This window comes from Piliocolobus tephrosceles, chromosome 7 (assembly GCF_002776525.5).
Source record: "Piliocolobus tephrosceles isolate RC106 chromosome 7, ASM277652v3, whole genome shotgun sequence".
NCBI classification, from domain to species: domain Eukaryota; kingdom Metazoa; phylum Chordata; class Mammalia; order Primates; family Cercopithecidae; genus Piliocolobus; species Piliocolobus tephrosceles.
Window position 1 is genome coordinate 82,732,054 of NC_045440.1, and position 72,089 is coordinate 82,804,142.

Consider the following 72,089-nt stretch of genomic DNA (forward strand, 5'->3'; position numbering starts at 1 on the left):
AGATCAGTTTTTTTCATTCTTTAAATTTCCTTTTTAAAGTATGCTTTATTTCTTTATTGATACATTGCAATTATACATATTCATGGAGTAAAATTTGATGTTTTGGTACATAAATGTTATATAATAATCAAAACAGAGTATTTAGCATATTCATTATTACCTCATACATTTATCATGTCTTTGTGGTGAGAACATTCAAAAGCCTCTATTATAGTTATTTTATAATATACATTGACTTACTCTTAACTATTGTTAACTATTGTCACCCCACTTACAATAAAACTCCACAACATATTGCTTCTATCTAATTGTAACTTTCTCCCAGTTGACGAACAGTTTTCTGTCTTCCCTTGCTTCCTCTCCTCCTCAGTCTCTGCTTCTAGGATAGCAACTCCTTTTTTTTTTTTCAGATTCCACATATGGTGAAACCCCTTCTCTTCTAAAAATACAAAAATTAACTGAGCATGGTGGTGCGTGCCTGTAGTCCCAGCTACTCGAAGACTGAGACAGCAGAAGAGCCTGAACCAGGGAGTCGGAGGTTGCAGTGAGCCGAGATCATGCCACAGCACTCCAGCCTGGCGACAGAGCCAGACTCTGTCTCAAAAAAAGAAAAAAAAAAAAAAAAAAAAAAAAAAGAAAAAGAAAAAAGAAAAAGGAAAAGATTATTGTAATGGTTCATTTGAGATAGTTTTGTGACAGTGGAGATGAAAAGAAATGGATAGATTTAAGGTATAAGGGAAGTAATCCCCACTATCTCCAACCCTGAAATACACACATAATAGGCCTGCCACAGTTCTCCCTTTCTCTATAAAATGTGCTCTCACACTCATGGCACCCTGAATGCTTGTGACTAGTAGCATCCTTTTTAGGACACCTAGGTATTCCTATTCCCCCCAAGAGAGATGGATGATTACCAAGAATTAGTTTTGTTTCCAAATTTGTGCATATCAGCTGTATTTTAAAAATTTTAAATAACTTTATTAATAGTATATGAACAATACTACTTGAGTAGACTGGAGCCAAACTTTCTGCAGGGTGTGGTCTTCTATATTTTAAGAAAGCAACTAAAATGTGCTAGAATTCTGCTTTTTGACACTCTTTGTCCTCCTTTTTGGCCCTCACATCTCTATAGTTTACCAAGCTTACCTCTATGAATTTGCCACGAATATCTGTACCACATTAACCACAGTGATGCATAGTCATGCACAGTCATAATGTGGTTTGCTGGAAAGACTCTCAGAAGTTAAGGCACCTTTAATTAGTCTAAAAGATATTTTGCTCTCCTTTGGCTTTCAAGAGAAACAACTTTTCTCCTTCGCTAACAAAATGTAAAATATTTTCCCAGATAGATGTTTCTTGTTTCACACAGATTTTCCTGTAGAAAGAGCTATATCTGAACTCCTTGAAGGGATCATGTGTTTCTTAATAATTTTTATTAAGTTGTGCCAAAACATGTTTGTTGAATGAACAAATAAAAGAATAAACTAATCTTCGGAACTGAGAAACATCTTTGTAAACATTTAATGATGCTATATGCATACTCTACTGCTACGGACTGTTTATGTCTCCTCCCCAATTTTATGTTAAAGCACTAACCCCCAGTGTGGCTGTGTTGTAGATAGGGCCACTAAGGAGATAAATAATTAAGGTTAAATGAAGTAATAAGGGTGGGTCCCTGATCTGATACGAACCATCTAATTATAAGAAACGCAAAAATGTTTGTTCAAAGCTTCACTCACACAAAGAATAGATTATTTGAATGCTCAGTAAAATGGTGGCAGCCTACAAGCTAGGAGAAGATAGTTCAGAATGAAACCTACCTTGCCATCACCTTGATCTTGGACTTCCCAATCTTTAGAACTATGAGAAAATAGATTTCTGTTGTATAATCCACCCAGAACGTGGCATTTTGTTATAGCCATCTGAGCAGACTAATACACACACACACATACATACACACACACACAGAAAATACAATAGACTGCTTTCTGTTTCATACATATTTTGTTTATCAAAAGGAACCTCAGAAGTAAGGGACTTTGAATGTCTGATAGATATTCTCTCCTCTTTAGCTTTCAAGAAAACCATTTTTTTTCTCCTATTGTCTTTGCTAACAAAATGTCATAGACATTTGTCATAGACAAAACAGACTCTTTTTTGAAAACCTTTTTTTCTGAAGCTTTAATCAAAAACACAATTTTAAGATAGTCTTTATCTTGGTACAATTAACAAAAAACCTACAACTTCCAGCTGCTTGGCAAGTGGCCAGAATCTTTGTGATTCTCTTACCGTTCCCTCAGACTTGTCACACTCATGTTTGCAGATGGTTGCCATAGGAGCTCTGAACATCATCTGAGATCAAAATGAGAGGAAGGGGGAAAGGCTGTATCAGCAGCATGCTTGCCTTATGGGAACAGACTTCCCAGAAGCTACCAGCAGACTTCCATTTATCTCATTGGTCGTAACTGTGACAGGCTCAAAGCTAACTGCAAGTGCAGCTGCAAAAACAAGTATTTAGTTTTTCTCATTCCTATCTAAGAGGTGGCAAAGCAGAAGAGGAATATAAGTATCTGTAGTGTTAGCCAGTAAACAGTCTGCTATTCAAAGGAACTGTTATAGAAGCATGGATTAGCAGATCAGCTAATTCTAGAGTCCTCCAGAGTCATAGGCTTAATAACCCAAATGCAGGGCTTTACATTTCACACCTGAATCACTATTTGACTACTGCTAATGCCTTTGATTACAAATAGCTAGGCTGCAAACATTATTTAAGGTCTATAATTCCTCTCACCATGTCTACTATAATAAAACATTATTGAGTATACATTGGTTGCATTGCTTGTTATTTTATGTTGAGATGACACTGATCTAATTTTCTCTAATTATATACCTAAGAAAGTGACAAGTGAGGTCTGTTCTAATTTGAGGCTGAAAACCATGATCGTGACTTCAGGCTGTGCTCTAGTCAAAAATCCACCTATAGCTTACCATTAGCTAGCATTTCTAAGTGCATTCCATATTATTCAGTGATCTTTCAAGGCAGTTTTTTGTTTTTTGTTTTTTTTAATAGTATTTTGCTCTGATGCCCGGGCTGGAGGGCAATGGTGCAGTCACAGCTCACTGCAGCCTCAACTCTGGTGCTCAGGTGATTCTTCCACCTCAGGAGCTGGGACTACAGGCATAGGCCACCATATCTGACTAGTTTTTTGTAGGGATGGAGTTTCTCCATGCATGCTACCCAGGCTGGTCTCCTGAGCTCAAGCAATTTCACCCAGCTCGGCCTCCCAAAGTGTTGGAATTACAGGCATGAGCCACCGCACCTGGCCCCCAAAATATGTATGTTCTAATAGAACTAAAATAGGGAAAAAAATGGAAGAAGATAAAAAATAAAGTCATGATTACAACAGAAAAGCATAACCATACAACTGAACTACAATTTGGCCTAGAACTGCCCAAAAGAGAAAGAGGAGCAACAAAGAGAGCTGCCCAAAAGACAGAGAGCAACCAAAAGACTCTTTAAGGTGAAAACAAATCCCAAATGCCCATCAGTGATAGACTGGATAAAGAAAATGTGGCACATATACACCATGGGATACTATGCAGCCATAAAAAAAGGGTGAGTTTATGTTCTTTGCAGGGACATGAAGCTGGAAACTAATTCTCAGCAAACACAGGAACAGAAAACGAAACACTGCATGTTCTCACTCATAAGTGGGAGTTGAACAATGAGAACACATGGACACATGGAGGGGAACATCACACACTGAGGTCTGTCGAGGGGTGGGAGGCTAGGGGGTGATAGCATTAGGAGAAATACCTAATGTAGATGATGGATTGAGGGGTGCAGCAAACCACCATAGCACGTGTATACCTATGTAACAAACCTGCACGTTCTGCATGTGTATTCCAGAACTTAAAGTATAATAAAAATAAAATAAAAAACCACTAATAGAAAAAAGAGAGAAAAACAAATTAGGCTGGTTGCAGTGGCTCACACCTGTAATCCCAGCACTTTGGGAGGTCGAGGCAGGTGGATCACCTGAGGTCAGGAATTTCAGACTAGCCTGACCAATATGGTGAAACCCTGTCTCTACTAAAAATACAAAAATTAGTTGGACATGGTGATGTGCACCTGTAGTCCCAGTGACACGGGAGGCTGAGACAGGAGAATTGTTTGAACCTGGGAGGTGGAGGCTGCAGTGAGCCAAGATTGTGCCACTGCACTACAGCCTGGGCGACAGAGTGACTTCGTCTCAAAAAAAGACCAAAAAAAAAAAAAAAAAAAAAAACCCGAAAAACAACAAAGAAAAAAAACCCCACACTACCTCCACTGAAAATCAACTCTTTAGGAGAAACACATATTTTGCTGAGATCAAGACCCAAGAGAACTTTCTCCTATGGGTCTTCATAAAAGGCACACTATGTGATATATTTAATAGTAGCCATTAGCCTTAAAAACACATGTCTTGAAAATATGTTTCGATGACTGTGTTTGTTATTAGGAGCCAACAGCATAGAAACAAAGTGTAATGCAGTAACAGTAATTCTGTGAAGAGCCAAAATGTGGATCACATATGTAGCTCTCTGAAGATTTCCTAGAGGATAAAATTTAGGTTCCTCTCTCTGCTAGTTGGGAATACAAACTTGTCTTATCATAATCCCCAAACTCATATGTTTCTATAAGTAATAAAATCCATTTCAAAACCAAATTATTTTTTATATCTAAAGCCACTGTTCCCTTTTAATATCACAGACTGAACTAGACTACATAATTTATCTAAGCATGGTTTTCTAAATAAATGTGCTGTAAATGGCTGATCTCAGTGTAGTAGATACATTTTAAAATGCTGTCTTATGGTTGTACTAACTATATGTAAACTTATTTTTAAAAGGTTAAGTTAAAAGATTGTCCACAAAAATGTTATGTTTCAGTTGCATTCAATTTTTAAAATTATTAATACAGGTTATGTTAAAGTGCATTGCACCTATTCACAAAGACTTTCAAAAAATGATCAGCAACATAAAGTGTAAACCTAAAAAGAAAATCAGACTCATTCCACATCTGTGAAATTCACCACTTAAATATAATTCAATTTACAATAATTGTAAAAGATAGGGAGAATATAGAAAATGGAGGGGGAAAACGGTATTCAACATATGAACAACACTGCTACTGTTGTAGTGAAAAAATAATTTATTAAATGAACATAATACTGGGAGTAAAATACATTACAAAAGTAAAAAAAAGTAAATTATAAATATAAATAATAGTGGTTTACCTAATTAACAGATTTTTTTCTTCATCCTTGCAGAACTTTAAATACAATCTTCCAAAAACCCAGATTGAAAAAGTGGGTGGTTCACTTTAGAACAGACAGGCAACACTATAATATCTAGAATTTGGCAAAGATCTGTTATATAAGATTCAGAATTGTACTGATTAAATGATTGTTCTTTTTAAGCCTTTTGCAAGTCTAGAATAGTAATTTTAATAAATAAGCAGATCAACTTGTTATATTCATTTCTGTCTCTAAGGATAGCAAACATATTTCTAATATACATTGTGAAAAATATTCTGAGAGCATACCTGTGCACTTTGATAAAGTCTAAACATTTTTAGTTATTTGGTAAAAAGTTATCTCCTTTTTACTCCAAAGGTTAACAGCCATTGGATGTGTTGATATATGTCAGTAGAATTTTAAACAGCCACACCTTAATATATACATCAAGATACTGATAAACTTTTAGATAGTAAAGAAAAAAATGGAGGTTGTTATTCTACTTCTCCAGTAAATTTCCCTCAGTTTTTAGAAAGCATACTGACTGGGAATGCAAAATGCCAGCATGATTACAATGCATATTAACAGCAATATGCAAAACAGTGAAAACGGAAAATAAATAACTTCACACTATAAAAATGAAACAAGGCACTTTCAATGACTGTACACAAAGCTGAAATAAACAAACATTTTTTCATAAAGCTGACTCATAGACCCTAGGAGACTTTTGTAGAAAGTGAAATAGTAAAGGCACTACATAATTCTTTCTCCTAACTCTACTTACCAAAGAAATCCACCAATTAAACTTGGCACAAAAGAGTTTAATGATCATAAAGTGCATCACTTGGCTAAATATATTAAAAAGAAAATCAGTCATAATACAGTATAATAACATCTTCACATAAATAGAAATAAAAATGCAATGTCAGGAGTCAAGCCAGTTAGGAACTTTGCAGTATATATGGCTTCTTTTTTTTTTTGTATAAGCCCCTATTTATATAGAATCTATATTTTCAAAAGAATATGCCTTAACAAAAGGAGGTAGTATTCTGAAAAAGGCAAACTCACTAAATCTAGGTAGAGACAAAGATTATGTGGAAACTAAACAAATGCAACATATTAATAACCATGACACTTATTAAAGTATTTTGACATTAATGAATCAGCTTTTAAAATCAAGGCTTTCTTATCATGTTAGCTATACGATTACAGCTCTTTCAAGTAGTTTTCCTTTGGTACTAGAAAGTCATTTTTTTTTTCTAAAGAGCATTAACATTTCAAATAAGCAAATTTTATTTAGAGATGGTAAACATGTAAACATTAAAAACTCAACTAAATTTTATCTTTACTATGATGGTCACCGATTTAAACCATTAATGAAAATATGTCATGTCAGAGATATAAAGAAGAATATATCACCCAGATAGTAACATGCAATTAATTTCCATTTGATTAATATAATTGGTGATTTAACACACATACATATATACACAGTAGTTTGGAGCAATATATAGGCAAAACACCATAATAATTTATGCACAGTATTTAAGAATGTGGGCCTTGATAACAGAATTCCAACAAGATTTTTTTTTTTAGTGTATTAAATATAATTCGATAAAATACAATTAAAAGCAGCAGTGAATATATTTCCTATCTCAATAACTTAAAAAAATTCTTTATGTAAACTTCATACATGTGCATTCTTGCTCTTTTCTATATGTTTTGCAGTTCTTTTTTTCTTTTAAAATAGTATTTGCCACTCTTCTAAATTTGCTGAATAGTCTAAATGGAGGGAACCGCTTGTGATATATTAGTCTTCTTCAGTATCACATGCCACTTCTGCTACTTCTATATCTGATACAGCATTTTCAGGTTCACTAACACTTAAGCATGGTTTATTATCAGCTCTGCAAAAAAAAAAAAAAAAAAGCAACGTGTCAATGACAGGATTGGATGCATGCTATTATTTCATTTCACTATTACCTTTAAAAATCTTCTACCTTATAGAAAGAATATTTACATACTTAGTGTAAAAGTATTTAATGTAAAAGAGTATTTAAACATTCAATCAGAAATTTAATATTTTTAAGTTGTCATTGCCAGGTAAGACCCTTGGAGATAGGTTTTAAACTCTTTCAGCTCTCTGAACTACCATTTACCAATAAAAATCTACTTGGTAATTACCTTTATCTACATAAAATTGTTCTCAGAATTACAGTCGACCATTACCACTAAACTATTAACAATTATCTTGGATTTGTATGCAATAAAAACTCTATGTGCTTTTAAATACATTACCTTTTCATCATTCCTATTAGGTAGGAAGGATAGTTTGCTATTATAGTATCCTATTTTTTGAATGGAAAAAGGGTGATATTGAGGGAGATTAAGGTAATCTGTCAATATTTTAAAAAATAATTAATTATCTGAGTCAGAGGCCAGTTAATGCAGACACAGCTCTACAGTAAGTAATGAGAAAACTTACAGCCTGATGTCAAAGATACTTTTTTAGAAAGAGCCTAAAATATCTCCAATCATTCTCTGCTTGCTTAGTAGATTCATGATACAGTACACTGAGTTCATAAAAAAATACTCTATAGAGTATCAGAATCACTTTCCTCCAATTATTCAAGGAATTAAGTTATTATAAATGAAATATTATGTACCTAGATTCTTCATCCAGGACATCCTGATCAACCTCAAGTGCAGAGGACTTCACCTTTAGGATCTGTTCACCTTCTGTTTCTGACACATCCAGTGATTCTTCAGGTTCTACAGACAATGTTCTAAAAGTATGTTATAGCAACAAGTTATTTTCTATGAACAAAACAGGCATATGTTTAATGTTGTGAATACATGTAGCTATAGCAGTCTTCAGCTGTTAAGGCTTAATGTAGTCACATAACTAATAAACAGCTTACTCTGGAAGTCAACAGAGAAATTAGTAGCTGTGATTAATTTAAAATGACTTTAGCATCAATTCAAGATATGCTGATGAGATGGCAAACTAGAGGTTTCATATGTTGAAAAGTTAGCATAAATGCCTAGAAACTAAAATATCACTTAAATAAAATAATGGTATTCCATTTAATGGTGATTATTTATTTAATAATGATTTAACAATGATTAAAATGAATAATGTTTATCTTGTTGAACAGTTAGTGGCTTATTTTACTGATGTTTCCCATCCTTCAATGTTCAAAATTTATTTAGCAAAATTATGCTAAATAAAGCATACTTTTCCCAATGAAGTATGCCAAAAGCCTACAACTTTCAGAATCAGAAAATTCCTAAATCATATTAAAATATAAAGGGCATTTAGCCCAGAGTATTAAGGGTTGAATTAGTTAGAGTAGAAGTGCAAGTATCACAACACACCTGATTCTGTTCTCTAAAGTGTCTATATGAAGTTGCTTCTCACTGAGCAGTTTCTTTAGTGATTCCATCTCCTTTTGTTTTTCAAGTAGTTCTTTCTGTAAGCGGTAGTTAGTCTCTTCTAAAGTTTCACAGAATGCCTTAAAAAAAAACAACAAACAAAACTAAACACATGCAGAAAAAGAATAAAATTAATTACAAATGCAGTATCTTTCTCAAGGGCATTATTGAAGAGTCAAAGAACATAGATAATCAAAATAAAGTATGAAACTCCAAATGATTTGTTCTCTACCCTCATCTTTTTAGGTCACTGGTATGTTAACTTTCTTAGCCACATCCAGCAGGGGGACATAACTACAAGTTCTTTTTCTTAAGACTTATAGTAGTAAGCTAGTGTGCCTGAAGTGAGTATGTGATATCCCTTTAGTGTAGAACTAGGATAAAAAATAATCAGCAACTACTGCTTTAGTTTTTATTCTCCTTAATCTACTTTTACCTAGTCATACATGATTACACTTAAAAAAAAAACAATTGTGGTTGATTCCATCTGTATTAGCTCAGTAGACATACTACTGTAACAGCATTTTGGTAATATTGACACTTGTGATGCAGTACCAGGATGGTGCAAGAAATGAGGAGTCAGGTACATTTTGTGAAGTGAGTGACAAAAAATGATAGATTCAGGAATAAAGCAAAGAACCTAAAGAGCAAAGCCATTAATAAAAGTCACTCAACAACACAGGAATACATCAAGAAAGATTGTTTCAATCTGGTCTCTAGGTGGGCGAGGTAAAGTCTCTCCTGAAGAATCTAATCTAAAAAGCCTCGTACGGATTTTGGGAAAAATAATGTATCCCAAGGAAGACAAATAAAAACAAACACATACATAAATATAGGATACTGAAATTGCAAATACCAAAATCAAATAGAAGATCTCTAAAACACCAGGAAGACAAACCAGTTAACGATAAAATTGTAGGACAGTAGGGGACTGAGAATAGATGTCATAAAACAGTCTATGTCAAAGGCAGTGGAAAACACTTTAAAGCACTGAGAAAAATAACTATCAAGGTAGAATTCTACACTCAGTTAAATCGCACTTCAGGAATGAGAACAAAATTAAAAGACATTTGAACATCAAAGATCTAAACATTACCAATACACATTCACTGAAAGAACTATTAAATTACATACTTTAAGAAGTAGTTAACTGAACCCCAAAGGAAAGAGAAAGATGAAAGTAGGAATGGTGAGGAATGAAAGTGACAAACACTCAGGTAAATCAAAAGAAACACTGTGTGAAATGATAATGATGGCCAACTTTGAGGAGGGCTGTAAACAATCTGTTTCCAAAATATGAGAACATATGACCATTAAATAAAAGACAATGACTACAGAACTTAAAAACCAAGAGCAGAGAACAAAGAGAAAAACTCATTAAATAACATGAAAGGAAAGAAAGAAGGAAAAAAGCATCTTATAAAGCAGAATAAAAAGCACAAAATAATAAAAATAAATACAAATATATTGGTAATTACCATATATAAAATAAACTCAAAACTTAACAGATTTTTCAGATTGTATTAAAAAAACTATGATGCTTAAAACAGACATATTTAAAATACAAAAGTAGAAACATACTTATCAGGCAACAGACAAATGTTAGTCTTTTCTCCCCTACCAAAAGTTGTAGTTTTCTTAATATCTGACAGAATGCAGTTCAAGATGATAAACATTATTAGGCACAAAGAATCTCTATCTAATAATAAGAGTAATAATTCACCAGGAATATTTTAAATGCATAATTACAAGAAATTGAACACATCCACACCATAAGGGGTAAATTTGACATAACTCTTGGCAATTAATGGATTAAACAAAAAAAGAGTTAAGATTAAAAAAATCTAACAATACAAATTAGTAAGTTTGATCTGATGAACATATATCTGATGGACTCAGAGTCTAACAATTAAGAAAGAAATACATATTCTTTTGAAGCACACATGGAAAATTTAGAAAATTTATCACATATATGCAGATCCCAAAGACTGCAGAACACTGTCAACAATAACCAAGAACTGGTGTCAGAGAGAACATAATCTCTGAAAAAAATGCAAATAGACTAAAAAACAGTCAATAATGTATGAAAAAAAGTGCTTGAAAAATTAAAGAGAATTCTAAATTTATGGAGCAAACAAGATATTATAAGGAACAATATAAGATATGAATGATAATGAAAATATTAAGACTTGTGAGATGCAATTTGACTGTTATATAAAAGAACTGTATAATACTAGAAACAACTGAGAAAGCATCCAATTCAAGAAGTCAAAGAACATACTAAAACCAAGTATAAGAAAGGAATTAAGAGACAGGAAAATAATTTAATCAAGAGAATCAACAAGGCAAAAAATGGTTCTTTGAGAAGACTATTAAAATACACCCAACCCAAGGAAAAAAGACCAGTGGAAACAATAGTGAGATTGAAAGTGGATATATAACTAAAGACAGGTTAAGAGATTTTAAAAAGTCATGTGATACTACTAAGAACAACAGTCTCGCGGTGGCTTATGCCTGTAATCCCAGCACTTTGGGAGGCTGAGGTGGGCGGATCACGAGGTCAGGCGATCAAGACCATCCTGGCTAACATGGTGAAACCCCGTCTCTACTAAAAAATACAATAAAACTAGCCAGGCATGGTGGCGGGCGCCTGTAGTCCCAGCTACTTGGGAGACTGAGGCAGGAGAATGGTGTGAACCCGGGAGGCAGAGCTTGCAGTGAGCAGAGATGGCGCCACTGCACTCCAGCCTGGCGACAGAGCAAGACTCCATCTCAAAAAAGAAAAAAAAAAAAAAGAAAAAAATGTATTTTAAAATCTAAACAAAATGGTCAATTTCTAGAAAAATACAAATTCTCAAAACTGAAACTCCCGCCCCCAAATAATCTGAATACACTACAGACATTAAAGAAACAGAATCAGTTGTTAAAAGTCTACTATAAGACAAACTAAAGAAAATATCAAATCCAGATTGTTTTACAGGTGAATTCTAACAAACGTTTAGGGAACAACCAATACGCATTTATTCAAATGGTTCTGGATAACAGAAAAAGAGGGACTATTCCTTGTTTTATAAAACTGGTATAATTTTGATGCCAGACCCAACCAAGGTCAGTAACAGAAACAAATATTATATATGCCAAAATTCTAAATAAAATCATTACAATTCAAATCCAGTAATTTAAAAAATGCTGAATTTGAGTTAATCTCATAAATGTTTTATCATCTGAAAATCTATGAATGTAATTTACCACACCAATAAAAAAAACCCATATGATCATCTATACAGATGCAAGTGAAAGCATTCACACAGACACATGCATACACACACACACACACACACACACCCCTACAACCTCTTAACGAACTAGAAATAGAACTTCTTTAATCTAAAAACAACAAAGATGATAAACAAATCAACATAACTCACAACTACCACTAGCCTATAGAAACACCATATCCAACAGCAAAATACAGGATCATTTTCATTAAAGTTAGGATGAGAGGAAAAGGATGTCCACCATAATGGCTTCAATTAACGTTGAAAGAACCTATCTAGCAAAATAATACAGAAAAATGAAATGAAAGATATTAAGTATTAGGAAAAAACACATCGTTAATATTGCAGGGGATATGATTACCTATATGGAAAATCCAAACAGATCTATAAACTAATGAGAGAATGAGACATACAAAATAGATATATATAAATCAATAATAAAACCAATAACTTAGAATGCAATAAAAACACCAATTATTTCATCAACAAAAATGATGAGAAATCCTATGGCTTTCCCTAGAAGTTTAAGAAAAAAATGTAAACTTTTATTGAAGAACTTAAAAAAAACCTTCTATATGGAAACATCTATTAATAAGAGGATTCAATACTATAAAGATACTCTTCAAAATTAATAAATAAATGAATTAAAATTCCAAACAAAATGGCAATAGGGTTTTTTCATGGAACTCACGAAGTTGTTCTGAAATCCATATGGAAAAGTGAATAACCAACTTGGAAGAATAAGGGCACCCTTGTTCTGCCAGTTAATAGGATTATTTAATTATAGTACTTAACACAATATAGTACTAGCAGAGGGACGAGACTACTAAAAATGAACTGAGTGGCCGGGCATGGTGGCTCATGCCTGTAATCTCAGCACTTTGGGAGGCTGAGGTGGGCAGATCACCTGAGGTCAGGAGTTCAAGGCCAGCCTGGCCAACATGAAGAAACTCCCCCTCTACTAAAAATACAAAAATTAGCTGGGGGTGGTGGTGCACGCCTGTAATCACAGCTACTCAGGAGGCTGAGGCATGAGAAATCCCTGGAATCTGGGAAGCAGAGGTTGCAGTGAGCCAAGATGGTGCCACTGCACTCCAGCCTGGGTGACAGTGTGAGACTCTGTCTCAAAAAAAAAAAAAAAAAAAAAAAAGAACTGAGTGATCATAAACAGACCTGTTCACACTGAACTATTTAGAATAGAACCATTACTAATCAGTGAGGTAGTGATGAACTTTTAAATAAACGAGGTTGGGATCACTGGTCATCATCCATACAGAAAAAGTTAAATCAATTAAAAGATCCGAGGTCAGCTTGCTCCTTTCTGCCCATGGATGCTGCCGAAGCAGCATCATTAAAGTCTCTCTTCTCCCTGCAGTTATGTCTAAGTCAGTCTCCTAAAGAGCCTGAAGAAGCTGAGGAAGCTCTTCATTGGAGGGTTGAGCTTTGAAACAACTGATGAGAGTCTGAGGAGCCATTTTGAGCAATGGGGAACCCTCACAAACTGTGTGGTAATGAGAGACCCAAACACCAGGCGCTCCAGGGGCTTTGGGTTTGTCACATATGTCACTGTGGGGGAGGTGGATGCAGCCGTGAATGCAAGGCCACAGAAGGTGGATGGAAGAGTTGTGGAACCAAAAAGAGCTGTCTCAAGGGAAGATTCTCAAAGACCAGGTGCCTGCTTAACCGTGAAAAAGATATTTATTGGTGGCATTAAAGACAACACTGAAGAACATCACCTAAGAGATTATTTTGAACAGTGTGGAAAAATGGAAGTGATTGAAATCATGACTGACGAGGCAGTGGCAAGAAAAGGGGCTTTGCCTTTGTAACATTTGACGACCATGACTCTGTGGATAAGACTGTCATTCAGAAATACTATACTGTGAATGGCCACAACTGTGAAGTTAGGAAGCCCTGTAAAAGTAAGAGATAGCTAGTGCTTCATCCAGCCAAAGAGGTGGAAGTGGTTCTGGAAACTTTGGTGGTGGTCATGGGGGTGGTTTCGGTGGGAATGACAACTTTGGTCATGGAGGAAACTTCAGTGGTCATGGTGGCTTTGGTGGCAGCTGTGGTGGTGGTGGATATGGTGGCAGTGGGGATGGCTATAATGGATTTGGTAATGATGGAAGCAATTTTGGAGGTAGTGGAAGCTACAATGATTTTGGCAGTTATAAAAATCAGTCTTCAAATTTTGGATCCATGAAGAGAGGAGGCTTTGGAGGCAGAAGCTCTGGCCCCTATGGTGGTAGAGGCCAATACGTTGCCAAATCATGAAACCAAGGTGGATATGGTGGTTCCAGGAGCAGCAGTAGCTAAGGCAGTGGCAGAAGATTTTAATGAGGAAACAAAGTACTCAGTCGGAGAGGAGAGCCAGAGAAGTAACAGGGAAGCTACAGGTTGCAACAAATTTGTGAACTCAGCCAAGCACAGTGGTGGCAGGGCCTAGCTGCTACGAAGAAGACATGTTTTAGACAAATACTCATGTGCATGGGCAAAAAACTCGACCACTGTATTTCTTACTAATTGTATAACAGGTTATTTTAGTTTCTGTTCTGTAGAAAGTGTAAAGCATTCCAACAAAGGGTTTTAAAGTATGTGTGTATACATATATATATATTTTGCAGACAGGTTGTTGATTGCTAAATGTAATAGTCTGACTGTGACGCTGAATAAGTGTCTTTTTTTTTTTTTTTTTTTAATGTGCTGTGTAAGGTTAGTCTACTCTGAAGCCACCCTGGTAAATTTCCCCAACAGTGTGAAGTTAGAATTCCTTCAGAGTCATGACAGGTTCTATTTGGAATTTATACACAACCTGCTTGGGTGGAGAAGTCATTGTCTTCAGAAACCTTGTTGTAGTTGAACTGATGGTTACTGTTGTGACCTGAAGTTCACCATTAAAAGGGATTATCCAAGCAAAATCGTGGAATTATTGGTTATAAAAATGATTGTTGGCACATCCTATGCAATATATCTAAATTGAATAATGGTACCAGATAAAATTATAGATGGGAATGAAGCTTGTGTATCATCCATTATTAGGTGTAATTAATAAATGATTTAATTCCCTTAAAAAAAAAAAAAAAAAAAGACCTAAGTGTGAAAAGCAAAAGTTTACACTGATGAGGAGGAAATTTAGGAGAAATATTTTTATGTGTTGGTGTGTAGGGAACAACATGAGCGATAGAAAATGTGACAAAGAATGTGGAGCAGGAAATTTACAGAAGTCTCAAACAGCTACTATGGAAGATGCCAGAGCTGGCTGGTAATCAAGAAAATTAGGCTAAAATAATAATAAGATACTATTTTATACCCATCAGACTGACAAAAATTAAAAGATTGACAAATTGTATTAGTGGTGATATAGAGCAAAAGGAAAAAAATATATTGCTGGTAAAAGTACAAACTGCTACAACAAATGCACTCTTTAGCATATGCAGTGAAGCTGAAGAGGAGAATACCTAACAATGAAACAAGTGTATTCCTAGGAAAGTACCTTATATAAATCCTTGGGTTTCTTCCAAGATTGACATCCATCCCTATGAGGGAGGTACCTTAGGAAAGATGTATATAGGAATGGAAACTGTCCTTAGAATAATCATTGGAAGGCAATATTGATATAAATTTCCTTCTGGGATAGAGATCAAACAGTTCCATTAGGACTGGAAAAATCTGCTAACAAGTGATTCTAAGAAAACAGCTTAATTACGTATTACAATTCTCATTGCATTTTAAATCTGCCTTTCTGGGTTTCTCAAACTTAGGAACAAGAAAATTAAGTTCTTAACCTGTAGAATAACTGAAGATTAAAATTTAGGTAGAGGATAGATGGCTTAAGAATTCTGCTTTATTTGTACTTATAATTCATATACAATATTAAAAATTATAATTTTTTAAAATTATAATCTATTCATTAATGCTAATACAGTAAGACCTCATTTCTTCCAATTATATTATCTCCATACAAGTAATATATTTGAATTTTCCCCAAAAAAGGTAGACTAATTTATATCCCTAACCTTAATTCCCTCTTTTAGTACAAGTATATGAGGGGTAGAAATGACTACTTTAAATAGAGAACAGAGAAAAGTAGGTTAAAGATTTGCTGAACTGAGTATCCTTTGAATAAGTTTAATTTTACACTCCAAGAAATGTGGGTTAATAAGTCATTTTGTGATTTTTCTTAAAGTGAGAGGTTGCTTAAGTAAGTCTGCAGACAAAAGAGATACAGATCTCATTAGGTTACTGTAGATTTTACTTTGAAGGAGAGGAGCAAGCACAGAATTTCTTCATTCACTGTTCAAATAAACACATATTTTCAAATACACCTGTAGGAAAATGCATTTATTTTAGAGAAAGAGTCTAGGAGATACATTCCACATTACTCTGTTGAGTATATAAACTTAATATTGCCTTGGTGATTTATTTAAATCAGTGGTTCTACACCAGGAGTGATTTTAAACTCAGAAGACACTTGGTAATGTCTGGAGACATTTTTACTTGTCATGGGTGGGTATGCTATTGGTGTCTAATATGTAAAAGCCAAGGATGCTGCTAAATATTTTCAATGCACAGGTCAGGCTGTGCCCTAGCCATGGCCACCAAAAAGTCATCCAGCTCTAAATGCCAGTATCATGGATGAGAAATCCTAACTCAAATCAGTTAGGATTCCACTCATCCCCTGCCCATTATGATACTTGACTCTTACTAACTAGCATATATTTTGAACTAAGAACACTAAAAAGATATTCAAATTATTATTATTTTTGTAAAAGGGCTAATTTAAAAATTAAAAATGAACTAAAGGCTGTCTTGCAAGAAGAAAGAATACTATACTTTAAAGGAATAAAAATCCTGGAATCCTTGAGCTGGAAAGGAGTGATAAACACTTAGCTTCGTTAGCCCAATGTTCACTTGAAATATAAGTCAATTTTCTAAACAGATTCTGAATTGAAGTGACAAAATGGTAGCCAAAAGCCTTAATGAAACCTAGAAGCAATGATCTAGCCAGGATTTAATAGGGAGTTCTGGAAAACAATATACCTATGGGGCCTTGATAAGCTCTCCACAGATCCTGGGACCACATATCCTAGGACAACAGAGCCCATATACGTGTATAGAATAGGAGATGGGAGAGGATTCAGCAGAAACTAAAATCTATGGCATATCTGAAAATGACCTTAACCTTAAATGCACTCCTTAGACTATATACAGATCCATTACCAGAGTGTAAAAATCGTACTAGTTCGAGGTATATAAGCAAAATTTATGACCAACTGTTGGCTGAACATTAAGCTATGCAGAAACACAAGAAAGCCAGGCTTAAAAATAAAATGAGGAAAAAAACACTGAGAAAAGACACCAGTGACCGCACATTGCTGAGGAGACAAACTTCACAGATTTAGTCAAGTTACTAAACAGACAGACAAAATAATAACAACCACAGGAGGCAGAAACTAAGAGTCAAGAGTTGCTACAGTGTATCACCTAAAACATCTTGTATTCAAAAAAAATGTATAAAACACTCAAAGAAACAAGGTCAATATAAGCATACTCAGGAAAAAAGGCAGTCAGTTGAAGCCATCTCTAAATGGCCCCAAATGTTAGGCATATCAGGCAGTGATTTTTAATGCAACCATTACATACATGAAATACACTAGAAAAAATTGAATTAATGATAAAGATAATGATAATGACTCAACAAATAGCAAAATCTCAATAAACAGAAAGAAGAGTTAAAAAATAAGCAATTGAGAATTCTGGAGTTGAAAAGCACAGTAACTGAAAAACTAACAAGAGGGGCTCAACAGGAGATTTAATATGACCAAAAAATAAATCTGTGAATCTGAAGATCAATAGAAATTTTCCAATCTGAAGATCAGAGAAAAAAACAATTGAAGAAAAATGAACACCACTTCAGAGACATTTTGCACAACATAGGGTGTACAAATATACAAGTAATGAGAGTCCTAGAAGGAGAAGGCAGAGAAAAAGGGAGTGAAAAAGTATTTGAAGAAATAATGGCTAACAAATTCCAAAGTTTGATAAAAAACATTAATCTGCCAAGTCCAAAAAGCTCAATGAAGCCAAAGCATGAGAAACAAAAAGAGATCCACATCCCAATACATCATAATCAAACTGCTGAAAGTCAAACAAACAGAATATCTTGAAAGCAGCAACGGCAAAAAGGCTCATCATGCACATGGAAACAATATAATTAAAGGTTGATTTTTTTTTTCTCAGAAATAATAGAGGCCAGAAGGCAGTGGAATGACACATTCAAAGTGCTGGAAGAAAAAAATCTGTCAGTAAAACTATCTTTCAAAAATGATCATTTCCAGATAAACAAAGACTGGGAATTTGTTGCTAGCAGTTCTGTCTTACAAGAAAAACTAAAGGAAGATTATGAGCCTGAAAGGAAGTGATACCAGATGATCACATCAATCTACAGGAACAAATGAAGACGGCCAGAAATAGTAAACATGTGGATTAAATAAAATAATCTATGAAATATATTTTCCCATTTCTTAAGTTCTTTAAAGCACAGAAGATTGTATAAAGAAATAATTATTGCACTGTATTGTTAGGTTTATAAGATATACGTAAACTAGATAACAATAGCAACACAAAGAAAGAGGGAGGAAATGGAGATATATTGGAGCCAAGTTTATATTTCACTGAAATATAATACCTTGAGCAGTCACTGAAAAATAAGAAAAAGTAAAAAATTCTATAGAAGAATCAAAATGGCATACTAAAAATTATTTTACACAAGATAAAAGGAGGAACAGGATGGAGACAGAGAAACAGAAAACAAATTGCAAAATGGCAGATGTAAAAGACAGATGTCAGAAAGAACAAAAGATCAAGACCCAATTACACGCTATGTAGAAGGGATGGATCTCGGGTTGAAAGATACAAACAGACTGAAAGTAAAAGAATGGGAAAAGATATGCTATGCAAACAGTAATGATAATACAGTTGCAGTAAACAAGACAGTATCATACTGGCACAGGGACAGGAAAACAGATCAATAGATAGAATTAAGACTCTAGAAACAAACCCTTCTTTTCATGGTCATTTGATTTCCGACAGAAGTGTCAAACAAAAGGAACTAAAAAAAATTAAGATACATATAGGAACTCAAGTCCCTTACTTAACACCTTATAAAAAATTAACCCAAAACAGACCATAAACCTAACTGTAAGAGCTAAAATATAAAATTAAAAAGAATGAGAAAATATTTGTAACGTTGGGTTAGGCAAAGAGTTTTTATAATATAATAGTAAAAGCATAAGCCATTTTAAAAAGTGATAAACTTCATTAAAATTAAAAACTTTTGCACTTCAAAGAATGCCATTAAGAGGATGAAAAGACACCTACAGACTGGAAGAAAATATCTACAAATTATATCTCTGATAAAGGATTAATATCTAAAGTAAAGATTTTATAACTGAATAAGATAAACAGTTCAAGTTTTAAAAAAATGGGCAAGATGTGAACAAACATTTCATTGAAGAAAACATGAATGGCTAAAAAGCATGTGACATGATGATCAATATCAAAAAATCTTTAGAAACATGAAAATTAAAGCTATAATGAAATATCAATACCTATCCAAGAGAATGGCTATAATCCAAAAGAGAGATAATATCAAATGTTTGTGAGGACATAGAGAAACTGGAACTCTCGTACAGTACAAGTGAGAATGTAATACAGCAACTTTCAAAAACTTTATCGGTTTCTTTAAAAAGTTAAACTTGTTACATGATCAAACACTTCTACTCTCAGGGAAGTAGAATTTCTCAGTCCATGAGAAATAAAAACATATGTTCATACAGAACATTATATGAAATTGTTCATAGCATTACTCATAATATCACAAAACTGGAAACAATCCAAGTATCCCTCAACGGGTGACTGCATAAACAAAATCTGGTATATGCAAACAATGAAAAATCATTCAGTAATGAAGTAGTTATAGAGGATAACATGGAATACCCTAAAAAGCATGCTAAGTGAAATAAATCAGGTGTAAAACATTATAATACTATATATTAGGCAGACTATATATATAAAAGTTATGTATATGGTAAACTAATACATATACACAAACACACATTGTATGATTTTATTTATATGAAATATCCAGAAAGGGCAAATGTAGAGAATGAAAGCAGATCAGTGGTTGCCTTGGGCTGGAACTGCAGACTGATTGCAAAATGGCTTACAGGAATTCTTTTTGAGATGATGAAAATATTCTAAAATTGGGTTACAGTGATGATGGTGTTAACTGCTCTATAAATTTACTAAAAAGTATAAAATTTTACCTTTTCAGTAGAATAGCAAACAACAAATTATTGAATATTATGGATGAAAATCTTATTCCAATAAAGCTGTTTTAAAAAAGGCCATAGCATTCAATCTAACACAAAGAACTGACTCAGCTTGAATGAAAAACATCACAAACTTACCAATTAAATCTGTTCCATTTAAATACCATTAAACATTTGGGGAAAAAACTTGCACAAAATCCTAGGTAATCTACTATTACCAAATCTGTTTTGTGAATCTAGGCTATTGCTCCAAGAAATAGGACACTTTAACACGTCAATTAATGTAATTTGAGAAGCATCAGGCATGAGCTAAACCACTAACAAGACAATCACTCCTACCCCTGAAGTTTTAAATTTGATTTTAGCTGTAGGTTCCTTATTTTGACACTCAAATGGAAGAAAATTCAGTTTGCACATAGTATTATTAAATATAAAAAGGTTCCCCAAATCATTTTATTTTGAAACAGTAAAAATAAATAATGTGGGATTTAATTTTAGAGCTTTATTGCCTATATGACATGTATGAATTTTTACTTTTTCCTTGAACTGAGTCTATGTATTTCAATGAAAGAAACCTTTGACTCAAACATTGAAAGCTTTCTGTGCAAAACTACCATAGCCTGAAATTATAACATTTTGCTGTTTGCTATTCCATTCAAGAAACAATGTAGTTATTGTACTGTATTATTTGTTCCTCTTTTCATGTGCTATATAATACAGCACTTACCCTGCTTTCTTCTAGGCTATCAAATGGACCCGGTGGATCATCCAAACAAAGAAATTCTCTCACTGCAAGGCTTTTCAAAGGAAAAAAAAATTATCTGAAGCACAAATAAGTTTGCAAAAGACAGCAAAAAGTAAAAGTTACTTTGAAGCAATACAGTGTTTTAAACAAGTTGGTTATGTGCTTTCATACAAGTAACTAAATATAAATATAAAACTATAGAAGATGCAAAGATCTTAAGGTGTTTTCTAAGATCTTAGAACCTAAATATCACAAATTTATTGTTACATACAAACTATAGGACATAAAACATACTTCACAATAATGGTTCAAGAGACCAACATAGTGAATAGCCTCTTTATGATTTTCAAAGAAATATTAGTCTGAACTAGTCTAGCAGTCATTATCCTTTTATGAATAAATCCAATTTCTAATTTATACCTCACTTGTTTTTGTTTCAGTAGATGCTTCTAAAGTGACTGAAAAGCATTTATTCTCAAACAAGTTAAAGACTGACCTTGCAATCATGTTTATTATATTAATTTCCTTAAATATTTTCCCCAGATAGTTCGAGAGAAAAAATTCTAACCATCCTATCTCTAAATGACCACAAATTTTAAAATTATTATTAAAAAATAATAATATTGTTATGCTTATACTTTGCTATTATCAGAGAAACAGGTTAAGGAGGTAGACAACCAAAATTCCTTATAATAAAAATGCCTCCCTGCCTTTCTAAAAAGCAATTTTGGACTGAGAGACAATTCTATGTACACATCAAAATATAAATGTGGATCCTTATTTTAGATTTGCAAAATAAAATCTTTACAAATTTCCTTTCACAAAGGTTTTTTTTTTTTTTTTTTTTTAAAGACCAAGTCTCGCACTGTTGCCCAGGCTGAAGTCTGGAGGGCAGTGATGTGATCTCGGCTCACTGCAACCTCTGCTTCCTGGGTTCAAGCGATTCTCCTGTGTCAGCCTTCCAAGTAGTTGGTATTACAGGCTCCCATCACCACGCCCAGCTAATTTTTGTATTTTTAGTAGAGACAGGGTTTCTCCATATTGGCCAGGCTGGTCTCCAACTCCTGACCTCGGGTGATCCGCTCGACTCAGCTTCCCAAAGTGCTGGGGTTACAGACGCAAGCCACTATGCCCAGCCAGATTCTTGATATACTACACAGGGGATGTCAACTTATTCTGAAAAGGGAATGAGGCTTTTGGGATCAGATTAGGCCAGACAGTTTGATGATGTCAGGAGGTGTCCATGAAGAGATAAATGGAATTTTACATATCCTATTGTATTTAATATGCTCACATATTCAACTGCATTTAATTTTCACAATCATGTAAGATTCGATATGTATTGGATCTCCATTTCACAAATGATACCAAATTTCAGAGAGGTGAAATTACTTGCCTATTGTCAAAAGGTGCAGGTGGTAGAGCTGTACCTTCAATCTGTTCCCTGAGTGTGAATATGTGTCCTTTTCTACCTTTAAATTCTTTTGCCTTATGCTTTGGTTTATTTGGATTCTCCTTGCTGGACACTTCTCTCTGAAAATATTCGATTTATCTGCATCCCTCTCTAGTCGTGGCCTCTAGTAGAACACTGCAGTTGGTCTGATAGCACAGAGTAGAACAAGGTCTTCTGATGTAGATATTATACTTCTATCCACCCATTATTTATACTGGGGCACCTGCTATTACATACAAATGACTCCTAGGAAATCAATTGATCTGGGATTGAGAGGTCAAATTTGTATGAAACCCTGAAGAAATAGCACTTAAGACTGAAAGCAAACTGCTAAGAAACATACGGAAGGGTCCTGTTTAATACTTTCAGTATATGACAAATGTGAGACATTATTTTCTTACAGTTTTATATCCAAATTTCCTCATATTTTAACGCCGTTTTTATGTTTACAAATTACTCTATTGGACTGCTGCTGCTAGGAAAGAAAAAGTGGGTAAAGGAGTACACATATATCCCTTTTTATATCTCTGGTTTACAGTAGAAATTTAGCCAAGATCAACAGTGAATGTTGACAATGTATCGACAATGTATCCAGCTGGAGAAATGTTTTTGGAGTGGTTATTCTGTTTCTTTCACCTTCCCTAAAAATCTTTACAATCTATGGTTCACTAGAGTTCTACTTAAACGAAATCCAATGGATTCTCTAAGTTTTTATCCATATAGTTCCAAAGTTATAGTCTATGCTTTACTTTCTTTAATCAGTAGCAGAATACAATTTGAAACTGGCTTTACAACTTTAATTTACATAAAACTTTTCAGTGGTTCATTATATTTCCTCTGCTTCAGCAAGACTCAGTCAGAAAAGGAAGTAGTCAATACCCTCAAATTCTATTTTCTATCTAAGGAGAGGACACACAAGAATCTCTGGAAGATGGTAGTATTTGAGAAAACAATTCCTTTCTTCTTAGAAATTCTGATACATTTTTCCCCCTAGGAAAGGAAACCCTCACCCTTGCTTGAGAATCACTGACTACATAACTTTACTTAGATCCAGTGAATATTTATTGACTGTCTACGTGTGCCATTATTCCTTTTATTACCTGGAATACATTTTTACTGTGTTTGGGAAACTATTTTAAAATTGGGATCAGGTGTTGACTTAAATTTACTAAAGGTAGATAAGGAAACCACCTATTATCCCTCAGCATTGTTTTAATTATCAGAGCAAATCTGTACTATAAATTCACCTCTTTCTTTGAGTCTTTTGAAGTTTTTTTTTAAAGAGTTTTACTGTATTTTCAAATTATGCTCTTAAGAACAACATATTTGACTTTATTGCAAATTTTATAACTATCTGTAATTTAATTTCTATCAAACTAATATTTTTTAACAAAAACCATCCAACGAACCTTGGTAATGTGTGGATTCTCATGAGATAGCATTATATGAACTACTGTATAGATAATTGAATTCTTCTTTCATTTTATATAGATACTAAGATTAACTTCTCTGAATATCTTAAATTTTCTTTTTTTAAATTAAAAAAATATAAAAACAACTTAGAGACATTAATGATTACATTAAAGATAGTTCAGGTTGCAAATGTACAAAAGTTATCTTTAAGTATTCTTGTTCAAGTAGAGAATTATTGAATTTTAAGTAGAAGAAACCTAACTTGTCATCTAATCAAACATTCCATTTAATAATTCCCTCTTTGATACCACTGATAGTTATTTACTCTCTTCAAATAGTTAAGATAAAGAGAAATCTACTTTTTCAAAAGGCAGAACATTTTTATATTGGACAGCTTGAAATGACGGTAACTTTTTAAAATCTGAGCTGATAGTGCCTGCCTCTAACTTCTTGCCATTATTCCTATTTTATATGTTAGCCTTGCTATTCAAAATGAGGTTATTAGACCAATCAGTCTCGTCATCAGCTAGAAACCTGTTAGAAATGCAAAATCTTCAGTTCAAGCTTGCTGAATCAGGGTCAGCATTTGTAACAAATCCCAGGTGATTCACAGTCACACTACAGTTGGAGAAGCACTAGTCTTAAATATACATGATCAATCCTTCCTTCCAAAAACACTCTTTCAAATCTTTCAAACACGTAAAGATGGCTATCATATCTCCCAAGCAGTTTTTTAAAAGGATATTCTCATTTCTTTCAATTGTTCTGTCATATTAATGTTTGGATACTATTTTCTTTTCTTTAAAGGCATGAACCGCTATTAATCCAGATCGATTCTGACCTTTTTTTTTTTTTTTAATGTAGAAATAAAAATACTGAATTTTGGTACTGAACCCCTTACAGATAAATGAGAATGTGAAGACAAATACATATGTTTAACTTTGAATTTTGAAAAATTAAAAAGAAAAAAATGGCAAATAAGATATATGTGAAGTACTTCTAAAAATGGAAAATCGGAAAATATTTGCTGTGCTGATTAATGATGTAATAATTTAAAAGTAGTTCAAGACGGTGTAAAACAAATAGCTATATTTTAACTAAGACTGTGCAATGTAAGGCTATATTCAGCTTGATAAACTGACTTGTGTGTTGTTACTGGTACAAGACCTGTACCTTCTTGCTTCTGAATTTTGATTACGATATTTCCTATCATTTGCAAAGTCCTTCTTCATCTTTCCTTGCTGGTCCAATTATCACTAATTCTTTAAAGTGCAGTTCAACTATCACCCTCTGAAAAGCCTTTTCTACTTTTCCTAGTCAAAAGTTCTCTTTTACACCTTTAAGAGGTCTAATTCTCTATCCATTATGATTTCTGGGGGTATGTCTTCTTTCTATTCAGTTTCTTTTAATAGGATGAGTATCTAACTCAATTTTATATTGTCAAAACATCTTTTAAATAGTAAGCTCTAAATAAATATTTATTGAACAGATAAAATCTCTAAATCTGTTTATTATATAAATATTAATATTTTTACCTGCATCCTTACTTTGAACTTTCTAAATAAATGTGGAAACAACATTATTTTAAAATATTCAAATCAATAGTCCTTAATATTCATTCAGTTCGTATTTTCTTCCATTTCTGCTTTGTTAAGAGTTGGAGAATATGTAACATTAAGAGTTGCCCATTGTGTAATGGTAAGTGCTTAGCCAAGAGCAAGGTTAAAAATTAACCTTGTTGTAAGGTGATAAGGATATAAAAAGTGAAAGAACAATTAATAAACAATTAATATTAATGTATAAACAATATCAAATAATTATTTGGCCAGCTAAAGATACTGAGTTTTTTCTATGTTGCCATTCCAACTGTACCATAATGCTAACAGGCATCCCAGCAGGTAATGTGCAACTAATTGATGTTTTTATGTAGTGATTCTTACATGCAGTTTTATGTTTTCATAAAGAAATGTTGAGACTTTGTCTTTTTTCCTTTTCTCCCTTAGGAGGGATTTCCCCCCTTCCTTTTCAATTGTAAAAAATGAGAGAATCTTCTTTCACTCTTCTCCTACATTGTTGGATACAAATAGTAGTTGGAGCTTTTGTCTGATGAACTACCTTATGCTCCAACTACTATTTGAATTTAGATTGCAGAGATAGTTAAAATCTTGGCTGTGCAGTACAACAGTAATACTGATGACAGAATCATTTCAATAATTTAGTATGTGATACATTTAGAATTAGGTATGTATTTTATAGAAGGAACAGTACTGAGGGATGAAAAGATAAAATCTCAAAAAATGTAGGAAAGTACTGTGCTAGTTTTTTAATGGATCAACCATCAATTCATAAATATTTGGCAACCTCAGACTTTCTATACACTTTCTAATTATTTGTTTCTGACTCATATCCATCTTCCTACCCATAATCTTAAGCATTCCAGGCTCTCAAAATCCCACTCACAGTATTGGTTGATCATTGCAAACAGCACTGATCTCCCCACTTCTTTGAGTTCTTGTTACTTTTATAAACTGTATCATACCAAGTAGCAATTCCCAAATGTCATTATTTTGTTCAAACAGGAGCCTGTTTTCTCTAAGTGATTGTTAAAACCAGTGAGTATATCCCCTCTTTTATACCCTATGATACAGGGCAAATGCATAAGATTTGCTCTGTATCAGTAACCCTTCCTCCTCTTCCCCAACTCACATTTTAAGCAATATGTTATTAAGAAGTCTCTTACATTGTGAAATAAATGCTACCTATCACCTATAAAAAAGATAGTGGGTACCAAGGCACAAGTACCCTGTTCTTAATTGAATTGAAGTTATCTTCCTGCATTCCCTAACTATCTGATGATATATGACAAAGGCAGGTAGGCAAACAAATGCAAAGCATATTAGATTCTTTCATGCAAGATTTTTTAGAACCTTTAATCCTCTAGAATATCAAATGAAACCCTTCCCCAACTTATTTGGCCAAGAAACCTTTCTTTCTCTAAAATGCCTATTTTATGAATTGAGCAAGACCATTACCACTGTTTTCAGCTATGCAGCTTTAGAAATGACAGGATCTCAAATGGCGCTACTAATCTCTACTTTAGCAACTAAGATCTATTATCAGTATTTTAAAAACAGAGAATTCATTTATAGAATACATTTTATTTTAATTCACCACATCTTACATACAGAGACATAAAGGTTTACTGAACAAGGGGAAAGAGAAAAGGGGAGAGGATATGTCGATTTCTTGGTGGTAGTAAAAATCCTCTTTTACAGTATGCTACCAAATATATTTTCTTCCAAGACTTTCTCTATAATTTTGGTGTTTACTGGTTTTTATTCCTGCTTTGTGTGTCTGAATTAACACTAATCTTTTCTCTTTTTTCTTTTGAGATGTAAAAAAAATATAAATATATGTATAGAAAAGTGGGGAGCACTATGTTCTCACCACCTAGACCACATAATTGCTAACTCTGTCACACTGGCTTCAATTTTTTTTTTCTAATACACAGTATATCAGTGAATATCAATAGTTCTATCATTCATTCAAGAAGTACTTACTGAGAACCAACTATGTTAGCACTGTGCTAAACATTAGAGATTGGATGGTAAATAAAATAGCCACACGACCTGTTGTTATACATCTTATAATCTGGTGGCAGAAAGACAAATATTGACAGAAAAAATTATAAGCTGAAGTGCATTGAAAGTGAAGTATCAATTAGCCTTTCTCAACTGAGATTCCAAGAGAGAACTGACTCCTACTGATAATGATTTAAGTGATTATTGTCTCAATTCTATTGAGACTGGTACATAGCTAGTATCATCTTAGAATACAGGAAATAAGTTAATTCATTACCTATGGGTTATGAATGGTGTCTTAAAGCATCACAGCCAGTTGAGAACGGAAGGTAGAGACTCTGTGATAAAGAACTGACCTAGTGTTTGGTGGTGGTAGTGGGGGTGAGTGGTCAGTCAGAAGGCCAGTTACCTAAGGAAGTGAAGTTTGTGTTGAAAACTGAAGGATGGGTAAGGTACGAGGTCAGGGTTGGGTGGGGTAGAAGTGTGAAATGCTGCCTTTTCAGGAAATAGCATATTTGAAGGCTCTGAGAGACAAGGAGCAAGCTGATTTTGGAGAATTAAAAGAATTAAAAGAAGACCAATATGGTAAATATACAGAGAATGGGAGGTGGGTAGGAATAACAAAACCCAAGGTTGGAAAGAAGGCAGGCAGGCAAGGACCAGAAAGAATACTTTTAGTCAAACTGAAGCATAAAGATCACTGTGGCTTTACTGGGCTACAGTAATTAACAGTGGAGGAGGAAAACCAGTGAGAAAGCATCTACAGTAATTAAGGTGAGGGATACCTGCTTGGACTAGGGTAGTGATGGCAAGGACGGAGAAAAGTAGACAGACTTGAGTGGTACTTGCAAGGGAAATGTTAAGGGTAGTGAGGGATGTGTTAAAGATGACTCACAGGTTCTGGGTAGATGATGCTGCTTGTGCAAATTGGAGGAAAAAATGTCTGCAGACTAAACTTTCAAATGTGTTTTATGTTTGAGGTAATTTTCAGATATCTGAAGGAGATGTCGAGGGGGCAACTGCATATATCAATCTGAAGTAGAAAGAATGGGTTTGGCTTGCAGTTCCTTCATTAAGAGAAAAATAAGGGAGGATGGGCAGAGACCTTGAGAAGCCATCAGGCTTATGTGGCACACATTGACAAGCAACATGTATATATATACACATATCTGTATATACATATGTGTGTTTGTGTGTGTGTGTGTATGTATGTGTGTGTACATATATATATATCGCGTGTGTGTCATGCAGGAAAAAACTTGATACATGCAAAGGGTGAGAAAAAGAGATAGAAAAAGATAGAATGGTTTTCTTAATTTGTTTTCCATCCTCATGTAAAAAATTTCTCAAGACAGTTACAGGCCCAAGTTATCTATAAGCTATTGCTACATTGTAAATGCTCTCTAATTTTTTTTTCGAAATAGTTTTAATTTATCTGATAACATGAGTTCCAAAATTAGATACTCAGCTAATACTAAACCACCAAGCAATTTTCTTGTAAATATACTCTGAAGCAGAAAACCCATATAGCTCTGTTCTTTTCCTTTTTTAATGCTGTTTGGTATTTTCACTCTACCTTCTATGTAAATTAAGCCAACTTCACAATTTTAATATTTTTGCACTACTTTGGAGAAATATAAAGAATATTACCCTTACAATTACATATTATCGTATTAACCAAAATTTTACTAATATGTAAGTGGTTTTGTTTAAGTCATTGCTAAAATACAAAATACTAAAAGTTTACCTTTGGGTGGCTTTAGTACGTGGTACACTGGATTTTTCACTTTACTGTTTAAAATAAGCTTTGATAAAAATGAAATGTCAAATAAAGTCCTTATTGAAAGAAAGCAAGAAAATCCCTTGTAGTACTTTGTTAAAGAAGACAATTATACTCCAACTCTGTATTTTTGTGCTTAAATAACTATCATCATAGATTTATTCTTTAATTTACACCAGTTATTGGGGTGCTTTTATAATTTCTTATTTCAATTCGTTACATACCAGTTAGCAATGTCCTTGTGAGCTACTAAATTTTGAAGAAACGCTTGTAATCCTAATTGTCTATCTTCTAAAAAGTCGGCATTGTAATTGTCTTTAAACCAGCGTTTTGGAGGAAGTGCTAGTCGAAAACCGGGAAACATCTCTTTTAACTGCAAAAGAAATAAAGAGCAAATACAACGTTTAACTGAAGCACTATCAATTCTACAAAATCTATCCTGTTGACTACATGAATTATTCGTGAAATAAGTTTAAAAGAATTAAATTCAGTTAAGCTTTTTATGCCTTATTTCTTGTTTTCTACCAGTTGTGTACACAGAAGAGTTCCAGTCTTTCCACATCCTTGCCAGAACTTGGCATTCTCCATCTTATGAATGTTAACCATTTTATTGGGGGTGTAGAACCATTTCATTCTGGTTGTAATTTGCATTTCTTTGCTGACAAATGTTGTTGAATATCTTCTCATCTGTTTATTTGCATTTGAATATCTTCAATGGTGAATTATGTATTAAATTTTGTAGTACCTTACCTTTTAAAAAATTAGGCTGCCTTTTTATTAAGTTAGAAGAGTTCTTCATATATTTCAGATACAAGTCCTCTGTCAGATATATGTATTACAAATATTTTCTCCCAACTTGCCCTGACTTTTCAATTTAAGTCTTAACAGAGCAGATATTTTTTTAATTTTAATGTTATTTAATTCATCCATTGTTTCTTTTATGGTTTATGCTTTTTTTTTATCATAAAAATTTTTTTGCTTACTCCAAGGTTGTAAAGATTTTCTTCCCTAAAAGTTTAGTTTTAACTTTTATATTTTGGTTATGACCTATTTTATACATTTGGCTTAAATTTTACTTTCTTAGGGAAGACTTCCCCAACCCTGTAAACTAGGTTAAGTCTTCCCTTCTACATTCTGCTCAAGTTACCACAACTGTGTAACAAATTACCTGAAATCTCAGTGATATAAGATAACCACTTATTAATATTAAGCTCACAGATTTTTTAGGCCAATAATTCATATAAGGTACAGTGAGAACAATATATCTCTATTATACAAAGAATTCAGGCCTCAGCTGAAAGACTTGAAGGCTGGGTGCTGGAATTGTCTGAAGTTCACTCACTTACATCTATAGTGGATGATGCTGGATGCTGGCTGAGAACTTTGCCAAGGTTGTCAGCCATAAGCCTAACACTGGCCTCTCCAGGTGTCTTGGACTTTTCTTGCAGCATGGAGGCTGGCTTCAAAAGGGAGCATTCCAAGAAAGCAAGCCAGAATGAAACTGTGTACTTCTTGTAATCCAGGCTTAAAAGTCACACAGCATTATTTCCACTGACCTCTACTGGGTTGAGTAGTCGCAAGCCCATCCAGGTTCAAGGGGAGGGGAAATGTATTCTACCTCTTGATGGGCTGTGGCAAGATTCAGGAAGAGCATATGGGACTGAAGATACTGCTGTGGCCACTTTTAGAAAAGACAATTTGATACACATTGTCAAATCATAAATTTATTTCTTTAATGACATCATTCACAATGTAAACAGCATATTTAATTTAGGCTCTCTTACTAGACCAGTGATTCTAAACTTTGGCTGCACATCAGACTCACCCAAGGAGTTTTAAAAGATATTAATGATTGTTTCCCATCTCTGATAGATTAGGATTTAATTAGTTGAAATGAGGTCTGGGCATTGTAATTTTAAAAAGCTTTCCAGGGGAATCCAAAGTGTAATTAAGATTGAGAACCCTTTTACTACACTACAATTATTATGCATGCCTTTGTCATAGTTGCATCTTTTATGTCTAGCATAGTGACTGCGACATAACAAGCAGTCAACAATATATGTTCAATAAATGAATGACTGAAATGAATCCGTGTACATTTGCATTTCTATACTTAAATATAAAATGAATATCATAACTACACAGGAAAAATGCACTGGATAAAATAGTGGAAAAATGGAAAAATTATAACATTCTGTCTATATTTCTATATACATGTGAAGATAAAATAAATAGGGCAAAAACTAGAGTAACTTAGATAACTAAAAACTTTAATTTGATTTCAAGATGTAACTAGATATTTATGGCCTTGGAGCTTTGTTATTTAATGTATCTGGAAAGAAAATAAAATGACAAAAGTCACGAGGGAAATGAAAATAGTCTTTTTATTAATTTTAAGCTTTATAATTTAAATGGTTAGATTTTTTCCCCCCTTAAAAAATTGTCCGCAGAAAAGGAGTTGTCCCACAATCAGGTAATTCAAGAGGAAGATAAGGGATACAGAAAATAAGATCCAACAAAGGAGAGAAATGAAAAAAAATCACCACAAAGACAGTGAAAGGCAATTTCAGGATGCCACTTATGAAGCTTATATGGTGGGCAGATCAGTTTAAGAGAGAGCAGCATGACTCAAGAGACAGACATGTGGAAGAATATCACTGAACTTGTTTTTAATGTGAGGACTGAATGCCTGGTTGATTCTGCCATGGACTTTTTATATGAACCTGGAATGTCTTGACAATGAGTTGGTAAGGTCCTGCTCTCTCCTCCCTAAGCTCCTTGCCTGGAAGCAACTGAGAACAGTAATTTTACCTCACAGAAATGTTCAGCTTTGTCCTACTGCTGTAACCTGGAAGTAGAAATATTGAGCTTAAATTTTAAATAGAATTTAGAGAAAAACTCACTTCTTATGGCCATATTTCTACAATCAATACATCTCCCAGCCCACCCTAAAACACTGCCTGGTTGCCCCAACTCTGATAAGCCCTGTGCATTTCAGAATTTGCTCATGACTTTGTCCTCTCACTTCCTCAGCAGAGGCTTTTATCACTCCCAGAGAAGCTGAAGTCAGACCATAGCCCAGGAAATAAAAATAAAACAAAAAGAAAATATTAATGTTCTATATAAACGTTCTTTTTCTAAGCAGTGTTATTTTAGTTATGTTCAATAATGTTTGTATCACCAATTAGCTATTTTTACTTCACAACTATATAACTGTGAAATGTAAATTCCTTAAAGTTAGTCACATCTATATAGTTTCTACATAAGAGTAACTCCAAATTCCTAGCACAATGCTGAACTCAATCTACTCATTTCATAAATACTTCATGATTGATTTTATAAAATGAAAGATCCTAAGCTTTTATTTTTTACAATTATATCAATAATAACTACAATTTAAACTGTGTGCCTCTTGGTGTTTGACATACTTTTAAAAAATATTGCAAGTAAAAGCAAGTGACGGGTAGAGCTCTTTCTGATACCTATAACACCAACATAAACACTTGTTAATTTTAAATGCCCATCTGGGAGGATCAAGGAGATATTTACTAAATTTAAATTAAACTCCTATCATCTTTTTTCAAAAAGATTTATCTAAATTTCAGCTTGCCTAAGAAAGTATTTCAGCAATAAAGATGAAAACTAAAGAGATAATAGGAAGGAAATGCTAAATAACAGTGGAGTCTGAAAATAAAAATAATGTCATATAGGGTTAAATAGGTCTACAATGAAACTGTTTGAAATCAGTCTGCATGATAAAAATTGTAATAATTTCATTAAAAGCTAAGTATTCCACTTAACTATCAGGTAACTTCATGAATTGCTTTTATCTTTATGTTTATTTAGTCATTTCAAAAAATTAACAGAAGTACAGAATTAAAAATTTTAAATTCATCAGTATAATATATGAAGCTCAGGAACAGTAAATAAAATACATATATAATTGTAGGTATGCATTAGAAATAACACTTTATTTTGGCATATTACAAGAAAGCATCTTAACCAAAACTTAAAATGGATAAAATACTTTAGCATTCTATATTTTACCTTTTCATTTAAACTGAGGTTTTTAGAGTGGCAGAAAAATTTGGCAGCTAAATAACTACAAAGTTACATAGGTTTTCCATCACCAAACACTATAAAAATATACTAACTTTAAAGTTTCAAGGAGTCCAAAGAAGGAGGAAAGGAAAAGTGGCAAATGGGAGAGAACAGGACCAGTAAAACTTTCTTATTAAACACCTGTCAAAATTGGAGAGTAATTTCTGCATGTTCTAAGATCATCTTACTTGGCCTCTCAAAAGCAAAATAAATGGCTTGCTTCTTTTAGATAAATGATTTTTCACTTGGCTTCCAAAATATCACACTCTCTGCCTATTGCCCCATCTAAATTTTCTCTAGCTCTGGGGACAAGGCAGCTCTTCTTTTGCTATTATATTCTAATAATAATTTACTTAATTCTTCACTTTGAGATATTTAGGTTGCTTCCAACTTTTAACTACTAAAAACAAAGTAAAACATAGATAAACGAAACAATATACAAAACAATGAGGTAAGTGTCCTTAAAGCTAAATATTTCCCATGTTTATGACTACTTATATAGGATAAATCCTAGAAATGTGATTATAATGTTAAATTATGCAAAACTTTTGGGTGTCCTCTAGGAAGATTCATACTTCTAACGCTGGGTATTATCATTTAAATATCGGTCAGCTTGACAGGTGAAATACAGTGTCTTAATTTCCTTTTCTTGGAGTATCTGTGATATTAAGTGTTTTCTAGGTTTATTGGTCATTTATATTTCTTCTGTGAATTATCCTGCTCATACTGTTCATTGCATGTTTTACTCTGGGGTTCACTTTCCTAATTTAGTTTTAAGGGTTCTTAATACACTGAGGTTTCTTATTCCGTTTCATATGCACAGTAGACAGAATTCTAGATGTTCCATGACTTTTGCCTCTGGTATTACTTGTGTGATTTTATTATGTTACATAGAAAAAGGGATTTTGCAGCTGTAATTAAGGTTACTAATCAATTGACTTTAAGATAGGAAGATTACCTGGGTGAGCTTTATCTTACCACATGACTCCTTTAGACTGTTTTCTCTAGTTGGTGGCAGAGAAGGAAGCTGGAGAGCTTCCAAGCACAGGAAGAACTTGGCTCACTGTTGCTGGCTTTGAAGATGGAGGGGCTATGTGCAAGGACTGGAGGGCACTCTCTATGATAAACTATGAATGATTTTTGGCTGACAATCAGCCAGGAAACAGAAACTTTGGCCCTACAACTTCAAGAAACTAAATTCTGCCAACAACCTGAATAAGCTTGGAAGGTAATTCTTCCCCAGAGCCTCCATATAAGTGCCCAGCACAGCTAACAGCTTGATTTTGACCGTGCTTGATGCTAAGCAATAAACACAGCTGAACCCACCCAAAAAACTAAATAATAAACAGGTATTATTTTAAGCAACAAAGTTTACGGTAATTTATTATGCAGTAATAAGAAACTAATATAATGTGTTAAATATGTTTTTGTTCATTATCTTATAGACATATATAATTTTATAATAATTCAAAAGGTCTTATACACATCTTTTTCAAACTCACAAGATATTTATATTTCTGTTGGCAATTTTAAAGTTTCAATTTTTTACAAAAATTTTTAAATTTTTTATTTAAAATTTAATTTTCTTATGAACTAGAAAGGATTTGATTGATTCAATTAGTAAAGAAGAAAAAATATAACAGAAGTATAGGAAATAGAAAAGAATTCAAAACTGAAATGTTAGCTTGGATTTATTATAGTACTTACTTTGCCATTAAGCCTAGAGAAGTCAGTGTATCTTCTGAAAACTACCCAGCTTTCTTCTGGGGTTTTCTTTACTAGTATTTTGTACACCTATGCACAGGAAGAAAAAGAGACAAAGAGAAATATAGAAGTAAAGATATTTAAAAATTCAAGCCAAATATTTTAAAAACTTTTACTTGATAACCCAGTCTATAACAATTATTATGTAAAAAATATCAAAAATCATTTAAATCATCAAAAGTACAAATAATCAATACAAGCACCAAAAGCCAGATTTTTTCCTTAGGTATATAAATATAACAGATTTGAGACAAAATGCTTTTTCTGTGCACAATAACAATAAACTCATCAGCTTCCAAAACATGATTTATGTCAACATATTCTAAAATTGATAAAGGAATTACACCTGAAGAAGCTATGAAAAATAGCCACTTTTGTTCTACACAATGTTTAAACTTAATAACTTCAAGCAAAGTTTTCAAATAAGTGTATTGTTTTTATTGTCAAGAATAAAATATGGAAGTCCTAGCCACAGCAATCAGGCAAAAGATACAAATAAAAGGCATCCAAATAGGAAAAAAAGAGGTCAAACTATTTGATTCTATGCCTAGAAAATCCTAAAGACTCTGCCAAAAGTCTCCCGGAACTGATAAAGGACTTCAGTAAAGTTTCAGGCTATAAAATCAATGTTTTAAAATGAACAGCATTTCCATATACCAATAACATTCAAGCTGAGAGCAAATCAAGAATGCAGTCCCATTTACAGTAGCCACACATACACACACAAACACCTAGGAATACATCTAATCATGAAGGGGAAAGATCTCTACAAGGAGAACTACAAAACATTGCTGAAAGAAATCACAGACAACACAAACAAACAGAAGAACATCCCATGCTCATGAATTGGAAGAATCCATATTGTTAAAATAGCCACACTGCCCAGAGCAGTCTACAGATTCAACAGTATTCCTATCAAACTACCAACATCATTCTCCACAGAATTAGAAAAAAAACTACTCTAAAATCCACACGGCACCAAAAAAGAGCTGAAACAGCCAAAGCAATCCTAAGTGAAAAGAACAAAGCCAGTGGCATTACATTACCTGATTTCAAATTGTACTATAAGGCTACAATAACCAAAACAGCATGGTACTGGTACAAATACAGACATATAAACCAATGGAAGAGAATAGAGAACCCAGGAATAAAACTGCACACCTACAGCCATCTGATCTCTGATAAAGTTGACAAAAGTAAGGAACAGGGAAAGGATCCCCTGTTCAATAAATAGGACTTGGATAACTGGCTAGCTCTATGCAGAAAAATGAAAGCAGAGCTCTATCTTTCACTATATATAAAAACTAACTCAGTATGGATTAAAGATTTAAAGGTAAGGTCACAAACTGTAAGAATCCCAGAAGAAAACCTAGGAAACACCATTCTGGACATTGGCCTTGGGAAAGAATTTATGACTAAGTTCTCAAAAGCAATTGCAACAAAAACAAAAATTGATCTAATTAAAATAAAGAGTTTCTACACAGCAAAAAAACTATCAATGGAGTAAAGAGATAACCTACAGAATGGGAGAAAATATTTGTAAACTATGTATCTGAGAAAGGTCTAATATCCAGAATCCACAAGGAACATAAACAATTCAAGGCTGGGCACAGTGGCTCACGCCTGTAATCTCAGCTCTTTGGGAGGCCGAGGCAGGTGGGTCACTTGAGGTCAGGGGTTTGAGACCAGACTGGCCAACATGGTATGGTGAAACTCCGCCTCTACTAAAAATACAAAAATTAGCCAGATATGGTGGGTGCCTGTAATCCCAGCTACTTGGGAGGCTGAGACGGGAGAATTGCTTGAACCTAGGAGGCAGAGGTTGCAGTGAGCCAAGATCACACTACTGCACTCAAGTGAGTGACAGAGTGAGATTCCGTCAAAAAAAAAAAAAAAAAAAAAACAATAAAAATAAAAATAACTTAAACAATTCAACAAATAACCTCATTAAAAGTAGGCAAAAGACATGAACAGACACTTCTTAAAAGACATACAAACAGCCAAGAAACATTAAAAAATGTTCAACAATACTACTCATCAGAAAAATGTAAATCAAAACCACAGTGAGATACCATTTCACAGAAGTCAGAATGGCTATCAGTCATTATCACAACAGATATTGATGTTATGGAGAAAAGAGGACACTTATACACTGCTGGTGGAATTGTAACTTAATTCAGCCACTGTGGAAAGCAGTTTGGAGATTTCTCAAAGAACTTAAAACAGAACTCCCATTTGACAAAGCAGTCCCATTCCTGGGTATACACCAAAAAGAAAATAAATTGTTCTACCAAAAAGATACACGTACTTGCATATTCACTGCAGGAACTACTCACAATAGCAAAGACATGGAATCATTCTAGTTGTCCATCAAAGATGGATTTGATAAAGAAAATATGGTACATACACACCATGGAAAACTAATGGATTTGAAAAAGAAAATATGGTACATATACACCATGGAATACTATGCAGCCATAAAAAAGATGAAATCATGTCCTTTGCAGGAACATGTATGGAGGTATAGGCCATTATCCTAAGCGAATTAATGCAGGAACAGAAAACCAAATACATAATGTTCTCACTTATAAGTGGGAGGTAAATATTGGGTACTCATGGACATAAAGATAGCAACAATAGACACTGGGGACTCTTAGTCGGGAGGATGAGAGGGGAATGAGTTGAAAAACTGTTGGGTACTATGCTCACTACTTGGGTGATGGGTTCACTAGTATTTCAAACCTCAGCATCACGCAATATACCTATGTAATAAACCTGCGCATGTAACCCTTGAATCTAGAATAAAAGTTGAAATTATTGTAAAAAAGGGCAAAATATAAGCTTGAAATGCCAAAAAACCCCAATTGAATAAAATTTACATTTTTGTAATTATGTACAATTATGTAGGCTACTGAATAGAAAAACTTGAAGCAAGTCAATATATTTTTAAAAGCGCTTAAGAAAAGAGTGGATTCTATTTTTTATAAGCATAATTTTAGAATGTATTACGAGAAAGTGTTATTTATGATAGAATCTCAGAGAAACATCTAGTAGTTTTTGATAAGGCATTTTGCACTAAACTAGATATAGGCACATACGAGATATTCAATAACTATCTGCTGGATAAGAAAATCTCTTTAAAAAAGTAACTTCTTTCTTGGACATTTGCTGTCCAGTAATTTCTAAGTGTAGCTCTAGGGCTGCACTTTTGGTCACAGATGGCAATTGAGCATTCAATGTGTCACTAGTCAAAACTAACATGTGCTGAGAGTGCAATATATACATTGAATTTCAAAGATTTAATGTGAAAAAAGATGTAAATGGCATTTATTAAAATGGTCTAATACTAACTACATGTTAAAATAATATTTTGGACATATTTGGTTGAATAAGATATATTAATAAAATAATTTCACCTATTTCTTTTGTTTTTAATGTGGCTCCTAAGAAATTTAAAATTACAGATGTGATTCACAATTATGGCTCACATTATACTTCTATTGGACAGTGCTGCCCTAAAGATAACTCATTAGTTAGGGACTACAGATTATCCTTATCCTTTGATTTTTCTCCCATACAAACTTCTCTTTCAGCTATTCAGGGGAGAATAAGGAGGAGTTAAGGATTAATCATTTAGCTTTGAAATAAAAAAAATAAGCAATTTATCTTTGTAACATATAAGGGTGGGAAACAAGATTATTTGGATACTCTTTAAAGTCAGCAGAAGGTTCTGATCTAAAAAAGTTGCAATGGGGATACAAAAGAAATTCTTTTTAGTAGTCACTCATTAAAAGAAGAGAGAAGTCTTTTAAAACTTTTGAGTATGAATGACTAATACAGCACAAAAATGCATTTCATATAATAATTAGGTTTATCTACAAATAATACATGCTGACTTTATTTACTTTTCTTAGAAAATGAACTCCCCCTTCTAAATAAGTTACTCTCCACTGTGGCCACTGAATACCCCTGTTTCTCTAGGCAAGATAAAGTACAGACTTTTGTGTTTTATCTCTTCCAGAAAGTGCTCTTTCTGCTTGTTTGAGTAGTGCTTTCAATGAAAACTTTATGAACAGTACTGATCATTCCCTTCTCTATATTCCAATAACTGTTGTTTCTACTCTTTACTTGAAGCTTCATATGTATTCTTTTACTGTTTTTATTTTAATGTAGTTGTTTTTGAATTACAAAATATATACAAAAAAGTACGCAATTCATAAGCATACAACTTGAGAAGTTTTCACAAAATGAACACACCTATGTAACCAGTACCATGAGTGTATTAATCCATTTCATGCTGCTGATAAAGACATACCTGAGATGGGGCAATTTACAAAAGAAAGAGGTTTACTGGACTTACAGTTCCATGTGGCTGGGGAGGCCTTATAATCATGGCAGAAAGTGAAGGCACATCTCACATGGCAGCAGACGAAAGAAGAGAGTTTGTGAAGGGAGATTGCCATTTCTAAAACCATCAGATCTCATGAGACTGTCACAAGAACAGCATGGGAAACACCTGCTCCCATTGTTCAGTTACCTCCCACTGGGTCCCTCCCACAACACGTGGGAACTCAAGATGTGGTTTGGGTGGGGACATAGCCAAACCATATTATTCTGCCCCTGGCCCCTCCCAAATCTCATGTCCTCACATTTCAAAACCAATCATGCCTTCCCGACAGTCCCCCAAATTCTTAACTCATTTCAGCATTAACTCAAAAGTCCACAGTCCAAAGTCTCATACGAGACAAGAAGTCCCTTCTGCCTATGAGTCCGTAAAATTAAAAGCAAGCTAGTTACTTCCTAGAAACAATGGGGGTACAGGCATTGGGTAAATACAGGCATTCTGAGTGGGAGAAACTGGCCAAAACAAAGGGGCTACAGGCCCAATGCAAGCCTGAAATTCAGTGGGTCAGTCAATCTGAAAGCTCCAAAATATCCTCCTTTGACTCCACGTCTCATTCATGTCCAGGTCATGCTGATGCAAGAGGTGGGCTCCCATGGCCTTGGGCAGTTCCACCCCTGTGGCTTTGCAGGGTATAGCCCTCCAACTGACTGCTTTTATAAACTGTGGCTTTTCTAGGTGCACGGTGCAAGCTGTTGGTGGATCTACCATTCTAGGATCTGGAGGACGATGGCCCTCTTCTCACAGCTCCACTAGGCAGTGCCCCCAGTATGGACTCTGTATGGGTGCTCTGACCCCACATTTTCCTACCACACAGCCCTAGCAGAGGTTCTTCATGAGGGTCCCACCCCTACAGCAAACTTCTGTCTGGGCATCCAGGTATTTCCATGTATCATCTGAAATCTAGGCAGAGGTTCTCAAACCTCAATTCTTGACATCTGTGCACTTGCAGGCTCAACACTATGTAGCAGCTGCCAAGGCTTGGGGATTGCACCCTCTGAAGCCATGGCCTGAGCTCTATCTTGGCCCCTTTCAGCCACGGCTGGAGCAGCGGGGACGCAGGGCACCAAGCCTTCTAGGCTGCACACAGCACAGGGACCCTGGGCCCAGTCCACAAAACCACTTTTTCCTCCTAGGCCTTTGGGCTTGTGATGGGAGGGGCTGCCATGAAAACCTCTCATATACCCTGGAGACATTTTCCCGATTGTCTTGGGGATTAACATTGGGCTCCTTATTACTTATGCAAATTTCTATAGCCAGCTTGAATTTCTCCTCAGAAAATGGGATTTTACTTTCTATTGTACTGTCAGGCTGTACATTTTCTAAACTTTTATGCTCTGCTTCCCTTATAAAACTGAATGCCTTTAGTAGCACCCAAGTCACCTCTTGAATGCTTTGCTGCTTAGAAATTTCTTCCCTGAATCATCCTTCTCAAGTTCAAAGTTCCACAAAACTCTAGGGCAGGGGTAAAATGCTGCCAGTTTCTTTGCTAAAACATAACAAGAGTTACCTTTGCTCCATTTCCCAACAAGTTCCTCATCTGTAACTGAGACTACCTCAGCCTGGACTTTATTGTTCATATCACTATCAGCATTTTGGGAAAAGCCATTCAACAAGTCTCTAGGAAGCTCCAAACTTTCCCACATTTTCCGGTCTTCTTCTGAGCCCTCCAAACTCTTCCAAGTTCCAAAGTCGCTTCCATATTTTCAGGTATCTTTTTAGCAGCGCCCCACTCTACTGGTACCAACTTACTGTATTAGTCCGTTTTCACACTGCTGATAAAGACACACATGAGACTGGGCAATTTACAAAAGAAAGAGGTTTATTGGACTTATAGTTCCACATGGCTGGGAGGCCTCATAATCATGATGGAAGGTGAAAGAAAAGTCTCACATGGTGGCAGACAAGAGAAGACAGCTTGTGCAGGGAGACTCCCATTTTTAAAACCATCAGATCTCATGAGACTTATTCACTATCACAAGAACAGTATGGGAAAGACCTGCCCCAATGATTGTCCCTTGCCCCTCATCCAAGACAAGGTAAGTCCTTTCTGCCCATCAGCTTGTAAAATCAAAAGCAAGTTAGCTATACTTCCTAATTACCTCCCACCAGGTCCCTCCCACAACACATGAGAATTAAAGATGAGATTTAGGTGGGGACACAATCAAAGCATATCAGTGAGCAAGAAACAAAACATTACCAAAGAGGTCTACAGCATGCTTCCTTCCCAATCCTACTCACTACCCATCCTAGTCAATTTTTGTCTTTAAACATCCTTTTTAAAGACTAGACACTTTATATATTATCAGATCAACAGTGAGTCTATATATTATCAGATCAACAGTGAGTCCTAATACTTTTTTAGTTATGAGATCAATTCAAAAGACTACATCTAGAAAAAATTATTTTACAAACCTAACATTATCAAGCTTGTATCTCCAGCTCATACCACTCCCTTAAACTCAGCTTATGTGTATACACACACACAATACATATATATGTGTACACATTAACACATGTAACATCTCCATTTCAATGTCAAACAGACATATCAAATTTAGCATATCTAAAAGCAAATCTTGATCATCCCCTCAAAACCTGTCATTTAATTAAATGGCAGCCATATTCTTCCCATTGCTTAGGCCAAAACTTTTGAAGTCATCTTTGACTTCTCTTTCTTCCACACTCCACTTCCAAATCATTAGGAAATATTGCTGGTTCTACATTTAAAATAGATCCAGAAACTGATCACTTCTCAGGACCTCCTCCACCACCCCAGTTCACAATACCATCATGTCTCCCTTGGATTGCTACAAGAACCTACTAACTGCTTCCTGCTTTGACTGTTCTCCATCTCAACCAAACCAGTCTCAATTCAGTAGCCAGAAGGAACTTTTTAAAACATTAAGTCAGATCACATGACTCTTGTTTTAAAAACCTTTTCAAAGATTCCCATCTCATGCAGAGTAAAATCCAAAGACTTTACAGTGCCTCAATCCCTATGTGATCTGTGTGCCACACTTCCCTGCCTGTCATCTCATTCCCTACACCTCCCACAGCTTACTCTGCTGTCAGCCACAAGGATCTTTGTAGTTGTCCCATCTGTGCTGAAAACACATTCTCATGGCTCATTCCCTGTTAGTACTAACATCTTTTTTGTGAGGCCACGACTGACAGTGCTATTTAAATCCCAACCCCGGATCTGAGGAAACTCCCTTTCTTTCTTCTCTATTTTATTTCTCTCAATAGTGCTTATCACCATGTGACATATCAGGCGTCTTGTTATTTACTTACTTATCATGCTTTCATTCAAATCACTGTACCACTACTACCCAGAACAGTGCCTGAGGCATAATAGGTAATTAAAAAAAAAATTGAGTTAATAAATAAATGAATATGACTAATTTCATGTCTGTCTGTCATTTACTTCCTCCTCGCCAGTCTCTTGAAAATGTTTTATATAACACCATCTTGTATTTGGTCACATACCTGCATCTTCACACATATCATCTGTCTTAGTCTGTTAGGTCTGTTATAACAAAATACCACAAATTCGGTAGCCTGTAAACAACAGAAATTTATTTCTCAAAGTTCTAGAGTCTGAGAAGTCCAAGATCAAGACAGTAACAGATTTGGTATCTGGAGAGGGCCTGTTTTCTGGTTTATAGATGGTGCCTTATAGCTATGCCCTCACATGTGGAAAGGACACGAAAGCTCTCTGGGGCGTCTTTTTAAGGGTCCTAATCCTATTTATGGGGGCTCTGTTCCCATGACCTACCGGCTTCCAAAAGCTCCATCTCTTAATACTATCACCTTGAAGGTTAGGTTTCAACATATGAATTTTGAAGGAACACACATTCAGACCATAGTATCAACTCACTAAATGCCTATTCCTTAATTCAGGAAATTGGCCATCAGTTTATTATAATTTCTAAAAATTTTCTAAAAAAAAGAGAGAGAGTTCCCTGCAGATTTCCTATATCACAATCTTATGATAATTTTAAAGACTGCCTCTTCATAAATTATGTCAACAATTTTTCCTTGGAGGTCATCCTATCCTGTCATAAATTTGCAGCAGGAAACATTGAAGTAAACATTAAACTTTATTAAAAGAACAAACTCTTACCAAAAAAGTAAACCTTTTGAGTTAATAAGTGAGTTAAGCAAGGTTGCTGGATACATAAACATAAAAGGTCAAAATATATAACATAGCAGTAAATAGAAAACAAAAATAGATGTCTCTCACAAGAACATCAAACAACATCCATAACCTGAAACAAATCTAACTGAAAGATGTAAGAATCCTGCACCAGAAACAACAAAACATTACTAGAAAAAATTAAAGCCTTATATCAATGGATGAGGTTCATAGATTTAAAGACTCAGTATTGTAAAGATGTCAGTTCTCCCCAGATTAATCTATAGATCTAACAAAATCTCAATGCAAAGGGCCAAGAATAGCCAAGGCCATCCTGAAGAAAAAAGCTAGAGTACTTACACTGCTAGATATCAAGACCTATTACAAGATTTTACTAATTAAGACAGTGTGAAATTAGTAAAGGATGGAAAAACAGAACACAGAAGCAGACCCATGCATTTATGGTCACATGATTTATGACACAGACAACACCGAAAATGAAGAGGAGAAAGAGGTCTTTTAAATAAGTCTGATTAATTGATCCCATCTGGGAAAAAAAAAAAAAAAAATACTTGACCCTCATCTCACACCATGGACAAAAATCAATTCCAGTGGTTTACAAATCTAAATGTGAAAGGCTCAACAGTAAAGATTTTAGAAGAAAACAAAGGACAATATCTTTGTAACCTTGGAGTAGGCAAAGATTTCAAAAAGTGATAGCCATTAAAAAAATTAACAAATCAAACCAAATTAAAATTAAGAACTTTTGTTTATCAAAGGTATTATCAAGGAATTGAAAAGGCAAGCCAGAGTGAGAAGGATAGTCACAATACATTATCTGAAAAAAAATATCCAAAATGCGTAGAAAACTACAAATCATAAGGGAGACTTCGCAAAAGAAAAATGAACAAAAATCATGCACAGATATTTCACGAGCGAATATCCAAACAGCCAAAAAAATTTTTTTAAATCCAATTTAATTAATAATTAAGAAAATTCAAAAACCACAACCAATTACTCTATACCCATGAGAACAGCTGAAATGATAAAAATGTTAAAATATCACATGTGAGGAAGCTATGGATCAACTGAAACTCTTATATCCTGCTTTTAGGAGTATAAATCAGTACACAACCTTGAAACACTGTTCATCAATATCTTTTAAAGCTGGGCATGTAATTTGGCAATGCTAAAGAAAAGAGACCAGATGCAAAAAGAGTATGTAACTCCATTTAGATAAAGTACAAGAATAGGCAAAATTAACCTAGTCTATACAAAAGTATCGGGTGAATGGGTCCTGACTGGCAGAGAACCCAGAGCATTTAAGATTCTAGTAACGTCCTTTTCCTTGATTTATGTGCTATTAATAGTTACATAGGTGTGTCTGGTTTGTGAAAATTTATTAAAGTAAAGCAAAAGTTTACAACAACATGATAGAATTCAGTGGTGTAAAAACCATTAGAATTTCATATTCAAGAAATTATAAGTACAGGTTTACATTAATTTAACACTGGTTTAAACACACAGATTAGCCAATCTGTCACTTTGTACTGGTACACAGCAGAAGTCAATACTTACAGTAAATTTAGCTCTTTCTTCCATCACTTCATAACCCAGTATAGTAGGTGTAGATGGCCTATCTTCCCAAATCACTCTTTCCGGATTTTGCTCTTCAGTTTCTCTTGGTCTAGTAGAATACTCAATGGAAGAAGCTGTACCTGTAAATTTAGTCCTAATGAGGGGACTGCTACAGACAGGTGAAGTATTATCCATTTGATCAGGAACACTTGTCTGTTTAAAATTACCCATATTGGCGTCTTCTAACTGGCCTTTAGAAGAGTTTGAGCTTGTTGAGACACTGCCAAAAGAAGAACTTCTTTGATTTCTGTTGGTCGTAAAACTGGAAGCAGAGTTTCCTATGGGCATAGGAACTGGGACATAAGGAGTTGCCATCTTCTCTTGGCTTTTGCAACAAGCTTACACACTGTTGAGTCCACTTAGAGAACAACTAATATGCAATTCATTATTTTCTTCTTAGGAATTCACTATCTAAAAATGAAAAGGACATATTAAAAGATTAGTCTTTAATCTGCAGCAGGATCCAAAAGAAAAATGTTCTTTTCAATTTTATGACACTCTATTTTATTTGGAATGAAAACATACCTCAAACCCCTTCTTTTAATTCCAGTTGTCTTTAAGGACTCCTATTTACAAGGTAGAGAGAGCAAAACTGCTTCACACTCTTTTTTCTTGACCCCATGTTACATGTTATCCCTTTTCCCCCTACTTTATTCCCCTGTGAAGTATTTCTGTAATGTTCATTTTAACCTGATTTCATCATCTCCATCTGGTAGGAGAAAGATTGGTAAAGACCCTTCTGAAGCTTTATTCCATACTTATCATCCTGACAGTATTACATTTCAGTACAAGAGAGAAAAAGAGAAGAAAAGGAGGAAAACTATTCACATTACCTCTGGATTTAATCATAAAGGGAGGAAATATATTCACATTATCTTTCAATTTAATTAGTGAAACTACAAAAACTTACACAGAGTAGTAACAATGAACCAGACGCTTACATGCTACATAGTATAATTTTATAGAACCCAGGACTAAAAATACACTTAGTCAAGTTACTAAAATAAAACCCAGTGAACATTAAACTTATATGCAACAAAATTAAATAGTGAAAAGTGTAACCGTTCTTCACAGCTTACAGGTCATCACTAATGCTGCTCTGCGATAAACTGAAGGTATTTAAATCTTTATAACTTACACTCAAGGATCTGTTATCAAAAGGACTAGTATATCTTGTGTCAAAATAGTATCATAACACAAAGAAGAAATGGTTTGCTATTACGTTGTTAAATAATAAACTCATAAGAAACTGTAATAACTACAGACGAACAAAATGACAAGACTACACACAACAATAAATGCCCAACTTTTCATACGAAACTCTACTAGTGGGAAAGGTAAGAAATGAGTCGCCTGGACTTGGAAAGATGCTGAAATAAGATTTTTAACTCTGGGCCGGGCGCGGTGGCTCACGCCTGTAATCCCAGCACTTTGGGAGGCCGAGGCGGGTGGATCACCTGAGGTCAGGAGTTCTTGGCTAGCCTGGACAACATGGTGAAACCCCGGCTCTACTGAAAATACAAAAATTAGCTGGGCGTGGTGGCGCGCACCCTAACCCCAGCTACTCGGGAGGCTGAGGCAGGAGAATGGCTTGAACCCGGGAGGTGGAGGTTGCGGTGAGCCGAGATCGTGCCACTGCACTCCAGCCTGGGCTACAAGAGCGAAACTCCATCTCAGAAAAAAAAAAAAAAAAAAAAAAAGATTTTTAACTCAAGTGACTCTCGGTAACCTTTCCCCATTATCAAAGATTTATGAAACTTCAGCTGCTGATTCACCGCTCCTCAGTTCCACCTGACGGCCTCCCCAAAAATAAGTTAAGTCTGAAATCTCAACCTTCTGAAGGTCCGAGGGATCGACCTGGCCTTTGCCACTCTTCTACCTGAGGCCGCCTGGCTGGGGGAGGTCGCATATCAATACAACCACTGACGTCTGAAGATGTGAGCGCTACCCAAGCGTTGAAAACAAAACAAAACAAAACAAAAAACGTGCTGTGCTCATTAGCAGCGTCTTCGCCTCTGCCCTGGTGCGGAGTTGCTCCCAGGACGACCAGTTCAGTCTCACTCTGGAAAATCTCAGGTGAGGTGGCCCGACTCTGAGCAACCCCGTGGGCGGGAGGAAAGAGGCAAATACCCGGCACAATTCGACCCTCGGAAGGTAAGGCCGGGGTCCGCGCCGGCCACGGGTCTTCCACACTGCAGGCGGCGAGACCCGCCGCTCCCCGGGCTCCCAGACTCTCCCGCCTCCGCTGCCCGGTGCGCGCCCAGTGCCTCCCAGACGCACAGTGGGGTCGGCGGTGGCCTGAAGGTGGCTGGGCTTCCTGCGGCGCCTCTCCACTCTCCCGCGGAGCCTCTCGCCGCCCGCCAGACATCGAGGTTGCAGGTGTCTGTCACCCGTACGAGAACCCGGGACAGCGACCGCCTGTCCTGAGGTAACGACCCAGTCCTTACCTCAGCCCACTCCGCGATCCCGAACGAGCGCGCTTCCCGGTGACGGTTAAACCGGACTCTCCTCAACCGCAGCTTTTCACCTCCTCCCTCAGCAGCGAGAAGCCTCACGTGACACCCCCGCCCCAAAAGCAGCTGCTCCCCGCCTCAGCCTGTCTCTGCCCGGCTGCGGGGCCTGAGATCCCTCCCGTGAGGAAGGAGGGGCCGAACTTGGGACATCTCTGCCGGAAGTGATGTCACGCAAAGGGTGCCCGCCTACCGGAGGCGCGACTGGAGTTGTCCGGCCCGGCGCTCAGGTAGCGAAGATAAACGTAATCTTTTGGCAGGAAGTCGACATTCTTTGCACTACCTTAACTTTTCCAACCGAACTTCTGAGAAATGGAGGCTACAATACCTAGTTTGCCAAACAGGAGATTAGAAGACTACAATTCCCAGAAGGAACTAGGAGCAACATTGGTCCGCGCTCATACTTTGCATCATGGGACTTGTAGTCATCACCCGCTTGCGCTGGTTCTAACAGGTTATAGATTGTTTTCTAGAATTAGCAGCGCTTTAAGGGATGACAATGGATTAGAAGAGTGGGAAGATAGAACACTGCTTAGTAGCTGATCCGTTCTACATAATTCAAAAGTCCTCATTGGCAGAGAACCCCTGAAATTCTGTAGTGTCTTTTTACTACCTGGTGAGCAATTTGATCCCGATGATGGAATATTGGCCTTGTTAGACATGCGCTTCTGAAGACCTATGAAGTCGGGAAAGCCGAGCTTTTTGATAGGCAGATTCCAAGATTCAGACCGGTCTACAGGTATTTTCATCATTAGAATCAGATAATGTGGTTGAAAAATCATTCCATGATTTCTGAGGCGTTGGTGTAGTCCCAGTGTTACCCATGGAGGGTCATGACTACAAGTCGTCCAGGTTCTTAGTGTTCTGAACAAAGAATTGGACAAAACGCACAAAGAAAGCAAGGAAAGAATGAAGCAAGGAAAGCAGAGATTTATTGAAATGACAGTACATACACTCTACAGAGTGGGAGTGGCCTCCAGCAAGTGGCTCAAGAGCCCTGGTTACAGGATTTTCTGGAGTTTAAATATCCTCTAGAGATTTCCCATTGGTTACTTGGTTCACACCCTCTGTAAATTAAGGAGTAGCCTGCAACCAATCAGAGGCAAAAGTTACAAAGTTATTCTCCTATGCAAATGAAGACTAGGCCCAGATACCAAGGGCCTAGAAGGTTAGGCAGGGGGTTGCAAAGGGAATTGCCTCTGGTCCTTTTGTTACTTGAGCTTGGAAAGTTGGAGTTTTCCTTTTGATTTAGTTCTAGAAAGTCAGCATGAATGGGCCTTAGGTTCCCTGCCTCCAGACCCTATTCTACTGCCCGACTAAGAGCGGGAAAATGTGATAGTGGTCATTTTGAAATGAAGGTTGGAAAATAGTCTGGTTTGTGACATGATGATGGTTCTGGTTTGAGAGATTCTGCCCTTTCAGTGTGAATGAAATAAAAATAGAATTCTATAGAAACAATGTTAGGTAGGAGAATATGGTCTGGAGGCAGGGGACCTAAGGCTGATTCATACTGACTATCAGATATCAGAGGCGACTACATTTTCAACCCTTCCTTTTCCTGCGTGGCAGTCGCTGCCTGGCAGTTGCAACCCTCCTTTCTTCCAGCGGCAGTTGAAAAATGAAAGTACCTCTAAGAGGTCCCCTCCCACAACCAATCAGACTGGTTGAGGGCCTACTTTTCACTCTGATTGGTCTCCTTCCACAACCAATCCGATTGGGCGTGGACCAATGGAACATCTCTAGAGGGTATTTAAGCCCCAGAAAATTCTGTAGCTGATGCTCTTGAACCACTTGCTTAAGCCTGTTCTCCCTCTGTGGAGTATACTTTCCTTTAAAATAAATCTCTGTTTTTCTTGCCTTGTTTGTGTGTTCTGTCCAATTCTTTGTTCAAAACACCAAGAACCTGGACAACTACCCTCAACTGGTAACATATTTTGGCGAGCCAGCCAGGAGGTAAGCCCAAAGTTTGGGATTTGTTTTTTTCTTTTTCCTTTTTCTCTCTCTCTCTTTTCCTTTCCAAGTTGGGACCCTTGATGGACAGAGCCTAAGCATGGAGGCAACTGCAGGTTTCTGGCCAGGGCCACTCTCTGGTGAAACTAAAAGGTCTATGTGGAAGCACCTGACTACCACCACCTGCTTCAGATGAGGAACCTGAGTCCTTTTCTTTTTGTCTTTCAGTGACTGTTTCTTAGTAGCCCCTTGGTAATTGAAGGCAACCGGGGCCACTCTCTGGTGTTAACTGAAGGCCCAGGAGTGAATGGGGATAGCTGCCTTGCCCAGAAGGTGGAAGGACTCTTTTCTGTCTTTTCCAGTTATAGTCCCTGATGCCTGTGAGTGATGCAATTGGCAGTGGCAGCCTGTCCAGGGAAAATTCACACACGTTTCGGGTGACTTAAGCCTTCTTTCCTTATGTTAAATTCTTCCCTTCCCCTACTCAACTGGCTAAGGATAAGTCACAGGGTTTGGGCATATTTGTGGTCTGTGTAACTCATGGAAGGGATTCATGAAAGGGAATCTATGTACAATTTAATCTTGTCCAAATTTAGAAAGTTAAAGAATTATTTTAAGTGGGATAGGAAAAAAATCCAAAGGTTTGTCTGAAAGTTAATTCTAGAAGTAGAGACCTACATCCAGGGGCAAGAGGGAAAGCTCATAGTGGGTCATCAGTGGTGATCGGAATGGGTCCCTGGCACCCATCTAAGGTCAGAGATGTCTGATGGACTAAGAGGAGTCCCTGGCACTAGAGGATTGACAGCTCATGCTCCCACCAAGGGGCTCAGTTACGCAAAACTCTAGCAGTATGAAAGGAGGAATTAGATGAAGACTGAAGGGGCCTAGAGTCTTCCTCACTGCCCCTGTCCAGGAACATCATAATTACTATTGCAGAGCCCTGGGTAACCAGATGTCATGGGCACCCAAATTCAGTATTTTTTCCCCCCATACAGGGGAGAATTACTCTTTCCTTACTGCTTATGCAGGAAAACTTTCCTCCCAGTCCAAGAGTGTTATGGGAACAGAAGGAAAGCCACAAATGAGATTCTCTACTCCTCCTTTGTCAATTTGAGAAACAAATCTTCCAACAGAAATCTTTAGTAGTTCCAAGCTGCCCCATCCATCTGTTGGGAAGAGATATTATCATTAAAATAGGGGTACTAATACAATTTAAGCATCACCCAGTAAAATTGCTAATAGTAAAAAATACAGACAATATCCCAGACCACATTAATAAACAGGTTAACCTGCTAGCATGGTATGCTGGGAAACCAGGTGTATTAGTCCATTTTCACACTGCTGATAAGGACAAACCTGAGACTGGACAATTTACAAAAGAAATACATTTAATGAACTTGCAGTTTCACATAGCTGGGAAGGCCTCCAATCATGGTGGAAGGCAAGGAGGAGCAAGTCACATCCTACGTGGATGGTAGCAGGCAAAGAGAGAGGTTGTGCAGGGAAACTTCCCCTTATAAAACTTTCAGATCTCGTGAGACTTGTTCATGATCATGAGAACAGCATGGGAAAAACTTACCCCTATGATTCAATTACCTCCCACTGGGTGTCTCCTATAACATGTGGGAATTCAAGATGAGATTTGGGTGGAGACACAGCCAAACCATATCACCAGGGAAAGCTAAAACAGCAGTGCCAGTCAAAATACCCATTTAAAGACCTCAGCTATTTCCTCAATTGAAAACAATGCCCAATTAAGCTGGAAGCAAGAAAAGGCCTAACATTCATAGTTGAGATATTACTTACCCATGGGCTCTAAAAACCCTGCAATTCTCTCTTAAAAACCCCCATCCTAACCATTCCAAAGCCCTTGAGGGAATACCTGCTAGTACAGGATTTCAGAATAGTTTGTGAGACTGTTATCTCTGTCCACCCATTGGTGGTAGATCCATATACCCTCCTGGCTCAGGTGCCAGGGGATGCAAAACGTTTCTCCTAGACCTAAAAGATACTTTCATCTCTATTCCTCTGGCCCCAGAATCCCAATACCTTTTTGCCTTTGAATGGGAAAATCCTAATACCAGAAAAAAAACAATGCACTTGGATAGTGTTCCCTCAGGGCTTTCGGCTTAGCCCTGATTTCTTAGCCTGATCTGTGGAGAGGGATCTGAGGGATCTGCAATTGGAGAACAGGAGTATATTCCAGTATGTGGATGAACTTATTGTGTATAGCCCAACCCAGAAGGCTTCTGACCAAAATACTGTAAAAACCTTGCATTTCCTGACTGACAGAGGATATGAAGTGTCCAAAAAGAAGGCTCAGATTACCTTCCAATGGGTCCAATATTTAGGGTATGTCTTAACACCGGGAACCCAGCAAATATCCCCAGAATGAGTGTAAGCCATATGTGGTTCCCCCACTACCACCAAGCAGCAGCTTTGTTCTTTCTGGGAAATGGCTGGGTTTTGCAGAATACTGGTACCAAATTTTGGGCTTGTAGCAAAGCTCGTATATGAAGCAAAAAGGAGGCCTGAAAATGAGCTGATGGAATCAACCCCAGAAATGAGAAGCCTTCATCAAGCTAAAACAGGCCCTTACCCAGGCTCCTGCTCTTGGCATCCCAGACATAACTAAGCCCTTCTCCTTGTATGTAGCTGAGAAGGGCATAGCTGTGGGAGTGCTAGCCTAGAAATTAGAATCAGAACCCAGACCAACTGCCTGCTTTTCAAGGAAGTTGGATGGAGTAGCCTTGAGATGGCCAAGTTTCCTGCAGGCAATAGCCACTGCTGTATTTGTGGAGGAAGCCACTAAAAACACCCTGGGTCAACCACTGGACGTTCTAACCCACCATCAGGTAAAGCCAGTCTTAAAGATAAAAGGACACATGTGGATGATGGAGGAAAGGTTAAACATACAGGCCATGCTCCTAGACAATCCAGATGTAACCCTTAAAACCTGTAACACCTTGAATCCATCTTCATTGCTACTCACAGGCCGAATAACTGATCATACCTGTGAGCAGGTCATTGTACACACATATATTAACTGGCCTTATTTAAAAGATTAGCCTCTCCCAGATTCTGAGGATAACTGGTTCACAGATGGCAGTAGCTTTGTGTCAAATGGGGAGCACTGAGCTGGATATGCAATAGTAAATCACAACACCGTTATTGAAGCAGTCACTGCCCCCTGGCACATCAGCACAAAATACTAAAATCATTGTTCTTACCTGAGCATTAATGTTGGTACAAACAAAAAAGCTTAACATATATACAGATTCTAAATATGCATTCCTTATGTTTCATGCTCATGCTACAATCTGGAAAGAAAGGGGACTACTAAATAGCAAATACTCTCCAATAAAGCATGGGCCTGAAATTCCTCAGCTATTGGAAGCAATACACCTGTCAGAGGCTGTAGCTATAATCCACTGTAGGGGCGTCAAAGGGACTTACTTCCTATAGCACAAGGGAACAGAAGGGCTGATAGAGAAGCCAAAGCCGCATCCCTCAGGGTGCAATCCCAACAAATCCTAGCACTGCTTCCTTTCTATGATTCCCCAATGGATCCTGAATACACACTACAGGAAGAAAAGTTAATAAAGGAACAAGGGGGACAAAAATAAGAATCCTAGTGGTATATGGAATCAAACTAAATCTCCCTCAAACAGCCCAATGGAGATGCCACCCTGACCATGGTTAACAGGCTCTTCATTGGGCCTAACTTAGATTCAGTGGTTAAGCAGGTCTATCAAGCCTGCTCACTGTGTGAACTTAACAGTCCAGGAAACAAAATGCTTCCTCTAATAGAATCAGTCCTGAGGAGAGGAACTTACCCAGGGGAAGAGTGTCAATTAGACTTCACCCAAATGCCCACTTGTAGAGGATACAAGTTTTTGTTAGTGCTAATAGATACCTTTTCTGGTTGGGTTGAAACTTACCCTACCAGAACAGAGAAGGCTAATGAGGTTATAAAGTTTCTCTCACAATAAATAGTCCCCTAGTTTGGGTAACCTCAGGGTCTCCAAAGTGATAATGGCCCATCCTTTAACTCCCAAATAACCAAGGGGTCGCTAAGACCTTCAGGATCAAATACTATTTACATTCAGCGTGGAGGCCTCAATCCTTCGGGAAAGTCGAAAGGGCTAACCAAACTCTAAAAGAAGCATTAGGTAAGCTATGTTAGGAAACATCAGAAATTTCACTGACTATATCCCTCTTAAGGATCTGCAATACCCCTGGAGCAAAAATTAATATAAACCCATACAAAATGTTATAAGGGAGGCCATTCTCAACTAACGATCTAATTACTGATCCAGAAACAGCTGATTTAGTAAAATACCTAGTTAATGGACAATTTCAGCAGGCTTTAACAAAAGTTTGGTACTCAAAGGCTTCCCATACCAGGAGCTAACCAGCATCCCAAAATCAGGCCAAGAGATAAGGTACTTGTTAAAACTTGGAAGGAGGTATCACCTGCTCAACAACTACAGCCCAAATGGAAGGGATCATTTTCAGTGGTGCTGGCCATGATTTCCATGGTCAAAGTATTAGGATTAAATAATTGGATACAACTTTCAAGGATCAAGTCTGTGATACCTGAAGCCTTGAACCTGGAACCCGAAGTTTCCATCAGCCACTATACCTGTGAACCTGTGGAAGACCTGAAGTACCTGTTTAGAAGACAGCCAAAAGATAAGTAAATGCCTACCAACTTTCCTTGGTGTTTTTGTTGCATAGTTACTGTAGGCTGGATAATAGTAGCCATATGTTTATATATTTTTGCAGTTTTTCTTTTTTCAAATATTTGGAATCGCTTCCTTTGGAGCAATTAAGCAGAATGTTTTAATTTCTCCCTATAACAAACATTCCTGATAGCATAGGTATCCACCCCCTGAAGTTCCCATTAGATCTTTTAACCAAATACATTTCCTCTCACCTAGAGACCATCGAGCTTCATATGATCATGCAACAAGATTGCCAGGCAGTTCCAAATGAAGATAGCACCCCTGACGATCAATAAACTACCCTGCCTCCACTAGATAGAGCAGGGAAAAAGTTCCATGATCTCCAATAGGTAGGGACTGCTCCTCAAGTTAGCTTGAAGCAGTTACAGAAGAAAGACCATCAGTCCCTCTGCTTCCCATAAAGATTTATGGGAATCACATCTCTCAGGAGGAAAATAGGGTCTGGAGGCAGGAAACCTAAGGCTGATTCATGCTGACTAGGTGTCAGAGGCTACTCCCTTTACAACCTCTTCTTCTGTGTGGCATTTGAAAAGTGAGACCAATATCCCTGATGAACATTGATGCAAAAATCCACAATAAAATACTGGCAAACCGAATCCAGCAGCACATCAAAAAGCTTATCCACCACAATCAAGTCAGCTGCTTCCCTGGGATGCAAGACTCATTCAACATATGCAAATCAATAAATGTAATCCATCATATAAACAGAACCAACAACAAAAACCACATGATTATCTCAATAGATGCAGAAAAGGCCTTCGACAAAATTCAGCAGCCCTTCATGCTAAAAACTCTTAATAAACTAGGTATTGATGGAATGTATCTCAAAATAATAAGAGCTATTTGTGACAAACTCACAGCCAATATCATACTGAATGGGCAAAAACTGGAAGCATTCCAGTTTTTGAAAACTTTGAAAACTGGCACAAGATAAGGATGCCCTCTCTCAACATAGTGTTGGAAGTTTTGGCCAGGGCAATCAGGAAAAAGAAAGAAATAAAGGGTATTCAATTAGGAAAAGAGGAAGTCAAGTTGTCCCTGTTTGTAGATGACATGACTGTATATTTAGAAAACCCCATCGTCTCAACCCAAAATCTCCTTAAGCTGATAAGCAACTTCAGCAAAGTCTCGGGATACAAAATCAGTGTGCAAAAATCACAAGCATTCTTATACACCAGTAACAGACAAACAGAGAACCAAATCATGAGTGAACTCCCATTCACAATTGCTTCAAAGAGAATAAAATACCTAGGAATCAAACTCACAAGGGATGTGAAGGACCTCTTCAAGGAGAACTAAAAACCACTGCTCAACAAAATAAAAGAGGACACAAACAAATGGACGAACATTCCATGCTCATGGACAGGAAGAATCAATGTTGTGAAAATAGCCATACTGCCCAAAGTAATTTATAGATTCAATGCCATTTCCATCAAGCTACCAATGACTTTCTTCACAGAATTGGAAGAAACTACTTTAAAGATCATATGGAACCAAAAAAGAGCCTGCATAGCCAAGACAATCCTAAGCAAAAAGAACAAAGCTGGAGGCATCATGCTACCTGACTTCAAACTATACTACAAGACTACAGTAACCAAAACAGCATGGTACTGATACCAAAACAGAGATATAGACCAATGGAACAGAACAGAGGCCTCAGAAATAACACCACACATCTGCAACCATCTGATCTTTGACAAACCTGACAAAAACCAGAAATGGAGAAAGTATTCCCTATTTAATAAATGGTTCTGGGAAAACTGGCTAGCCATATGTAGAAAGCTGAAACTGGATCCCTTCCTTACACTCTATACAAAAATTAACTCAAGATGGATTAAAGATTTAAATGTAAGACCTAAAACCATAAAAATCCTAGAAGAAAACCTAGGCAATACCATTCAGGACGTAGGCATAGGCAAAGACTTCATGACTAAAATACGAAAAGCAATGGCAACAAAAGCCAAAATAGACAAATGGGATCTAATTAAACTAAAGAGCTTCTGCACAGCAAAAGAAACTATCATCAGAGTGAACAGGCAACTTACAGAATGGGAGAAAATCTTTGCAATCTACCCATCTGACAAAGGGCTAATATCCAGAATCTCCAAAAAACTTAAATTTACAAGAAAAAAACAACCCCATCAAAAAGTGGGCAAAGGATATGAACAGACACCTCTCAAAAGAAGACATTCATACAGCCAACAGACACATGAAAAAATGTTCATCATCACTGGTCATCAGAGAAATGCAAATCAAAACCACAATGAGATACCATCTCATGACAGAATAGTGATCATTCAAAAGTCAGGAAACAACAGATGCTGGAGAGGATGTGGAGAAATAGGAATTATTTTACACTGTTGGGAGTGTAAATTAGTTCAACCATTGTGGAAGACAGTGTGGCGATTCCTCAAGGATCTAGAACTAGAAATATCATTTGACCCAGCGATACCATTACTGGGTATATAGCCAAAGGATCACAAATCATGCTACTATAAAAACACATGCACATGTATGTTTGTTGCAGCACTATTCACAATAGCAAAGACTTGGAGCCAACCCAAATGTCCATCCATGATAGACTGGATTAAGAAAATGTGGCACATATACACCATGGAATACTAAGCAGCCATGAAAAAGGATTAGTTTATGTCCTTTGCTGGGGCATGGATGAAGCTGGAAACCATCATTCTCAGCAAACTATCACAATGACAGAAAACCAAACACTGCATATTCTCACTCATAGGTGGGAATTGAACAATGAGAACACTTGGACACAGTGCAGGGAACATCACACACCAGGGTCTGTTGGGACGTGGGAGCCTAGGGGAGGGATAGCATTAGGAGAAATACCTACTGTAAATGACGAGTTGATGGGGGCAGCAAACCAATATGGCACATGTATACCTATGTAACAAACCTGCACGTTGTGCCCATGTACCCTAGAACTTAAAGTATAATAAAATAAAATTTTAAAAATAGATGAATGGATAAAGAAAAAAACAAAGGAAAAATGAAAGTACCTCTGATTTGTTCCCTCCCACAAGCAATCAGACTGGTCATGGGTCTATTCTTTATTCTGATGTGTCGCCTCCCACAGCAAATCAGACTGGTTGTGGGCCAATGGGAAATCTCTAGAAGGTATTTAATCCAAGAAAATTCTGTAACAGATGCGCTTGAGCCACTTGCTCATGCACACGCCCACCCTGTGGAGTGTACTTTCATTAAAATTCTCTGCTTTCACTGCCTTGCTTTGTGCATTTTGTCCAGTTCTTTGTTCAAAACATCAAGAACCTGGACAACTACCCTCAAGTAGTAACAAGTTGACCAAAACATAGGTAGTTTTTAGGATAGACTTGGCAGTCTTGGCCTTGAGGTGGCAATTATATCCTTGAGTTCTGTGAGTAACTAGGAGTAAAAGAAACCAGGCGCTGTGGCTCACACCTGTAATCCCAGCAGTTTGGGAGGCTGAGGCTGGCGGATCAAGACGTCAGGAGATGGAGACCATCCCGGCTAATGTGGTGAAACCCCGTCTCTACTAAAAATACAAAATAAATAAATAAATAAATAAATAAATAAATAAATAAATAAATAAATAAATAAATAAAATTATCCAGGCATGGTGGCATGCGCCTGTAGTCCCAGCTACTCGGGACGCTAAGGCAGAAGAATCACTTGAACCTGGGAGGTGGAGGTTGCAGTGAGCCAAGATCCCGCCACTGCACTCTAGCCTGCACAACAGAGTGAGACTCCATCTAAAAAAAAAAAAAAAAAATTAAAAAATTAAAAAATAAAAATGAGAGAGAGAGAGTAAAAAAAAGCAAAGATAAAAACAAGCCTTGGAATAAGTCCTTCATTTGTGAACAGGGGTGAATGTGGTAGCAAAAGAGATCTGTGATGAGGAAAACCTGATAGTCCAATGCCTAGGAAGCCAAGGAGAATTATACTTTCAAGAAGTACGGGTGTACAGATAATAGGAGGAGGATAAAGATCTAGGTCTTTGAAATTGTCCTTCACAAACTATTGAAGGGAGTATAACATACATACTACATGTTTTCTTTATCTTTCTGAATATCTGGTATTGATAAATGTTTTTGATTTTACTTTCAAGAAATGAAATAAACACCTTTGGTAATCAAGAAAGATTATCCTGTGATTGGTCAAAGTTATTAGACAAATTTATTATTATAAAAGTTATTAGATTTTCATAGACTATATCTGATGATTAGTCCCTATCTTTGTAATATTTTAGTCTAGCTTCTGGATGCCTCTATATGGTACATTCAAACATAATTGTTTATATTTTCACTTATAGAATAACAGAAGATTGTTTATTCCGCCCCTTTCATTATTTTAATTTTATATAAAATATATACTTCTAGAAGGACAAAGTACAATTTTATACAGTTATATGTAAATATGGATAACTGGGAAAGGGAAGAAGGAGGTAAAAATCACACCAGAAAAAAGTCTGTGCAATGGGCAGGCATCTCTTGAGGTGGCTTGCTGGATACCAACATTTCTCCCTTTCTCAAACATTGGTATCTTCTACAAGGCACGGTCTCTGATGGCCATGTTTGTAATATATCACTCTTTTGATGTATGTTTTTGTCATAGTTGGTTGTGCTTGAGCAGGACATTTGACTCAAGTTGTGTTCAAAATATGCTCTTTCCTAGAAATTAAAATTTGGGGACAGGAGGAGAGATACAGGTAGGAAGTCACAGGAACTAAAGTCAAACTAAAGGAAAATCTGTGGCAAGAATGCCCATGAAGTTCTACTGCTAAGGTCCCTGAAGTTGATCTGATTCCTCCCACTTTTGGACCTTTCCTTGGACTCCATGAGATAATCTAATGTTCTTTCAATAGATTAGCCTTTGCTTAAATCTAGCTGGAGTTGGTTCTTTTGCTTAAAACCAAAAGTACAACTAATGCAGCCAGTTGGAATAAGGCAAATTGACAATAAATAGTAGATGCTAAGAAAATACCTTCCCAGTTTTTGCAAATAGCTGTCAGCAATTTGTCATCTAAGATCTTAAAACAAGGTATGGTATTTCATAACCTGTTGTCTGTTTATAACATAAATAATGCTTCCATAATTACTAAAATAACACAACAGTTTCTTTAATTATTTTGGTATAATTCCATAGATTCTTTAATTCATGTATGTTGTTTTTCATAAGCCGTCTTTCTTTAATCTTAACATTCAGGATCTGTAGTCCACCTGCCTCTGTCTTCTTACTACCGTGAAATTGCAGGTCCAGAGAAAGAACCACGATCTATTTTTAATGTTAGCGAGATAACCAAAACAGTAACAGGGTAACATGACAGCTGATATTTTCTTAATGAACCTGTGACCTATGCAACTCTTTAAACCCAGGGTAAGAGTTATATTTATAATGGCACAGAAATGATACTCTTCAATAGTGCTACCATTGATGAGTGATTTTATACTGATCATATTACACAGAAAAGTTCTGAAAATGTGGAAATCCTACTGGAAACATAAGAGATCACATTGTTCTTCAAAATCAGAGTCATGATCTTAGAATTGAAAGGAAGCATAATGACCATGAGGATTAAGCATCCATTTTTCTAGCTTAGAAAACTGAGGCAAACACAGGCTAGATAATCTGCTGAGGTCACAGAGCCAATTACTCCTTGACTCCCAAATCCATAAATTTCTCATTACACACAAGAAAACCCTCTTTCCTGAGCACTTCTACACTCTGCTGTGTCATATGTGTCTTTCAGCTTTCCAGTATGTCCAGCCTCTGGTATGTTCTCAATTAGCATTTGGTACGTGGAAAGTCTTCAAGGATTTTATGGTTGAGGAAGGTCTGCACTGGGTCTTTAAGGGTTGGTGAAAATTGAGTAAGTAAAGAAGGCAGAGCACACCAGGCAAAGTGAAAGACTTGAGAGAGGACATAGGAGTGTGGGGTGTTGCAGGACAGTTAGGAGACAAACCTGATTGGAATGCAGGGAGTATGTTGGAGTGTAGCTAGAAATAGAGAGATGAGCTTCTGCTTATTCCTCAAGTTCACCTCAAATAAAATATCAGTAATATCTTCCTGCTTCCCTGAGATGAATTAAGTAAGCCCTTCTCTATGATCTTATTGCTTTTGGTACATAAATGGAGACAAATCATCATGTTATATTGTTTGTACTTATTTATGTGTGTAGCGTAAGTGCCAGGAGTATGTATGAGACATTCATGTGTTGACAATAATAAGGTGTAGTCTTCATAATTACTTTCTTTTTTTAATACCTGGCCAACTTATTCACATTTTTACAAGATCCGTGTAGACATTTGCATTTTCAGGTCCTAGATTAGAGAATAAATCCAAATTATTTGGGTACACCTGTAAGCCCCTTCATGAACTGACTTTCACACGCTTATTTCCTCCAGAATAATAATTCAGTTGGTAAATGAATTAACCAGCTATTTATTGAGGGCTTACCATATGCAATTAACCTCAAAGTACAGCTACATCAATTATTTCCCATTCTGAGCTCTCTGTTTGTTTCTGTTGCTAGCTTTTGTTGTTGCTTTTGTGTGTAATTCTTGCACTTCTCTCATCCTATTAATGAGGCTCAGCCCTAGGTCATATCCTCTCTGAAAGATTGTCCAAATCTCCCGCCACCATGTGCTCATAGTGTTACTGGTGGAAGGTCTTGACTACGAGTCATCCAGATTCTTGACATTTTGAACAAAGAACTGGGAAAATTGCACAAACAAAGCAATGAAAGAATGAAGCAACAAAAGCACAGATTTATTGAAATGAAAGTACACACCACAGGGTGGAAGCAGGCTCGAGCAAGTCACTCAAGAGCCCTAATTACAGAATTTTCTGGGGTTTAAATACCCTCTAGAGGTTTCCCTTTGATTACTTGGTTTTACCCTATGTAAATGAAGATTTGGCCCATGGGCAGTCTGATTGGTTGTGGGAGAGGACTAATGAGAGTTACATTCCATTTTTCATCTGTGCACAGTGGAAGTGGGGGCATGTTGCAAAGGAGTAGCCTCTGACCCTTTTGTTACTTGAGTGTGGAGAAGTGGAGTTTTGTTTTTGGTTCAGTTCTAGGAAGTCAGCATGAATTGGCCTTAGGTTCCCTGCCTCCAGACCCTATTCTCCTGCCTAAATAATTTCTTCGGTAAGCCTCTGCTATGGCCTCACTCCCATCAATACGGTTATCTCTGTATGTCTGCCTTCCTGACCAGAACAGTAAGGCCTTAAGGCTGAGAGAGTGATTCTCCACTGGCTGAAAGAAACATGGGCACTTAGTGGTGCTAAACTGAATGATTAAATAAATGAAAATGAGTAAAGTTTTCTTATTAGATCAGTGTGGTGGTTTAATATAAATAAACCTATACACACACATTCTCAGTGAAATTATGTTCGGTGAAACAATAAATGGAAGCTTATTCCATAAAACAAAAGTGAAACAACTCCGGTTAAAGAGAAAGAACACCTTTAATTATTTGAGTAATTTGTAAACCAGTGGACTGTATAGATACTTTCTAAGGTCCACTTCAGATCTAACTCTTGAGTCTACGTCTATCAATGGAAATCTGAAGTCAATAACAAAACAAATATTACAGCCTAGTTAGCATTGCTAAGATCCATAAAAGGCACTAGGAAGAGCCAAAATAAAATTTAAAAAAAATTTAAACTTCTGAAATTAAATAGAGTATTTTGTAAACCTTTAATTATTTGAGTAATTTGTAAACCAGTGGACTATATAGATACTTTCTAAGGTCCACTTCAGATCTAACTCTTGAGTTTATGTCTATCAGTGGAAATCTGAAGTCAATAACAAAACAAATATTACAGCCTAGTTAGCATTGCTAAGATCCATAAAAGGCACTAGGAAGAGCCAAAATAAAATTTTTAAAAAGTTTAAACTTCTGAAATTAAATAGACCAATGAATCAGACATTATTGTATATTTAAGTATTTGTCTTAAGTAAGTTTGAGATAAGTCGTGATGTATATGTAGAGAATAATATATACATTCTCTGAGTTCCCAGTGCTAGGGGTTTTAACACCCCAGTTTATAAGAGACTCTTCCAAAAAAGAACAAAAAAAAGTTTCCAAGGAGAAAACAGCCATGGAAAGGAAGCAAGTCTCTAGCCCATCAACACCAGGATTCCCGCTTATCTTCTAGAGGAGCTTGATACCTCTTCAGGGAGTACTTAACCATCTGGCTTACCCACAAGTCTTTTGTCTGGGTGACTTTTGATGTTTTTCATGTGAAATATGGGGCAATAATAGTTCTTATGAGGTTATTTTGAAAAATAAAAATAATCCTGCTTGTTAAATGCTTAGCACAGTGACTGCCAAAAAAACCCAATAGCTATTATCATTACCTCCTGAGTCAACTAGGCAACTCAGCTACTTTAAAAGATGTAAACAATGTTAGTAATAATGTATATAGATATTTGTTAAATGAACAAATAGCAATTAAGAGCAGAGAACTGTGCTGTTGACCTTGTCCATTAATTTTTGACCTATATTTCTGTTTTTTTCCTACTGACTTTTATTTATTTGTTTTTTCCAGTTTTATTTAGATTCAATGGACAAATAAAATCATATGAATTTAAGGTGTACAACATGATGATTCAATATTTGTATACATTGTGAAATGAGTTCCATAATAAATTAATACATTGCATTGATTTATTTAATCCTCACAATAATCCAATGAGATGGTACTACTAATATAATTGTATTTCACAGATTTGAGTTGCTGAGAGGTTGCCTAGCTTGTCCTTTAGGAAAGTTATTCTGAGAAGTTATCTTGTTTGATATCATTAGGACTCAAAACCAGTTCCGTCTATCTCCAAAACCCATGCTCAGATTCCCACTCCACCTTACATTCTCCTTCACTCTTGGAAGTGGAGCCTGTACCTTTAAAAAGCCACACTTGGCAAGACACTGTTGAAAACTAAGTCTCTGAACTTAATTCCAGGAAGCCCTGGGTTCTGCACACCATTTAATACACATAGTATCTAGCCCAAATGATTTCAGTTTTTTTCTTTCACTTTGACTATTAGTGAGTTCTAGCATAATTTATGCACCCTAGTTTTGGCCCCTAAAACTACTTCATCTTGGTAAACTGATGTTATCCTGTGCCTATTCTGTCCTCTAGTCTTCTGTTGTTTTTCTGACTTACTCTCTGATATTAGTTCTGATGTCTCACTTCTTTCATTTTCCGTGTTGAAAGACTGGATCAACTGGACAGATTGGAAGGTGTTGATCAGGTGAAGTATGTTTCTGGAGAGGAGATGAGGAATATAGTTGGGTAGCAGAGTATCCCAGGCAGAAATGTGTAAAGGGTATTATATAGAAGTTGCTTAATAATGAGACAATATTATTTGAATTGAAATAAAGACTTGCAAGCATAAAATTGGAATTTTTATATGGTTATAATAATGGACTTAGTTCTATGAGGAGCCAGATCTTAATATTCATTTAACAAATGTTTCTCGAGTGTCTACCATATGTGCTAGTTATTGTTCTAAGACTGCAGGAATTTACTAGTAACAAGATACGCAAGTTCACTGTTCTCATGAGGTCCATATTCTGGTGGACTCTGGTGAAGGCTTATGCAGGAGCAGTCATAAACATAATAACTAAGTTTTAGGAATTTAGATTCATACTCTTTGCAGAAAATAAAATAGAGTAATGTAAGAGTTGCTTAGGTGGGGGAAGTGTAGCAATTCTAGATTGGGGTATCAAATCAAGTTTTTCTGAGAGTGTGTCATGACTGCTGAAATTTTAGTTTCTATAAGAAAACAACTTTGCAAAAATGTGGTGGCCGAGCTTCCAGAAAAACTGCCTCACAAGAAAAAGGGAAACTTGTTATCAAAAGTGCTCCCTTTTCCTTCTTGTAAGAGCTCTGATTCCAGGAAGTAAATGCTAGATGTTTCTCTAATCACATATGTGATCCATATGTCCCTGAGACATTAGATTTCTAAATTTAATACCCAATTCCTTCTCATTTCAAACCCTGACTTCCTTGTTAAGGAATTCAGGCCCTTGTAGATTTTTCTTTTCCTGAGTATTCTTGGCATCCCTAAAAGGCATATTCAATGCTCTGGGGAATCTGTTCTGGTTATTATTCCCTGTCACAGTTGCTGGATGAGCTGCTGTCACTGCCTTTACTGCTGGCTGAGTCACTGCTTGCCTTGACAGCTCTGCACTGGCCTTTGCCCTAACAGAGATTAGTCATGCAGTGTCTCTTGAGTTAAACTCTGACACTACGGATGCAAGCTGGAGAGCTGTCGGTAATGCTACCTACCTCCACTAAGCTGGAGACTCAGTACAAGTCAACTGAAATGGAGAAGCTTCTTTAATTTTTACATGAATCCTAAAGTGTTACAGAGTTTGGTGAGCCAGTTCTTTCAGTTCTGTTCACAATCCTCTTTTCCTCAGGGAGCAACACACTATGTGGGTGGCTGAATTGGCAGAAGCTTCTGTAACAACTGTCTAATGGACCTTATTGGTAGCCAACTCTCTGAATCCTTTTTTGTGTCTAGGGAATACTTGCCCTCTCTATTTTGGTAAGAGGTCAGAACCCACTTCCCACTATAAAATTGTAAATTGTAACATACTTGCTTTCTCAGCCTCCTCTGAAGCTAATGTATAATAGATACATGCTCTAGGCATTGCTAATCAAATGAACCTGCTTGGTGTCTGAAGTACAGGGTCTAATGTTCAGTGGTAAGAGCATCCTCACAAGACTAGTTTGTGGTTTGGTTTGAAGCTTTGTTTCTGGCTGCATTGTCCCCAAGCTTTCTAGAATTTCTATGAGCTAGTCAATATCTTTAATATCTTCCTTAAATTGGACAGAGCCACTTTTCGCTGCTTGTTACATAAGCTTGTGAAGAAAAGAGCCAAGAAAAAGGCTAAGAGAAGGGAAGTACTTATTTCTTGTGCTTGGGGGAAAATATTCTCCTCTTTTCTTCAATTGCATCTGAACAAAAAAAGCACAGAGTCCTGATTGCCTTTGGCAGTCATCTTGCAATTGCAAGGGAATCACTTCTGAATGAAGCCAATATGACAACAGCAGAGTGAAGAATGATAAAGCATTTAGATAATATCATTGAGCCTTTGATTGTACTGTACCTAGAGTGTACTCTGCTTTTGAATTTGAAATTACATGAGATAATATGCTTTCTATTGATAAGCAAGCTTAAGTTAGGGTCTTCTGCTGTAACTATCTATACTACGATAGATATAATAGATGCAAATAATGGCTAGCCTTTATTGAGAAGTTAAAATTTTGCAGGAAACTTTTATTTATTTGACAAATATTAATTGAGCATCTACTTTTATTTAACTTTATTTAACAGTTATTATAGTTCTAATGTTACAACAATACAGTATAGTCATGTGTCTCATAACAATGTTTTGATCATTATGAACTGCATATCTGATGGTGGTCCTATAACATCATTTTGGAGCTGAAAAATTCCTATCACCTAGAGATGTTGTAGCCATTATAATGTCATAGCACAACACAGTACTTTTTCTATATTTAGAGATGTTTTTATATACAGACACCATAGTGCTACAATTACCTATATTTAGTACAGTGGCATGCTGTATAGGTTTGTAGCACAGGAGCAATAGGCTATACCATGTAGCCTAGATGTGTAATAAGTCTAGGTGTGACAGAAGCTCACATAACAACTCTCTAACGGACCTTATTGGTATCCAACTCTCTGAATCTTTTACTGTGCCTAGGGAATTTCTGCCCTATGTATCTTGGTAAGAGGTCAGAGCCCACTTCCCAATATAAAATTGTAAATTGTCATATACTTGCTTTCTCAGCCTCCTTGCTATTTAGGTTTGTGTAAGTATAGTCTACGTTTGCACAATGACAAAATCACCTAATGATGCATTTATCAGAATGTATACCTGCTGCTAAGTGATGCATAACTGTATTATGTATGCAGCTGGATATATATATTTATACATAGATATATGCATAAATATGGATATATATGTGCATAAATATAGACATGAGCATGTATATGGATATACATATAGGTATAGGTATGGCTATGGCTATAAGTATAGATAAATGTATAAACATGGAGATAAAGATTACGCAACTAGGCGACAAATGAGATTTCTATGTTGTCCTGAAATAGCTAAAATACAAAGCTGAAGATACAAGTTGCTAAGCGTCCACATGTCCTAAGAGTATAGTGCATAAGTAGTTAAATCTGCCACTATTTTCCAAAATTCGTATTGAGGAGTGCCAGTTCAGAGAACTGGCCCAATCACCAACATCACCCAGGTACTGTTAGAGGAGGTCTTAACATAGGCTGGTGTGCCCTTTTGGAGGATACAGTGTTTTTAAAGTATGGCTATTTCTTCCCCATCAAAGCAGTTAACAGTTTAAACAACATTTATTTTTTCTACCTCATAATCAGGATAGCCTACTACTCAATAGAAGATATTGCCCTGTACCCTGCCTCTCTCACTCAGCCCATTTCATCTTTTAATGCGACATCCTGAATTGGTGTGCTTTGGGGCTATAAATAATAGAAAGTATGGCTTAAACTTGCTGAAACATTACTAAGAAAATTTTTGGTTTAATTCTCTGAAAAGTCCAGAAATAGGACAAATTTCAGGTTTGCATGATTGCGAGACTTTCTGTTCCCCTTTCTGTGGTGTTCGGTTAATTAGCCTCATGGATGTAGAATGACTGCTAGTAGTAATCAAGCATATGTGTTTTTCTGGTTAGTCCAGTGAGAAAGAACTTTTTTCTAAATATGCCAACCAAGAGTCCTGAGATTCATGCTGACTAAACTGTTTAAGTCACATGCTCAACAATACACCAGTGACTTTGGTCAAGGGAATAGACCATGTTTGCTGTTTTAGCTCAACCAAGGTCTACCCCTGAGGTTGGAGAATCTCAGTCAGCTTTACATAAAATATGTAGGTTACATGGGCATGAATATGGATATCTAAATTAAAACCTGAAAGCTGTTAGGAAGGGAGACTAGAACATGAATGTTGAAAAACAATCAATAATGTTTCCTCCAACGAGAGTTAATGACCTAATGAGAGGCGATCAATAGTGAGGATCTATGTATGCCCTAGATAAGAGGCAGAAAAATTTGGCATCTCAAATAATAGGTAACAGATGTGCAGCTTTTAGAGCAAGGTTGGGATAGCTTTGAAGAATTCTCTTTCAATAAAGATCTTCTTACCTTTTAACTGGCATCTGTATTTATTTGTGGAAAGTCAGATTAGGTGGTATCTAGAACAGGTGGAGGAAGGCTATTCCTTATAGTGATCCATTGGTAGAACCACCGACTTTATTGTAGCTGCTTAGTGATGAGGATCATCTGCCCACTGACAACAGTTCAGCTGGAGAAATGGTAATGTTGGCCCCTGCCTCCAGTTTTCTCTTCCCTAGAAGAGAAGAGACACACTCTGTGGAACAGAAAAGGAAGGAGCACACCACCTAGGCTTATTTCCAAAAGCTGGTTGAATGTTTCTGTCTGAATGCTCCATCAGTACTTTAAAGTAATCATTTCTTTAGTGCCCCCTCCTCTCTACCTAGCTATTCCTTCTCCTCTCTACTTTGGTGATGATATCGCTGCCTACCAGGCCACCCAAAGCCAAAAACTTGGGAATTGTCTTAGATTTCCCTACCTGTATTACTTTCCCTTGTCAGAAGCAATCCCTGTTGATTGGTTTCTAAATATCAGCTAAAACTATTTTCTCTTCCAGCATCACCACAAATACATACCTTAGGTATTTACATATATTGCCTTGGACTCATACAGTTAGCTCCAGATTAAACTCCCAGACACAGGACACCCTTTCTTGACTTTGCTACTAAAGTGAGCATTCTGGATTGTGGAACACAAACCTACATGCATTATAATTCATCTCTCAAAATTCTTTATTATTTCAGTCACTTAAATTGGAACCTCTACCAATGAAGATAAAATGAAAAACCCTTTATTCTGGCAGCTGGCACCCAAGGACCTTTATAATATGGCTCCTGCCTACCAACTCTAGCCACATCATTTCTTATTTTCTTTTTCTCTCCTCTTACTCCAGGTCCTGGATCAATCATTTTTCATAAATGTGAAATGTCTTCTTTCCTTGGTCTGTGCTGTTTCTTTCCTCTTCTCTGAAGACCTCCATTTATAAAACTCACATTTTAAATCCCGTGTGTATATGTTTCACAAAATTTCCAAGCTTACTTGACATTTCTTCTTCTATGTTCTTGTTAGTCTTTTGTAGAGAGTTTGGTCTTTGTCATACTGCATTGAAATTGTTTCCATGTTTGTTTCCCCATTCAGTCAGCCAACATTTCCTGAACACATTTTAGCTGTGAAGAATAATTCTAGGTGCTGGTCACATAAAAGTAAATACTTTGTACATACTGACTTCAATCAGTTAGGTAGAGAAAGGCATTTAAATCAGTAAAGATGATAAAACTGTTCTAGATGCTCAGATGTGTCTCTCAACAGAGTATCTGGTCATAAAGAGGCATAAAGAAGAGAGGGGCAATTTTGCTTGGAGTTGGAAATTGTTTATCAGATCAGAGCTAGTTAACTTTACATGTGTTATCTCATTTATTCTTTTCACCAACAAAAGATATTTAGTGGGGACTGGGGAAAAGATGGCCAATGAGATGCAGCCAGCAGGTGTCACTCCTGCCAAGAAAGACCAAATTACTGAGTAAACCAACATAATTTGGGCAGATCTTCAGAGAGAAAATGCCAAGAGTGGATGGAGAGATGATGCTGAAGCTGTAGCTGAAGAAAGAGGAAGCTAGGAACCCTGCATGCGGCACCTGAATGCGAGGGCTAACTCCCAGCCTTGAATGGCTTCTGGGAAAGTGGTGAGTGAGGGAACTGATGGGTGGCTCACTCTCACTGCAGACATCTGGGATCCTAGCTACAGGGGAACCCGTATCTCCACGGGCATGTGAGCTGGCAGGTGAATCACCCCGGGAGAAGGCAGAGACAGGATTTTGGACAGCAGAGATCCCAGGAGCTTTTGAGTGCTGGGAAGCTCTGATGAAGCATGGTCATAGGTACCCATTCCCTAGAGCTCCCAATCCTTTTCTGTGAGGCTCTGGCTACAGCTGACCACCAAGCCAGGAGAAACTGGGGCTGGCTGCCTCATGGGACTGGGACATGTCTGTTCCATAAGCCCTCCTGCCCACCAGCCTCTCCCAAGGCCCATACCTAGCCACCTCTCAGGAGTGGATACCAAACACAGTCTCTGCAGCCCAACCTGAATCCATTGCCCCACCTGAGTACTTTTCTGGTGACCTGAAAGCACATCAGATTCTCCAGTGCAGTTGGAGCCCAACCCCAAGCCACAGAACATCCTGGTATCCCCAGAGCTGTGGCATGCAGCTTGGGAGTACCAAGGTGAGATCCATGGCCAGCAAGTAAGTGGGGGTGGAGCCCTCACTCTCAGAACACTGAGATGGGCAAGACTTGTGGGTTTCTAGAACAGGGCAGGAGTGGGGCATGCCTCCCTCCACAGGACTGGCCCAGAAAGGGTATGGCCTATCTTTCAATTGTAGCCCCTGCCCAAGGGAGCCCTATGGCCCAGAACACCTAACAAAAAATATGCAAGTGTGGCACCAGGATTGGAGGAGGCTTCCCCAAGGCTAAGAAGCAGACCTGGTTGGGGGACCATCTCTCTCCCATCCCTACACTGGAGAGTATGCCTTTGAATGAAAGGAAGTCCAAAAAGGCTGTACAACTAGGTATTAGCTTAGCTACCAACCATTACTTATAAGCACCATCTACTGGATCAGAGCTCAAACTATAACACCAAAAATTACTGGGCTAATATGTACATTGTTGAAACCAAGTACAAGAATTCACTTACATATAAAAATTCTTTACAGAGCCCTGGCCTTCTGAAAGTATCCAGAAATGAAGCCAACTGACTATACTCAACTTGCATCACAATTAGAGGAACATCAACTCTCCCAGATGAGAAAGAATCAGCACAAGAACTTTGACAATTTAGAAAGCCAGAGTGTCACCTTACCTCCAAAAAGTCCACTAGCTCTCTAGCAATGGTTCTTAATGAGATTGAAATGTCTAAAATGACAGACATAGAATTCAGAATCTGGGCAGAAAGAAAGCTTATTGAGATCAGAAGGAAGTGGAAACCCAATCCAAGAAATCCAAAGCATCCAGTGAAATAATGCAAGAGTTGAAATACAAAATAGCTATTTTAAGAGAAAACCAAACTGAACTTCTAGAGTTGAAAAATTCACTACAAGAATTTTATAATACAATTGGAAGTATTAACAGCATAATAAACCAATCTGGGGAAAGAATCTGAGCTTAAAGACTAGTTCTTCAGATCAACTCAGACAAAAAAGAATTTTAAAAAATGAACAATGAACAAAACCTCCAAGAAGTATGGGATTATGTAAAGAGACAAAATCTATGACTCATTGGCATTCCTGAGAGAAAAGGAGAGAGAATAAGCAACTTGGAAAATATATTTGAGTATAGAGTTGATGAAAATTTATCTAATCTTGCTAGAGAGTTGACATGCAATTCTAAGAAATAGAGAACCCTAACTATATGCTATACAAGGAGACAATCCCCAAGGCACATAGTCATCAGACTCACCAAGGGCAATACAAAAGAAAAAAATCTAAAAGGCAGCTTGAGATAAGGGTCAATTCATGTACAGATGGAAACCCATCAGGCTGGCAGAAGACCTGTCAGCCGAAACTGTACAAGACAGAAGAGATGGGGGCCTATTTTCAGTGTCCTTAAAAGAAATTCTAACCAAGAGTTTTATATCCTGCTAAACTAAAATTCATAAGTGAAGGAGAAATAAAATCTTTCTCAGACAAGCAAATGCTCAGGGGATAATTTCAACTAGACCAGCCTCACATTAAGTCCTCAATGGTATACCAAACATGAGATGAAAAGAATGACACTTGCTACCTCAAAAAGACACTTAAGCACATAACTTACAGGCACTATAAAGCAATTATCCAATCAACTCTGCATAACAACCAGCTAACAACACAATGACAGGATCAAAAGTTCACATATCAATATTAACCTTGAATGTAAATGGGCTAATTGCCTCACTTAAAAGGCTTAGGGTAGCAAGCTGGATAAAGACAAGACCCAGCCATCTATTATCTTCCGGAGATCCATCTCACATGTAATGACACCTACAGGCTCAAAGTAAAGTAATGGAGAAGGATCTACCATGCAAATGGAAATAAATGAGCAAAGAGCAGGAGTCACTGTTCTTTTTATTCTTTTGTTTTGTTTTGTTTTGTTTAGATAGAATCTCGCTCTGTCACCAGGCTAGAGTGTAGTGGTACAATCTCGGCTCAGTGCAATCTCTACCTCCTGGGTTCAAGTGATTCTCCTGCCTCAGCCTCCTGAGTAGCTGGGACTACAGGCACCTGCCACCACGCCCAGCTAATTTTTTGTATTTTTAGAAGAGACGGGGTTTCACCATATTGACCAGGATGGTCTTGATCTCTTGACCTTGTGAT

At 36.6% G+C, this 72,089-nt stretch overlaps 1 protein-coding gene across 2 annotated transcripts; it reads right to left on the reverse strand.

The window, feature by feature from the left end:
• Positions 1-5,174: 5,174 nt before the first annotated feature.
• On the reverse strand, positions 5,175-47,971 carry SNX16 (sorting nexin 16). Of its 2 annotated transcripts, XM_023227815.1 has the most exons (9): positions 47,788-47,971; positions 45,508-45,751; positions 45,281-45,420; positions 35,106-35,192; positions 29,522-29,670; positions 21,053-21,122; positions 8,658-8,794; positions 7,946-8,065; positions 5,175-7,186 (listed from the first exon to the last, which is right to left on the reverse strand). In XM_023227815.1, exons 2-9 carry the CDS (start codon positions 45,653-45,655, stop codon positions 7,090-7,092), a joined length of 948 nt encoding a protein of 315 aa, XP_023083583.1. In that variant the 5' UTR covers positions 45,656-45,751; positions 47,788-47,971; the 3' UTR covers positions 5,175-7,089. The 2 variants fall into 2 exon arrangements, with proteins under 2 accessions (XP_023083583.1, XP_023083582.1); XM_023227814.2 differs by having other exon boundaries at positions 45,281-45,751.
• Between the last annotated feature and the right edge of the window lie 24,118 nt (positions 47,972-72,089).

Bases quoted from the DNA above. Each gene is read 5' to 3' on its own strand.
- SNX16 (XM_023227814.2), bottom strand. From the start codon at position 45,655: ATGGCAACTCCTTATGTCCCAGTTCCTATGCCCATAGGAAACTCTGCT. The intron at 35,193-45,280 runs GTAAGTATTGAC...TCCTGTGCATAG, and splicing joins AAGAAAGAGCTAAATTTACT to GTGTACAAAATACTAGTAAA. The intron at 7,187-7,945 runs GTACATAATATT...TTTTTTTTGCAG, and splicing joins GTCCTGGATGAAGAATCTAG to AGCTGATAATAAACCATGCT.